Source organism: Cnephaeus nilssonii, assembly GCF_951640355.1.
Source record: "Cnephaeus nilssonii genome assembly, chromosome: 13".
Lineage (NCBI taxonomy): Eukaryota > Metazoa > Chordata > Mammalia > Chiroptera > Vespertilionidae > Cnephaeus > Cnephaeus nilssonii.
Window position 1 is genome coordinate 57,624,798 of NC_137084.1, and position 72,089 is coordinate 57,696,886.

Sequence of the window (72,089 nt, forward strand, 5' to 3'; positions counted from 1 at the left end):
TAAAATAAGGTGCAAAACTGCCATTCTCCCATTCTCTGGAGCATTATCTCAATCTATTGATATTTAAAAAATATTTTTATTGATATCAGAGAAGAAGGGAGAGAAAGAGAGAGAGAGAGATGAATATCAATGATAAGAGAGTATCCTTGATTGGCTGACTCCTGCATACCTCACATTGCGGATTGAGCCTGCAACCAAGCATGTGTCCTGACCTGGAATTGAACCATGACCTTCTGGCTGGGTCAATCCGTTGAGATTTTGCTTCCCAGCAATTGTCCAGAGTTTGCCTCAAATAAACTCACAAAAATTTTTCTATAGATATGAATGTTTCTTACATTGACACTACCTAGAAGAATTTTAATTAGGGGCATTGCCCATAGTTAGAGTTATCACCATAAATAATATTTTATGACCTATCTACAGGGCAGGGCAAACTTCTCATTACTGATCATCTGCTCTTCTTATGGCCCTGTAAGGACCCTTTGAAGCCCCCAAGGCACCTTACTGCTTTCTTAGTTCAGAATGTCATATATACCTCATTTTAACTTTCTGTTGCTGAACCTCTCATGTATGTGGGGTCTTTCTCTTATATTTGTGGGTTTCCCTTGCATATGTATACATATATATAATTTGGTTATTTTCTCTTGTTAATCTGTCTCAGAGAGATTATTGGGATAGAAGAAAGTTTCTTCCTTCCCTATACGTCCCTACCCATGTTGATGTGGGTATTTTCTCACTCACCTCATATGTAGAAGCCCCTCAGCCAGTTACTGGATTTCTTTCAGAGGCTCTGTTTCATGTGTAGCTGAACATTGGGTGCATCTGTGGGATGAGGGAGATTCAGGAGCCTGCTATGTCACCATATTTTTGGCCTCTTGACACTTTTATCCTCAGAATGAAAGAAAACTAATCAGATGATTTGGCGCCACCTCCATTGTATGTGGGTGCCGCATTTCATGACTGAAACACAAAGAATGTCAGTGTTCTGTAACCAGACACAACATAAGAAAAATGCAATTTACCCTTCTTTCGTTAGGCAATCATTACAATGTAATTGTGATCAATTTAGATAAATTTATCCTTACACATACATGTACCTATACACACAAGTGGTGAATTTCCTCAAAGAATGAAACTATTATTTGGCTTCTTCAAAAACAGTCACACAATGAATCAATTCTACTTAATAAAACAGAAATTTTAATTTTTGTGCCCTTATTGATTATTTAATACTAGTGGTCCAGTGCACAAAATTCATGCACAGTGGTGGGGTGGCTGACTGGCCTGCACCTCTCCAATATGGGACCCCTCAGGGGACACCCCTCTCGCAATCCAGGACTGCTGGCTCCTAACCGCTCACCTGCCTGCCTGATCACCCCTAACCACTATGCATGCTGGCCTGCTCACCCCCAACTCCCCCCCCACCAGCTTGCTTGCCCCCAACTGCCCCCCCTGCCGGCCTGTTTGCCCCCACCTGCCCCCCACTGCCGGCCTGCTCGCCCCCAACTGCCAGCCTGATCATCCCCAACTGCCCTCCCCGCCTGGCGGCCTGATCACCCCTAACCGCCTTTGCCTCGGCCCCACCACCATGGCTTTGTCTGGAAGGATGTCCGGAAGGTCTCCCAGTCTAATTAGCATATTACCCTTTTATTAGTATAGATTATAAAACAAATAATTAGAAATTATTTCTATGATACAGAAAAATTAGAAAAAGAAGGGAGAACAGACTAGTCATTTTCCTACCACCCAGATACAAGCAGAGGTAAATATTTAGGTGTTTTTCCTTACAGTACTTGTTTCATTCAGCATTGATTTAAAAAAAAATCCTCATAATGTATATCTATATTGCTCCCATAAAACTGGCTTTTTTAACCTCAAGGACATCACTTCAGTATGAGAACAGAGCCTGTCACTTTGAGTCAGATTTCTTTTATCTGACATTTATTTATAGCTAAAATTAGAGTTTTTAGAAGGTTTTTCATAATATCTGCTATAAATTTGGATAAGTCCTTATTGAGGCCCTTCTTTTAGAAAAAAGAATAAAGTTTGGAAAATTTGCAGGAAATAAGGAGGTTAGGGAGCACAACACAGAGAATGAAATTAGGTCTTTAATTAAATGACTGGCAGTACATTCCATAAAAGTCAACAAAATACCTATTGATGGTTGAAAGAAAGAAAATTCTGTAAAGAGGAGACAGCACTCATCAATATATGATGCTGGCATTGTCCTTCAGTAACCAGGGAAGTGGATTTGGGTGTGAGTTCATTAGCTAGCTCCCTCTGTTGCCAGAAAAAAGGGCCTTTATGGATATTTCTCTGGAGCATCCTGCGGACAAACAGTAATAGGATTCTCAGAATGCCCCTTGATAAACTACAGCCTGAAATTTAACAGCTGTCGTTATCACTTCTTGTAAAACTATCTCAGGAGAACTTACCCCTAAAATACGTATAATGATCCAAACTAGATGCGTGGGTGCCTGATTCCCTCTAGTCAGGCACCTACCCTCATCGCCAGGGCCGGCTTCTTGGAGCATGACCTGTGCAGTAAGTAGCACAGGGCCTCACGCTGGCTTTGATGCTCACTTGTTTTTCCTTCTGAAATTCTGAATAATTTTTGAACAAGTGGCCCAGCTATTTACCTTGTGATGGCCCCTGCGAATTATGTAGCTTGGCCTGTATGCCGCTTAGTTTTTCGGTATATCCACAAATGGAAATTAGTATCTGTCCTAAATTGCTGAGATTTATTTTTAAAAATTGTGTAAGATTGAAGCATATTGCTGGTGATGCTTCATTGCCTCTTTCCTGGGTTGGTATCAATGAACTGGAATGGCGTTACGATCTTATGTTCTCCTTAGAAAAGGGGATTTCCTCTTTTTTACTCTTCTTTCTAGCCTCATCAATTCTCTTCTTTACTTGCTCTGCTTAAAGTGCATAAAATCCCATTTCATTACATTGCATTTTCATTTGTGTAAAATGTTTGTCATACTAAAGATGTTTTATTGTTATTGTATATTGAAAAAGAAAAGGACCATGAATGTTGAAAATTAAAATAGACTAAATGTATTTTTCTTCTTAATTCCCTTACGAATTATATACAGATATTCAAGTGTATAATGTTTGAATCAATTTCATAACATTCTAGGGCTCTCCATAGGCCCACGGTAGTCCTTTTATTTACAACCGTTCTCATTTGCATAGCTTCTGCATATTGTGAACAATGATATTAGCTTAATCATAACTTTAATTAGAAAACAATTATAGCAACAATAATTATACTTCATTTCACATTTTGATTTGACTATAAGACAGAGATCACACATTCTTAGTAAACAACCCTTCCGTAGTACATATTTATACTGTATCATAAATGAACTTTACAGGCTAGATAGAGCTCCAATTTCTGCCCTTACAAGTAATGCCAATTATGCTCATGTGTTTATGGTTGTGGTTTTAACTGCGATACCATCCTGTGTCTTAGGGGAACTATAAAGTATGTGGAATCTACTCTTCCCACAGGCATACCTCTGGTTTGGCCCTATCCTTCTCTGCCCCACATAGATGATTAATGTTGACAATGAGTCTCACATTTCCCTGAGCCATTACAGCCAGTCTCATTAGTTAATGTTTTCTATTTCTACTTATTCTCCCTTTGTATTCTTATTGCTGGCATTACTTGGATCTTTCTTCATCTAGCATAGGTACAGATTTCAAAATACAGCATAAAATGTTAAATGTGTATGAGTTTGCTAGGGCTGCCATAACAAAGTACCATAGACTGGATGGCTTAAACAACAGGTACTTCTGGAAGCTGAAAGTTCACGATCAATGTGATGCAGGCACATTGGCTGTAATTGGGTGATATACCCATGCTCTTAGTTATGATGTCCAAGACTGTAGCTGCCAAAGGTATGTGGTTACTGAGCACTTGAAATGTGGCTTTAAGTACAAAATACATACAAGGTTCTAAAGATTGAATCCCTCTCCCCAAATAAATTATCCGATTAATAGTTCTTAATGTAGATTGCATATTGAAATGATAATATTTTAAATATATAGGGCTCATATTTTATTATGTTATTTCATGTTGTTAGAAAATTGTATTAAGATTACCTTTACCTTTGCTTTTAAATGTGGCTTCCAGAAAATTTAATATTACATACCTGTCCCACATTTGTGGCTCAATTTATATTTCTATCAGATAATGCTGCTCTTGCGCCCTCATGTTTAGGGGAGATTATATCAACCCCCTTGGTGTATTTTACCAAAGAGCAGGAGGAGTCACATCCATTCAAAGTCACTTAAGCCAGTTTGTCTCATATTCTTGTTATTTCTTTTTCCCTGAAACATAATGAAATCTCAAAACCTATTTTTTTCTCATTTATAAGAATCCTTCAGTATAGATTCTTTTGTTGCAACCTAATAGATCCTTACTAAATATTGGCTGAAATTGCTAGCTCTAGATCTGTGATTTTATACAGTTACATAGTTTTAGAATACATCATTGTGGCAAGGTTAACTTAAAAATTACACAAAAATAATCACTTAAAATGTGAGGGAAAAACAAAACTGTCCTGAGAAGATAAAGTATGTACTATTGTAATTTTTACTTCTATAGTAGAGGGTTGAGGAAAGAATGCCTGGTTTGCACTAGGCAGTTTCACTGATAATATCTTTTGCTATGCTTGACAGTCTTGTCATACCCATTTTATAGATCAGCTAATGAGATTATGAAGAGTTCACTAACTTCCTTAAGGTTATGTAACCCCTCAATTGGCAAGGGGGAGGCTTGACCCCAGTTTTGTCAGACTCCCTAGCTTAGGCCTTTTCTACTGTGGAGGTTCAGAAAGAGTCACCCCAAGATGTGCCTCTGGGGTATGTAGATTGTTTTGAGCTAAAGGCAATAGTTAGCAGCAGGCTCAAGGAATTTCTGCTCCTTCCTTAATTACCTAGAAGATCTTAAGTTAGAGGCCTTGCTCATAATAAGTGATTATTAGAAAGAACCTGTTTTTGAACTATTCATAGGGCAGGGCAAACCTACTAACCAAGCATCTGCTCTCCTTATAGTCTTGCAACTATTCTTTGAAGCCCCCTAGGCATATTACCTCATCCCTAGATGAGAATGTTTTATATACCTAGACCCCCTTTCTATCTCCGAATCTCTGCTGAATGTGGGGTCTTTGACTCTCTCATGTACGCAGGGTTCCCATCCATACGTATCTATTAAATTTAGTTATTTTCTCTTGTTAATCTGTCTCATGTCTATTTGATTATCAGACCAACCAGAAGAACCTTGAGGGTAGAGGAAAGTTTGTTCCTCCCCCACACCACTCAACTATATCTATAAGAACGGACTTCCAATATCTGATGGTCATTTTACATTTTTTAAGGTTGAAACAAGTTACTTTTGAAAAAAAATCATGGTCATATCAAAGACTACATGAATATCTTGTAAAAATTTTGCTAAGTAAAATTTTTTTAGTAAATTAGATCTATGTAGCCAGAAAATGCTGTTTTCAGTTTTCTTAAAAAAAAAAAAAGATTTTCAATTAGAGACAAAAGACATAAGAAAATACAATTTGAGTATTATTGAGCCCCTATGCCTGCATATATCTTAAGAACTCTTGAAATCTAAAACACAGCTGGTCAATGTATCTTGGCATAATTTGTTTTTTTAAAGCCACTCACACCTGGTTGTATTTTCAATGCTTTGGGTTTTGTGGATTTACTTTTTTGCAAAAAGCACTTATGCCTAGTCAAAATTCATTCTACTCTAAATGAAGAAATCCCTAAGGTTCACAATGCATATGGCATCATAGCAATGGTTTGTGTTATGATTAAAGCAAATTATTTTTATATGACATCTATTTAAACAGTATAATATCCATTTCAAGTTCTGGAAGTAATTTTTAGTGCGCTTTTTGCCATTTCCATTAATGATGAAGTAATGGAGGACACTGATGGAGACTTAAAAATGTCTGGATTCAAATTTCTCATTAATATGGCATTTTAAAGACAAATAGTGCTATGACTGTTTCTGGTGAGGGGGGATTTATTACTTTAGATTTGAGATCACCTTTCTGTGTTTGAAACACATAAGCACAGGCTGTTGCTTCTATAATAGAAAAATTTAAAAATTTGATATCATATAGTTAAAATCAGCATTTCCAAAACTACATTTTTTTTTGGTTTGTTAATAGTTTATTTTTAAACCCTAAAACTGAAAAATGATTAAAAAAACACACAACCAATCCACAAAAATCTAAGTGGTTTATTGTTGGTTTGCATGCTTCGTTGACAAATAAAAAACTTCAACTCAAACTATTATAACCAGGAAGGGGCTACATTAACCAGACTTAGAATCCTCAACTTACTTTCTTTTGCTGTCTCCCTGACATATTTCTGTTTCTCTCTGCATATTGTTTCAGGGCAGCTTGCATACAACGGCAATTTGGGGCTCAAGACTGACATTTTTGGTATTTGTAACCAGAAAAGATAAAGGGCTCTGCCTCATGAACTCAAGATAGAAAATGCTATTGAAGGATTTGACTGACCCAGCTTGGATCATAGGTCCATTCCTAAACCAATCCTGTTATTTGGAATATGAATACTTATTCCCATGCCTGGAGGAGAGATCTGTAACCAGAAATAATGTCTAGGAATGTAGCATTATCAGATGAAACTATAACAAGAGTCAAAAACATCTGTACAGATTTTTCTGTACTATAGTGTATCTTAGAGTCTTCAATATGCAAATGCAAATTATGAGCCTGTAGAATAGGAGGATATTTTTTGCAACATTTTCCAAATATATTTGAATATGGAACTTTCTTTTTAATGGGACATCATGTGAAGTTCTCATGTTTTATGGTCACAGAGTTACTCAAACAACAACTATCTTCTTCAATTTTTTGTTATCTGTCTAATAGACTTCATGAGTTCCTACAATGCTTAATGGATGGTCTAAGGCAGTGGTTGGCAAACTGCGAAACCACTGGACTAGACTAAATGTTACCATGTAGAAGCTGTGAGGATTAGGCAATTGTGGCATATTGTGTGCAAAGAGGTAAAGGGTAGTATATGACAGTGGTCGGCAAACTCATTAGTCAACAGAGCGGCAAACCCTGGCTCACGAGCCGCATGTGGCTTGCGAGCCGTGGTTTGTGGACCACAGGTCTAAGGTATGTGTTTATAGAGTACTAGAGGCCCAGTGCATGAAATTCATGCACTGGGGGTAAGTGGGGGGGCCCTCAGCCCAGCCTGCAACCTCTCACAGTCCAGGAGCCCTTGGGGACATCCTTAGTGCTGCCGTGGAGGTGGGAGAGGCTCCTACCACTACTGCTGTGCTGGCCAGCCATGAGCCCGGCTTCTGGCTGAGCGGTGTTCTTCCTGTGTTGAGCGTCTGCCCCCTGGTGGTCAGTGCGTGTCATAGTGAGTGGTACTTCCGTCGTTTGGTCGATTTGCATATTAACCTTTTATTATATAGGATATGGGTGTGGATAACTAAAATAACAGAGTGTTCAAGTTTAAACATTCTCTTTTGATAAGTTTGTCTTACTGGTTCCAAGGCTCAATTCATTTAATTACCTCTTATCTTCTCAAATTGGCATCTTGCTATATGGGCAAGAATGAGGTTACTTATGTTACCTCTTGGCAATGGGATCTGTGCTCCTTACTTTGAATTCATGCCAGCCTCTGCTATGGGACAACTAATCTGGCCCTTTGATTTCTTGCCCTGAGGTTTGCTAAAATGTGACTAGCGACCTTAGGGTTTATTATTTGGCCCAAATTTGGTTCTTTGGCCTTCTTATCCTAATTGAATCTATCTTAGCTCTTGCTCGAGTTACACACTCATTTATATCGAAATGTCTTGCATTCAGTTCCTGGCCAAGGCTGTTTATTACATAATAAGGTGTTATCTGGCCCCTCACCATGGTCATTCTGTAAAATCAAAAGGTCATTGGTTCTTTACTCAGCTACTTTTTACTTATCCCCTCCCCTTCCCTCCTTGGGGCATATGAGAATTCTGAATTCTTTTCAGAGTAGATCAGATTTGAAGGTGTTTGAGGAGTGTAAACTCAGGTCTTATCTCAGCTTAACTATACTTATTGCTATGATCTACCTTAAAACATAATTCCTAAAATTCGAAGCTAATTTTACATATATAAACACCAGTAAGAGAGTCCCTTATGACTGGTGGAGTGAGAAAAGAAGGAGACATTCAAAGAGGAGAAGCAAGACAAGGAATGCATGTGCCTTAGTTGGGGAGTGAGGATAGATGACAGGCTTTGTTAGGTAGTTTGAGGGAAAAGTCAAAAGCTTCCCTGATTTACACCTTGGGGATGAAATTTTACCACCACCCCCCTTCCCCACTCCCTCTGCTAAAACTCTCCAATGGCTTGGCATCTCAGTTGAAAGAGATAAAAATATTGTTACCTTGGTTTAACATGATTTGACCGCTGCCATTTTCTCTGATGTCTTTTCATATCATTCTCCCCCATTACTCTACTTCAGCAACTCGAGCTTATTTGTTCTCTGCACATACCAAACTTGCTCTCAGCTCAGATCCTTGGTATCTGCTGTTCCTTATGTCTTGAATGCTCTTCAGAAAGTTCTTCCCCTGGCTAGCTTTTCCATGTCTTTCATTCCTCAGCTTACATGTGCTCTTCTCAGGGATATTTCCTGACAAAACAATTGAAAATTAGCAGCGCCTTTACCATTTACCCTTTCAAAATATTGTTTTTTTGTTTTGCCCTTTTTAATTTTTTATTTCTTTATTTTTCAAGTGGCAGTTGAATACTTAGAAAAACTTACCATTTTAGATGAACTGATCTTTTAGTATGAGATAATAGTTAAAAATGTGGACTCTGGACTCAGGAAGCCTGGTTTTGCCAATTTTTAGTTATCTTACCTAGACGAAGTTTTTAACCTCCCCAGTATGCATTTTCCTTCTCTCTGTCTGCAATGATAGCATCTAACTTATGGAGATTCTGTCAGAATAATATATTCATTGGACAGCATCTGGGACCATATAAGCAATAAATGTTGATACTAATTATTACTTTTATTATCTATTTATACTCTCTGTAGTATAAACTATATGAAGGCAAGAACATTATGTGGTCTCTGCTATGTTCTCAGCACTTAGAAGAGGGACTGATACATAATGGATGCATAATAGACGTTCCATAAATATATGTTAAATAAATGAAAGAATGTGTAATATCTCAGAGATCAGGATAACTGTCTATTGACTTCTGAGATAATTGACTGAATTATTTGTGAAGTCAGATTCTTTGATATATGCCAACTGATTATTTACTCTGTGCTGATTGATAAATGACCCTGTGACTATAACCAAGACTAAGACTTCAGTTTGATTCACAATGTGGTTTTAGACTTGGATTCCTTAATTCCTGGAGTTTGAGTATTGGCTCCACTGTTAGTTGAATATTGACAAGTCATTAAACCTTGGTTATTCCTATGTAAGATGATGGTAAAAATGTCTACATAAAATTTATTGAGAAGACTAAACTCATCATAGTGATTGGCATTTCTCTAAGAAAGGTTGAGTAAATAATTTCAGACAGAAAAAAATATTCTGTTTTTTAAAAATCTACTGTGAAAGGGACACCAGTACTTCCTTAAATTACCAGATCTCGTGCTTAATCGTCCTCTCGGGAAATTTTTTCTTTTGCCTGAAGGTAGTTTCAGCATATCTTTTATCAAGAAAGTATTTGTTTAATAGACCACCCTCCATAAGTATGCTCTAAGAAGTCCTAAAAGAGGATTTTTATAAATTTAGAGGGATCATAGATTTTTGAGATACAGAATTTTTCTCTAAGAGTAGGGTTACCACATTTCCCTTAGGAACCATTCATCTCCCTCCACTCTCAAGTCTAACACTTCTTATGTGGAACCTAAATCCTCCTAATCCATTTAAGCCAATTTCCTGATATGTATCTCATTAGGGAAGGAGAGCAGCTGGCCACCATTTTCTATATAATAAATCTTCTTATGCTTTAAAATAGTTTAAAATTGTTCATTCCTTTTCCAAGTGAGCCCCAACATCACTGTTTCCTCCCCTGTTTACCTACCCTACCCCTTGTCACACCTTGAAGGCCTGCTTTTTTTAACTACTACTTTAGATATGTTTAATTCTCAAACATAACCAACCATATTATTAAGTAAATAAAAATTTTGAGATTCTTATTCCTATCGCCCATAGAATATAATGACAATTTAAAAGGTGGCTTTAACAAAACATTTTTCTTAGAGTTACACTATATAAAGTATTTATTAATTTTAGGGTTAGCCTGCATTGATACAGATTTCACAGTGAGTATAAATTGTGTACTAAAAGCACAAAGCATGGTTAGTCTTTCTTTTTTTTAAATTTATCTTTAATTTTGAAAGTATTATAGATGTCCCCTTTCCCCCTCATTGATCCCCTCCACTCTGCACCACTGCCAGGCCTACTACACTCAAAAGCAATCTTACTTAATTCTAAATAGTAAGCATAGTAAGTTTTAATGTTGACAACAGGTTTTTTTCCCCCTTATACTATCTCCCATGTAGTGATTACTTTTTCATTGTTGATGCTATATGATCCAAAATTCTTATGCCACTGCTTAAAAATGTCAAAATTGGCTCAAGTAATTATGTAGTTTTGTTATTGGAAAGACAATAATTTACATGACTGATAATTTGAAAACACATTAGAGCATACGTAGCAGCCATCTGCAGATACCTCTGTAGCTCATGCCAGGTGGCCCCAGGCAGGGCATAGGCAGTGTCTCGCATTGCACCTCCCAGAGGCCCCAGAGCCAGTGCACACAGTGGAAAGCTTTAGACCATGCCAGATTAAAACTCACCAACCTCTACAAGTGAAACACTCAAGGGGCAGACTTGGCAAACACCAAAGCTCCACTGAACTAAGACCTGTTTCGGAGGGTAGGCCCCCACACAGCAGTTCCTCAGCTGCTGTCAAAGTCAGTCCTCACAGCCAATCAGCATAGGGGTTAATAAGAGTGACATGCCAATAGCGATCAAGACTCAACTACAACAGGACATTGCACACAGCCCACATGGGAGCACACCTGAAGTGACCGTCTCTGATAACTAGAGAGGCTGTGTCACTGGGCCCTATAGGTCACCTACTTCATAAGGCAACTCTACAAAATCTGGGAGACATAGCAGCTCTACCTAAGACATAGAAACAGATATGGGGAAGCAGCTAAAAGGAAAAGGCAAAGAAATAGGTCCCAAATGAAAGAACAGAATAAATCTCCAGAAAAAGAACTAAATGAAATGGAGGCGAGCAAACTAACAGATACAGAATTCAAAACAATGATTATAAGAATGATCAAGGAACTTAGTGAGAACTTCACCAGCATAAAAATAGGACATGGAAACTATAAAGAAGAACCAGTCAGAAACAAAGGATACATTCACTGAAATGAATAGATTACAGGGAATCAACAGCAGAGCAGATGAAGCAAAGAATTAAGTCAGTGATTTTGAATATAAGAAAGCAAAAAAAGTCCAGTGAGAATAGCAAAAAAAAAAAAGGACCCCACCCCTGAGAGAAATACAGAGAGAGATAGAGAGAAAGAGAGAGAGAGAGAGAGAGAGAGAGAGAGAGAGAGAGAGAGAGAGAGAGAAAGAGAGAGGATAGTATAAGAAACCTCTGGTTCAACTTCAAGTGTACCAAAATTTGTATCATGGGGATGCCAAAAGGAGAAGAGACAGCAAGCCATCGAAAACCTCTTTGAAAATATAATGACGTAAAACTTCCCTAATCTGGTGAATTAAATGGACATACAAGTCAAGGAAGTAAAGATAGCCCCAAACAAGATGAACCCAAAGAGACCCACACCAAGACACATCATAATTAAAATGTCAAAAGTTAAAGACAAAGAAGAATAATAATAGCAGCAAAGGAAAGGCAGTTAGTTAACTACAATGGAGCTCTTATAAGACTGTCAGATAATTTCTCAACAAAAACTTTGCCAGCCAGAACAAATTGGCATGAAAAATTAAAAGTGATAAAAAGCAAGAACCTAAAACCAAGGTTACTCTACCCAGTAAAACTATCATTTGGAATCAAAGGACATATAAAGAGTTTCCCAGCAAAGAAAAAACTAAAGGAGTTTATAACCACCAAACCAATATTATAAGAAATGTAAAAAGGTCTTTTTAAAGAAAAAATAAGATAACAATTTTGAATAATAAAATGACGATAAATACATATCTATCACCAATCACTTTAAATCAAATTGTGATATAGAGCAACTGAACAGATAACAAGACTTTTACATATGCTGTCTACAAGAGACTCACTTCAGATCAAAAGACACTCACAGACTGAAAGTAAAGGGGAGGAAAAAGATATTTCATGATTTGTTTTTTATTCAATGAAAGCAAAACAAAACAATAAAAGCTGGGGTAGCTATAATTATACTAGACAATAGAGACTTTAAAACAAAGGCTATACCAAGGGACAAAAAAGGACCCAGCAACTCCACTTCTGGATATGTATCTGAAGAAACACAAAACATTAAATTGAAAGTACATATACATTCCTATGTTTATTGCAGCATGATTTACAATAGCCATAATATGGATGCAACCTAAATATCCATCAATAGATGAGTAGATAAAGAAAAAGTGGTGCCTATATTCAATGAACTATGATTCAACCATAAAAAGGAATGAAATCTTGCCATCTGCAACAAGGAGGAATCTAGAGGGTATTATGCTGGGTAAAATAAGTCAGACAAAGAAAAGATAAATGCCAGAGGATTATACTTATATGTGGAAACTAAAAAAACAACAACAAAATAAGCAAAACAGTGGAATAGAAACAGACATAGATACAGAGAATATTTTGAGGGTTGCTGGGTGGGAGAGGGTGAATTAAAAAGGTGAAGGATTTAGAAGTACAAATTAGTAATTACAGAACAGTCACCAGGAGGTAAAGTATAGCATAGGGAATACAGTCAATAACATTGTAGTAACTGGACAAAATCTTTTTTAAAAATAAAAAATCTGCTTGAATATGTTTATGGACACATCTTCTAGGGCAAAGGAAACTAAGGAGAAAATAAACAAGTGGGATGACATAAAAATAAAAAGCTTCTGCACAGAAAAAGAAACGATCAACAAAACAAAAAGGGAGCCCACTATATGGGAGAACGTATTTGGCAATGATACATCTGATAAAGGGTTAATATCCAAAATATATAAGGAACTCATCCAACTTAACAAAAGGAAGAGAAACAATACAATTAAAAAATGGGCATAGGACCTAAATAGACACTTCTCCAAAGAGGACATACAGAAGGCCAAGAGACATATGAAGAAATGCTCAAAGTCACTGATCATCAGAGAGATGCAAATCAAAATGACAATGAGGTATCATCTCACACCTGTCAGAATGGCTACCATCAACAAATTAACAAATGACAAATGCTGGCGAGGATCTGGACCCTAGTACACAGCTGGTGGGAATGCAGATTGGTGCAGCCATTATGGAAAATAGGATGGAGTTTCCTCAAATAATTAAATATGGAACTGCCTTTTGACCCAGTGATCCAACTTTTAGGAATATATCCTAAGAAACCCAAAACATCAATCAAAAAGAATACATGCACCCCTATGTTCATAGCAGCCCAATTTACAATTACAATAGCTAATATATGGAAACAGCCCAAGTGCCCATCAGTAGATGAGTGGATAAAAAAGCTGTGGTATATTTTTACCATGGAACACTATGCAGCAGTAAAAAGGAAGGATCTCTTACCCTTTGAACTGCATGGAGGGACCAGGAGGGTATCATGCTAAGTGAAATAAGCTATTCAGAGAAAGACAGGTATCACATGATTTCACTCATATTGGAATCTAAAGAACAAAATAAACTGAAGAATGGAGTGGATCCAGAGACATGGAAGCATGGAACAGACTGAGGAATCTCAGAGGGAAGGTGTTGGAAGGGTGGGTGGGTAAGAGATGATCAACCAAAGAACTAGTAGGCATATATGCATAACCCATCAACATAGACAATAGGGTGATAAAGGCCTGGGGCGGGGGGAGCAGGAGGGGGCTATAAGGGGTTAATGGGGGAATGAGGAGGACACAGATAATGCTTTCAACAATAAAGGTTAAAAAATAATAAATAAATAATTTGTTTGAAAGCTGAAGTGCTAACAAGAAAATGAGGAGTCCTTAATAAGATACTTGAACAAACTCAGAAAACATCATACATATGAAATAGACACATACAGCCTGTAGTTATTGTGGAAATTAGTTACATGTGTTAGAATAACTATACTAAATGTTCAAGAAGATAAATGAGAGGAATAATAATTTTACCAGAGAATAGAAAGTTAAATTAAACTACAAAATGAATTCTGGAACTTAAAAATATAACGATCAAAATTAGTAATTCAATGGATGGCTTAACAATGGAATAGAAACAGTTGAGAAAATTTTTAACTGTTTGGAAATAGATCAGGAGAAAATATTCAAAATAAAGTATAGTGAGGCAGAAGAACGGTAAAATCAAATGTGGTCATAAGACACATAGAAAATACAGGAGGCCATCTATTTAGTAATTGGAGTCACTAAAAATAATATATATTTAAATATATTTGTATATATTATACAAATTAGATGATGGCGAAAACTTTTCCAAAACTGATGAAAACCACCTACACACAGATCAGATATGTAAAGATCATCAAAAAGATTAAATTAAATTAAAACTATACTTATACAAATATGCCCAACTGGGTCTTACAAGATGCAAAAGCAATTAATTGGAGGAAGGATAGGATTTTAAACAAATGGTACTGAATCATTTGGGCATCTATAGGCCAAAAAACAAACATCAATCTAAATGTTACATAGTATTAATAAAAATTAAGTGAAAATAGACCATAGAACTATATATGTAAATTATGTAATAAAATAAAATCGTTAAAAAAATTAAAAAGCATTGGAGACAATCTTTGGGGTCCATGAATAGTTACAAAGTTCTTAGATTTGACACTACAGGTACAATTCATGAAATAAAAATTGATAAATTAGACCTCATCAAAATTAAGAATTTTACTTTGCAAAGACCCCGTTCTAAGGATTAAAAGATAAATTACAGATTGGTAGAATATATTTGTAAGCCATATATCTGACAAAGGACTAATATATAGAATATGCTTTTTAAAACTCTAGAAACTCAAAAACACAAATAAACCAATTAGAAAATGATCAAGATATATAAACATTTTACTAAAGAGGAATGAAGTGGCTTACAAGGCATATAAAAAGATGTTCAACATTGTTAATCATTATGGAAATGCAAATTGAAACCAAAATGAGATATCACTACACACTTACTAGTATGTCAAAAACAAACAAAAAAAATAGTGACACTCTAAATAAATGCTAATGAGGATGTGGAGAGAGTGGCTCACTCAAACATTGCTGGTAGAAATACAAAATGCTAGTCATTCTGGAAAATGATTTGGCAGTTTACAAAAAATAAATATACAGTTATCATATGATTCAGCAATTAAACTCTTGAACATTTATTCCAGAGAAATGAAAACATTTGTTCTCATGAAAAACTGTACAAGAATGTTCATAGCAGTTTTATTTATAAAGTCTCAAATTGGGAACTATCCAGATGTCCTTATAAGTGAATGGATACATGCATACTATAGAATACTACACAGATAAATAAAACTTGATAACAAAATGATATACACAACAATTTAGAGGATTATCCAGGGAATTATTTTGGGTTTAAAAAGCCAATTCCCAAAAGTAACATACTATAAGATCCCATCTATATAACATTCATAAAGATGATTAAATTATGGAAATAGATATCTCATTAATGATTACATGGGGTAGGGACTGGAGAGAAAGTGGTGGGGACAGGAAGAAGCAAGTCCAGTTATAAAAGGGTAATATGAGATACTCTTGTGGTCATGGGACTGTCCTGTATTTTGACTATGGTGGTGGTCGCATTGCATAAAGCTGAATACACATCCACATTCACAAACTAGTACAGAAAAATTGGTGAAATCTTAATAAGGAGGATGAATTACATCATCGACAATTTCTTGGTTGTGATATTGTTCCATAGTTATGTAAAATGTTATAGTACCTCTTGATATTATTTCTAATAACTCCTATAAGTTGCAATTATCTCAAAAGAAAAAGATCTATATATATAAAAGCCTAAGTGACTGAAAAACCGGTCAACTGGTTGCTATGACACACACTAACCACCAGGGGGCAGATGCTCAACACAGGAGGTGCCCCCTGGTGGTCAGTGTGTTCCCACAGCCAACCTTCCACGGCAAGACAACATCCCGCTGCTGGCTACTGCCACCCTCCGATCGGCCCCAATGGGGGGGTGCTGGCAGGCCAACCTTCTGCGGTCCGTCCCCCCGGCTACCCCTCTCTCCTATTTGGTCCCGATCCCCAGCCAGGCCAAGAGACCACACCTGTTCCAGAATTCATGCACCAGTCCTCTAGTAAACATATAACATAAAATAAAACCACCCAGGCACATTATAATATCACTGATTTAAAAAAATGTAAAAGATAAAATTGTAAAAGAATTCTCAAACAAAGAAAGATTACTTTCAAAGAGCAGCAATTATATTGGCAGTTTCTCAATCAAATAAGGAAAACCATATAACATTAGAATGATCTATTTCAATTGCTAAAGAAATATAACTGTTAATCTAGAATTCTATACCCAGCAAATGATTCCTGAAAATTTCAGGAAGACAGAATCAGACAAACAGAATTTATCATTGATGACAATGCAGTAAGGATTTTCTTTAGCAAGAAGGAAAATTATCCAAAATTGAAGTTCAGAAATGCAGAGAGAAATACAAAAAACATGGTTAAATATGCCATTAAATCTAAGTGAATATTGACTGAATAAATGTTTGGAACAAGTTTAAAATATATGTAGAATTAAAACAAAGTACAAGGATGGTTTAGAATTCAAAATAAGATCAATAAAATTGTCTGAGAGTAAAGTAAAAGTAACAATTATTATTAAACTTTGACAAATAAAGGATGCATGTTTTAATCTATAGAATAGTGATTAGGAAATTAAATTCAGCCCACGACTTGTTTATGTTTAGCTGACAAATGATTTTTATACTTTGAATTGTTATAATATTTTTTATAAACAAAGAAGAAAATGAAACAGACTTTATGTGGCTGGCAAATCCTAACATATTTACTTGTAGCACTTTACAGAAAATAAAAAGGAGTCTTACCAAAGGAAGAAGAAAGCACTGAGTAAAGTGTTATTGGTAAATAAATATATGTAGGATAAATACTATAATTAAAAAAAAGAGGCTATAATTTTATTATATAAAACTAAAAACCTAATTATATACTACTACTTAGTGGCAATGCCTTTTAAATATAAGGTTCAAAGGTCAAAAAGTAAAATTATGATAAAATGCATAATATGCAAATATTAACCATAGAAAAGCTAGTGTAGCAATATTAAAACAAGACTTGAATACAAAAGTATTAATAGAGATTGCAAGGAACATTTCATAATAATGAAATATTCAATATTCCAGGAAAATATATCAACTCTAAATATGTATAATATGTACACTCTGTCTCTCTAGCTCTCCCTCAAGAAATTCACAATCAGAGTGGGAGGTTTAAATACATTTCCTGTTTAACTGATTAAACAATCAGGTAAAACTCAGTAAAGATATAAAATATATGAACAAAATGCTAAGTAAATTAGGTTTAACTTACATATATGGAATATTGTACCTAACAGTTATGGGGTTCACACCATTTATGATTACACAAAGAGCATTTCTAAATTGACCATATATGCTTTACAACAAAACAAAGTCTTAAGAAATTTCAGAATATAGAAATCTTACAAAATACGTATTCTAAAAAATAAATCCCAATGTTTGAAATTGTGATAAATAAACAAAAAAAAATCTAAGGTTAAAAAAATCACAATGGAAATTAGACAATGAAGACAAATGCTGACTGGTATAGAGTAATTTACAGAATAAATTGTTAAATTTAAGAAAAAGTGAAAAAAAAGTGAGGATAAGAAAATATACACATACTTGTTCATTTTTGCAAAAAAACAGAAAAGTAGAAAACTAGTAAGATTGATTCTGCTCAGAAGGTGTGTTAAAATGAAGTGCAAAGGCTGGAGAAACAGGAGAAAGATGGAGGCAGGAGGTCTCTCATTTCTCCAAGTGAAACTTTTTGTATAGTTTTGACTATCAGAGCCAAGTTATATTTGTTAAAGAATTAAATCAACAAGGGATTACAAACAGAAATCAGATTGTATTTCAAATGTATAAATTAGCCACACCTGTAAAGGATGAAGGAAAGAATTATCCCAAGTAACTCTAGAACCATTATTTTGATAATATACCATTAAGCTAAAAATGAATCAAACTGTAAGTAATATCAAATTTATTAATAATTATCTTTTTTTCATAGAGGTATGGGTTAGCTTAAATGTATATTCTAATATTGAGCAAATATTCTTAGGAATCAGATTTCCTTATTGTCAGAAAAGGGAATTACAAATGCATCAAATAAGAAGGCTAGAATGAACTTTGTGACATTTAATCAAAATTTGAGGTATCAGTATAATTTCATGCTTAGATTGATAGAATGACAGATGGATAGATGGATGGATGGATAGATAGATAGATAGATAGATAGATAGATAGATAGATAGATAGATATAGAACTTAGATTTTGAAATCTAAGTTGCATTCTCTACTAAAATGCATTCAAACTCATTGGCAACATGGTTGATTGATTCTAGGCCTGGGACAATGAACCTGGCACATCTTGCTCTAGAAAGTAAGGAAGTATTAAGAAATAAATTATGGGGCATGCCAAAACACTCAGAAGCAAATTTGAAAATACCACTGATCAAATCTGGATCAATTTGAGCATCAATAAATAATTATATTTATTGATAGATCATAATTCATAGAATAAATTTAGAATCCATGAGTTCATATTGATATAAATAAATTGATTAATTAAATGTAGAGAAAGAAAATCTTTACAGTAGAATGCCAATTATTAATTGCAGAAGAAATAATAATTCAAAAAGTCAACAACTGGCAACCGCTATTGTAATAATAGGCAAGTGCTTGCTAAAACTAGAAAGAGAAAGTTTGATGACAAGCAAGATATTCACAAATTTTACAGGCATCTTCCAACAGGCTGCATATTAATTTAAAAAAGGAAAAATAGCAGTTATAATGCAAAAAACCTGGCAGATACCACCTTACCCAAGTGATCAAAATTAGCATCACCAGTCACGGGACAAATAGATAGCATATGCCTCTTGGTATGTTGTGGTGAGGGTACAACATCATTTCTATGGTTGATATTTCTGCTAAAAATGAATGTAATTATTAGAAAACTATAGATAGACTGAAATTGGGGAACCTGTGAATTAAATGTATATACTCTTCACAAGTATCTCTATATATAAAAGGCTAATATTCAAAATGTCCCCTCAGGAGTTTGACCAGGAGACCGAGAGTTTGATCGCTTGCTATCACATGCACTGATGACCAGGGGGCAATGCGAAACATGGCAGGCAACCAGCAGCAGCTTCAGGGCATTGAGGAAGCGAGGGAAGGAGGAGGCGGGGAGGTGGGGAGGCAGGGAACCTGGTCAGCCCTGATTGCTGGCCAGGCCTAGGGATCCTACCCATGCACAAATATTGTGCACCAGGCCTCTAGTCTATAATAAAAAAAGTGTAATATGCTAATTAGACCTGATGTCCTTCCAGAAGAAGCCGGGGGTGCCCAGGTCCCAGGTGCCAGAGGGAAGCCAGTGCAGGCAGCCGGGGGAAGGAAGGCCTACTCTTGCATGAATTTCGTGCATAGGGCCTCTAGTGAAGATTATAAAAGACAAAAAAGGACTAAAGTATATCTCTAGTTTAAAATAGATTAAGAAGCTATAACAATATTGATATTTCATTTCACTGCATAGTTTTCACTGTATAGATTTCACAACTCCTTGGTTTAATTTATTCCTAAGTATTTTATTCTTTTTGATGCTATTTATTATCAATAGGATTGTTTTCTTAATTCCGCTTTATGATTGTTGTTGGTATATAGAAACACAAGTTATTTTTGTACATTGAGTTTGTATTCTGCAAATTTACTAAACTTACTAGTATTTATTAGTTCTAACAGTTCTTTTGGTGGAATATTTAGAATTTTCTATAGACAATACCATGTCATCTACAAATAGAGTTTTACTTCTTCCTTTCCTATTAGCATATCTTCTTTTTCTTACCTAAATGCTAAGATTTTCAGTATATGCTAAATAAAAGTAAAGAGATTGGCATCCTTATCTTGTTTTTGTTCTTAGAAGTAAAGTTTTCAGCATTTCACCAGTAAGTATGATTTTAGCTACAGGCTTATCATATACACCTTTATTATGTTGGGGTATGTTCCCTTTATGCCAAGTTTGTTGAGGGTTTTTATCATGAAAAGATGTTGAATTATGTCCAATGCTTTTACTGCATTTATTGAGAGGATCATATGCTTGTTGTCCTTCATTTTGTTAATATGGTGTACCACACTGATTAATTTGTAGATGCTGAACCATTATTTCATCCCTGATATATATCCCATTTGATCATGGTGTATGATCCTTTTAATGTATTGTTGAATTCAGTTTGCTAATATTTTGTTGAGGCTTTTTGCATGTATGTTCATCTGGGATATTGGTCTAACAGTGGTCAGCAAACTCATTAATCAACAGCGCCAAATATCAACAGTACAAGGATTGAAATTTCTTTTGAGAGCCAATTTTTTTAAACTTAAACTTCTTCTAATGCCACTTCTTCAAAGTAGACTCGCCCAGGCTGTGGTATTTTGTGGAAGAGCCACACTCAAGGGGCCAAAGAGCCGCATGTGGCTCTTGAGCCACAGTTTGCCGACCACTGGTCTATAATATATTTTTCTTGTTGTGTCCTTCTCTGGCTTTGGTATCAGGGTAATGCTGGCCTTGTAAAAATAGTTTGGATGTATTTCCTTCTCTTATATTTTTGGAAGCATTTGAGAAGGATTGGTATTAGTTATTTAAATGTTTAGTAGAATTCACCAAAGATGCTGTTAGATCCTCAACTTTTTCTTGTTGGGAGGTTTTTGATTTTTAATTCAATCTTCTTACTAATAATGGTTCATGATTCAGTCAAGGTAGGCTGAATGTTTCTAGGAATTTGTCCATTTCTTCTAGGTTGTCTAACTTGAAGTTTATTTGTTCACCGTAGTGTCTATTTTCCTTTGTAGTTCTATAGTATCAGTTGCAATATCTCTACTTTCATTTTTAATTTAATTTTAAAAATTATTTTAAGTATGGTTTTATTAATTTCAGAGAGAGTGAGAGAGAGATAGAAACATCAATGATGAAAATTATTTATCATCTGCCTCCTGCACACCTCCTAATGGGGATAGAGCCATAACCCGGGCATATACCCTGACTGAGAATCAAACTGTGACCTGGTTCCTGGGTCAATGCTCAACCACTGAACCATACTGGACAGGCTTATTTTTAATTTTAATTGACTCATCTCTCTTTTCTTTTTCTTGGCAAGTCTAGTAAAAGTTTTGTTTTTTGTTTGTTTGTTTTTTATCCAGAGAATCAGCTTTTAATTTCATCGATCTTTTCTGTTATCCTTTTAGACTCTATTTCATTTATTTCTACTCTGATGTTTGCTATTTCTTTCCTTTTGACTATTATGTACTTAGTTCTTCTTTTTCTAATTCTTTTTTTTTTTTTTTACAATTTTAAGTTATTTGAGATGTTTTCCTTATTCTTAAATAGTCTTTTATCACAATAAACTTCTCTCTTAGAACTTATTTTGGTATGTTTCTATTTTTTTCACAAGATAACTATTTGATTTATTCTTTTAATTTCTTCTTTAAACCATTGGTTTTTATGAAACATGTCCTTTAATCTACACATATTTGTAAAATTTGTATTAACTGGGATACTTTTATAATGACACATACTAAACTGCCTGGAAACCACTGGACAACAAGTAAACATTGGAATTTCCTGGGTAATTGGGTTATTTAGTTGTCCTAATATGGGTAGAATTATAAAGTACAATCATATGTATATGATTTAAAAATATATTCCCAGAAGTGGGATTACTGGGTCAAATGGAAGTTCCATTTTTAATTTTTTGAGGAAAGTCCATACTGTTCTCCACAGTGGCTGCACCAGTCTGCATTCCCACCAGCAGTGCACAAGGGTTCCTTTTTCTCCACATTCTCACCAGCACTTGTTGTTTGTTGATTTGTTGATGATAGCCATTCTGACAGGTGTGAGATGGTACCTCATTGTCATTTTGATTTGCATCTCTCAGATGATTAGACTTTGAGCATGTTTTCATATGTCTCTTGGCCTTTCTTATGTCCTCTTTCGAAAAGTGTCTATTTATGTCCTTTGCCCACTTTTTTTATTGGATTGCTTATCTTCCTTTTGTTAAGTTGTATGTACAAAAATACTATAGAACCAGAGACATAGAAATATCAAACAGACTGTCCAACCTATGAAGGAAAATAGGGGGGTGAGGAGGTAAGAGATCAACCAAAGGACTTGTATACAAGCTTATGAGTATAGCCAATGGACACAAACAGTAGTGGGGTGAGGACACGTGCTGGGGGTGTGAGTGGCCAGGGAAGGTCAATGGGGTTCGGGGGAAGGAGACTCATGTAATACTTTAAACAATAAATAATTTAAATTTAAAAAAGAAAACAAAAAAGGAAAAAATAATATATACTAATATATATGAATATTTTTTTCACTGAATGTTAATATATGAACAATTTATGCCCCTACAAACAATGTTTAGGCTTGTATATCTCAATATCATTCAACAAATGTTTATTGAGTGTTTACTATATTCCAGGGACCTTTAAAATGGGTATTCAAGAATGAAACACACACACACAAAACCCCTGTACTCTTACAGCTTACTTATCACATTGTGCTTTATATCTTTGCATCAACAAATAAATTCAAGAAATTAAATAAATGGAGAGGAAGCCTAAAGATTTTAACACTTGTAAGACAAATCAGCTAATTGCAATGTGTGAACCTTATTTGCCTGATTCAAACAAACACAATTAAGAAAATACATTCTGAGATATTTCGAAATTTGAACACAACTGGTTATTATATAATTACTAGTGACCTGGTGCATGAAATTCATGTACATTAAAAGGGAATTAATTAGAGGAAATATTTTAATATTGCTATTTGCCCATTCTCTATAATAGAAGTGTCAGAGATGAAAGAAAATTAGTAAAATGTATATGAAAAACTTCCTCCTGTCAGAGTCTGGGGTGCGCCACAGGTACCAGAGTCAAGTCCCTGCCCAACCACATGAGCCTTGAAATCGAATGAGACCCAGACCTGGCCAGCCCCACCCTCATTGGGCTAGATCCAGACCTGGCCGGTCCCACCCCTGTCAAGCCCTGCCAGGTCTGGGCCGTGGACTCAGGACACCTGGCCTGGTGCCAGGGTGGGGGGTGCTGCTTGAGGTCCCTGAGCCAAGTTCAGGAGGCATGGCCTGAGGTCCCACCTTCCCTCCCCAGTGGCCTGCTCACCCTCAACTGCCCCCCTGCTGGCCTGCTCACTCCAAACTGCCCTGCCAGGCAGGGGGCGTGGCCTCAGGTTCCCTGGCCTGGCACCAGGGTGGGGGGCATGGCCTGAGGTCCTCTGTCAAGCCCCACCAAGCGGGGAGTGCAGCCTCAGGTCCCCTGTCCCGGCCCAGCCCACACAGCCTCAGGTCCCTGCTGATTACTTGTTAAGGCTTGTTATGGGAACTCGGCCTCTGCTGTGGGTGCAGCCATCTTGTGTTATGGAATCCCTGCCTTCGCTGTGAGCACAGTCATCTTTGTTATGGCGCAACAGTCAATTTGCATATTATCTCTTTATTAGATAGGATTATTAATGTTAGGTTAGATGATGGCATTGCACTAATGCTTTATAAAAAAAAAAGTGCAGCACTGGACAGTATGGCTCAGTTGGTTGGGAGTCATCCTGTGCACCAAATAATTTGATTCCTGGTTGGGACACATGCCCAAGTTGTGGGTTTGAAACCCAGTAGGGGGTGTGCATGAGGCAGTAGAATAATTTTTTGCTCTCACATCTATGTTTCTCTCTCCCTCCCTCCCTCTCTTTCTAAAAATCAATAATAAAAAAAGATACATAATAAAAAAAATTTAATGAAATGATTTTAAGGCTAAAATTTGTTTCAATAAAATATGAGAGATAGAAGATGATGAGAGTAGACATGAAATAACAATGTGTATGATTCAGTAAATGCTGAGGCTGGGTAGTGGTTGCTTGAGGGTTCATATTTTGTATTTTTATATATTAGGAAATTCTCCATAATCTCACTTAAAATCATAGCCAGTAATTATCATACAAAATAGTATATCATTTTTCAGTTGAATATTATTGAGGGTATATATTTTTCTTAAATTATCAGCCATTTTTACTGATGCTCTGAGGAAATATGTAGATTTGTCATATGTCACTTTGCTCATAAAACTTTGTATTTTTTTACATGTCTCTATTTTTTTTATTTTTTTTGCATAAAGACCTTGAATAAATGAGCTAAGATAGGAGGGCAGAGGATTTATTTGCCTTTCTGGGCCTTGATTTTCCTCAGATAGAACTCCAGCTTCTTGCCCTCCAGTACATAGACATCTGCTCGGCCACACTGGCCTGGTCTTGAAGGGATGCATGCAAGAAGCTTGCCCTGCTGGGACTGCTCTTTGAGAAGACTGCAGATTTTGACATTCTTTTTCCTTTCATCATTTTTCTTCTGATTTTTCTTTGATTGTTTTTTGTTTAAAATCTCTTCCTCCTCAGGAGTCAGCTTGGCGCCTTTCTTGCGGCCCAGGGGCAGTGTGTAGTGGGACGTAGTGGGACTTGTTGCCACTGTTGGTACGGTGTGCTGTCAATGAGCACGATGCAGTTCTTTACTAGGGTTTTGGTGTGGACCAGGTCCTTGTTGGATGCAGTGTAGACATCAATAATCCTTGTTTTGCCCGTATAATACTCTGAGCCCCAGGAGAAGTTGCCTACATCTAGCCTCAAGGCTCGGTACTTCTTGTTGCCTACCCGCACTCAGACTGTGTGTATGTGGAGCGGCCCGATCTTAGTGCTGGCAGCAGGGCATCCCAGCTCATGTTTTCGCTTCTTGTGGTAGGGCTTTCTCTTGCCACTGGTCGTGTGGCGCTGTGCCAGTTGTCCTGAGAGAAACCCATGGTTTGGTACCAGCTGGAAAGAGCTACATGTCCCTATTTTTTAAAACAATTGTAAACACTTCAGCTTATTTTCATTATTACTCAGAGTAAAACTCAAGAATTTGTTTAGCAACCATTAAAAATGCAGCCTTGTTTTCCTGGGGCATGCTCAAATTTTATATTTCTATTATAGCCTTTCTCTGGGTATGTATTGGTAAGATTTTTGTTTTCTTAGGACTTCGAAATTATATACAGTATATATTTTTCATCAAGGCGTCTAGTGAGGGGCCAATTTTCAACAACTTGTGGAACATTATCAAATTATTTTCCCAGTTGGACTATTGAGAAGTTTCTTTTCAACAATCCAAGAGATTACGCACACAGCTTTTGGAACAAATTGTTCTGATTCACTGTCTACTTCTACATTACATGTCTACTTTTATGTCTACATGACTTTTACATGACCTAGTGGTAGAGATGATATAAGTAAGGCATCTAAAGTATACCTGTTTTCTTTTTCTTTTCCCAACTAGAAAATTTTGAACTTAGCAAAAGTTATTTTATTCACCATATTTTAATAAAGTCATAGAATATTATGACTAAAAAATCTAGTTCATGTCTTATGCATTCTCCTAAATAAGCAGTAATTTACAAACCAATGGCAGGCAAGATGGAGTTAATGCATGATCACTGGTGCATGCCCTTGAGAAGGAATAAGTATAGATAATGCCTTGAAAAACAAGGGGAATAGAAGATGGACAGCCTATGTCACTAGATTGTAAAGCTAAAGCAGAGATAAAAGGGGGGATGATACAAGTGTCAGGAAGCAAAACAGAAGGTATGGAAACCAGATAGGAAGGACATTTTCTTATTTGGAATGAGACAGGAAGGATATAAACAATTTAATTAAAACAACTAATATATCTTCCCATTCAAAGTTTGAATTACTTTCTTTGTTTATCACAAAGCAGGAGTAAAATGTGACTATAGAAATATATTTATATTATTATTATTATTAATAATAATACTTGAATGATGATTTAAGAGCCTAGACTTGTGTTAAAATTTGTTATACATTTTTCTACCCTACTGCTCTTTACTCATAAGTCATTTATAAAATGATTGTTAATTTTATAAATAAGCAAACAGGCAGAGTGAGGTAAAGCAAGTTTTCTAAATATCACAGAATAAAGGAAGCCCAGATTTAAACTTGGACAATGTCAGTCACTGCAGAGTCAGCACTTGTAATTAACATGCTTTATGAAATAACTTGATAATTATACAAAAATGATCAAAAAGTAATAACAACATGGATAGCTTTAACTAAATAAGTTTAGAGTAAATCAATATTTATAGAAAATAAACTATGGGTCAACTTCTACACAAGTAATTTTTTACATATTTTTGTTTTACTTAGTCCCCATAAATTTTTTTGTAAGTAAATGGTGCCAGCTAATAACTACTTGGGCTCATTTTGTTATTCTTATTTTGAATCAATGATATCTCTATGCTCCAATCCTCTAAGAAACTACCAAATTATTTTTACTTTTTCTTCTAACTTGCTTTAAATATTTTTTGTGGTAAAATATGCATAACCCAAGTTTACTTTTAGCAACATTTAGTACATTTACAGTGTTGTACAACCATCACCACTACCTAGTTTCAGAATATTTTCATCATTCCAAACGGAAACCCCATACACTTTAAGCAGTCTTCTCGTTTTCCCCTACTCCAGTCCCTGGCAACCATTAATCTGCTTTCTGTCTCTGTGGATTTGCCTATTCTGGATATTCATATAAATAGAATCATACAACATGTGGATTTTTATGTCTGGTTTCTTTCACTTGGCCTAATGTTTTCAAGGTCCATTCATGTTTTAGTACTTAAAAATACTCCATTCCTTTTTATGGCTGAATGATATTCTAGTATACGGATGTACCATGTTTTGTTTATGCATTCATCAATTTATGGACACTTGGTTCATTTACTTGATTTTCTTGATTTGGCTATAGTGCTGCTATGAACATTCATGTGCACGTTTTTGTTTGCACATATGTTTTCAATTCTTTTGGGTATGTATCCAGGAGTGGAATTGCTGAAACACATGGTAATTTTGTGTTTAACTTATTGAGGAATGGCCAAACTGCTTTCCACAGTGGTAGCATCATTTTACATTTCTATCAGCAAGTGTAGAAAGATTCCAGTTTGCCCATATCCTCATGAAAACATGATATTTTCCATGTTTTTGGTAGTTATCCTTAGTGAATGTAAAATATTCACTCATGGTGGTTTTTGTTTGCATTTAGCTACTGGCTAATGATGTTGAGCATCTTTTCATCTGCTTGTTGACAATTTATTTATTTTCTTTGGAGAAAATATCTACTTAAGTCATTGAAGTCCTTTGCTTATATTTTAATTGGGCTGTTTGTCCTTTATTGTTGAGTTATAAGAGTTCTTCATATATTCCAATATTAAATCAGATATATGATTTGATTATATTTCTCTTATTATGTGGGTTTAACTTTCTTAATAGTGCTCGTTGATGCACAAAAGTACTTAATTTTAATGTAGTCTAATTTATTTTTGAGTTTGCTATAAATTCTTGATGAACTGATAATTTTATCTATATGCAATTTCCTTCTTTGCCTCTTATAACAATATTTTTATTTAAAGTAATTTGTCTGTTATTAGTATGGCCAGCCAATCCTCTTTTGGATACTATGGGCATGAAATATCTCTTCTGATTTTCAATTTCAATTTACTTGTATATTTGGATTTTATGTGCATCTTATCTGTTGTAGACAGTATATAGTTGGATAATTTTTTTTTAAATTCTGTTTTCCCTGCCTTTGAATTCATTAAATGATGAACTTAATCCAATCATATTTGTAGTGATTACTGATAAGAGAGGACTTACATTTGCCATTTCTTTTTATTTGCTTCTGTTTCCTTTATGCCTTATATTTGTTCATCAGTTCTCCCACTAATGTTTTTTTTGTGTATTTAACAGACGTTTTATAGTGTACCATTTTGATTTCCTTCTCATTTTGTTTTATCTCTCTATTTTTTATTTTCTCAGGGGTAACCATGATTATGACAATTAACATCCTAAATGTATAAAAAGTTAGTTTTAATTAATAGAAGCTTAGCTTCATTGGCATACAAATTTCTGCCCATATGCAATTTTCTTTCTTCCCTTACTATCACAAATTACATTTTTGTACACCATGTGCCCATTAACATGGATGTATAATTATTGTTTTATGCATTTGCCTTTTAAATCATATAGAAAAAAGGAGTTACAAGCCAAAATTATAATACTGGCTTTTTAATTTAACTATATGGTTACCTTTGCTGTTATTCTTATTTTCTTTTTATTGACTTTCTTTCTAGTGACACTGGTTAACAAAATAATAATACAGGTTTCAGGTGTACAATTCTACAACACATTGTCTGTATACTGTATTGTATGTTCACCACCCCAAGTCAAGTCTCCATCCAACATCATTGACCTACCTACAGCCTCCACTTTGCCCTCCTAGCAATCACCATACTGTTATTCTTTATTTCTGTACTAGGAGCCCAGCGTGCGATTCGAAATCACGTGGCGCTACCCACCCTCCAGTCACCGGTCCGGCCCTGCCTCCCTCTCCAGCCCTTGAAGCAGCCACAGCCGCTGCTGATCAGGCCCTCCCCCAGCGCAGACACGCGGAGGCCCCTGCCGCCCCGCCCCCGACGCTGCGATCGCAACCGCCTCCTGTCCAGTCAACCTGTTATGGCATCACGGTTAATTAGCATATTTCTCTATTTTATATGTAATATATATGGATTTGAGTATCTCTCTAGTGTTCTTTTATTTTATCTTGAAGGACTATCTTTATCATTTCTTGTAGAGCAGGTATAATAGCAACAAATGCTCTGAATTTTCCCTATCTGGAATGTCTTCATTTATCTTCATTTTTGAAAAATAACTTTGTTGAACATATAATTCTTAGTTAACAGTTTTTGGTTTTTAGCTCTTGAAATATGTCAACCACTGGCTTCTGCTCACAGATCCCTCGGTAGGTTCTTTTTTTCTTTTTTCCCCCCTATTTTTTCATCTTTCTATTCCTCAGACTGGATACTTTTAGTTGGCCTATTTTTAAGTCTACTAATTCATTATTTTTCTTTATTCAAAAATACATTTGCATTGATTTCAGAGAAGGAGGAAGGGAGAGGGAGAGAGAGAGAGAAACATCATTGTGAGAGAGAAAAACACATGTCCTGACTGGGAATTGAATCAGTGACCTTGCTGTGCATGGGACGGCATTCAACCAACTAATCCACACGTGCCAGGGCTGCTAATTCTTTCTTTTGCATACTCAAGACTGCTGTTGAACTCCTGAAATAAAATTTTAACTTCAGCTTTGTACTTCTCAGCTCAGAATATTTACTTGGTTCTTTTTAAATAATTTATATTTCTTTATTGATAGTCTCTATATGTTTTATAAATTAGTGTGCTCTGTAATTATTCTCCTGTGTTGCTTTGACTCTTTTTTCAGTGGTTTCCTTTAACCCTTTAAACATAATTAAGAATTGATTAAAATCTCTGTCTGTTAACTCCAATGTCTGGGTTTCTTCAAGGATGATTTCTGCAGTTCCTTCCTTCTTTCCTTCCTTCCTTCCTTCCTTCCTTCCTTCCTTCCTTCCTTCCTTCCTTCCTTCCTTCCTTCCTTCCTTCCTTCCTTCCTTCCTCCCTCCCTCCCTCCCTCCTCCCTCCCTCCCTCCATTCTTTCCTTCCTTCCTTCCTTCCTTCCTTCCTTCCTTCCTTCCTTCCTTCCTTCCTTCCTTCCTTCCTTCCTCCCTCCCTCCCTCCTCCCTCCCTCCCTCCATTCTTTCCTTCCTTCCTTCCTTCCTTCCTTCCTTCCTTCCTTCCTTCCTTCCTTCCTTCCTTCCTTCCTTCCTTCCTTCCTTCTTCTGTCTTGTGGTTTTTATTTTATTTTTATTTGTTGTTGTTAATAGGCTCTACTTTCCTAGTCTCAGATATTTATTTTTTTTGGTTAAAACTGAGAAAATTTGAGTTTTATAATGTGATAATGCTAAAAATCAGATCCTCCTTTCCCCACCCTCACTAGTTTTGCACTGTTACTCTTTGGTTGTCTGCAGTCACCCATTTGTTAAGTGGCTTTTCCAAATTATTTTTGCAAAGACTATATTTCTTTTCATATGTGGCCACTGAGGTCTCCATGCTATTAGCTTAGCAGTCAGCCAGTGACCTGACAGAGATTTCCTAAAACCTCTGGAGCACAAAAAAAAAAGAAAAACAAAACAAAGAAAATATGTTCTCTTTTTCTTTGTAGATTGCTTTTGAGCTATGGCATTCCTTCAATGTTTAGCCAAGATGCCTATAACTCCTTCAATGTTTAGCCAAGATGCCTATAACTCTGCCTTCACCTTTTCCTCTGCCTGTCCAGTGTAGCCAGAGGAACAAGCATAGAGTTCTCTCAGATCTTTCCTGGGCATGTATCCATCCATAGACATGCATGTGGCTCTCTAGTTCCCTGGTGGATACAGAAGCCCTAATTCTCCCATATATCTTCTCCCCCAGCCTCATTCTTCCCAGTCTGCTATGTGCCCTATCTGCTCTCTATCCCTTGCCGCAACTGGGTGTAGTATCTGATTTTAAATACGTTTGAAAGATGTTGCCTAAAAGGTCACTCCAACCCTGAAAGAGTTCAGAGGCAAGGGAAGAGGGGAACATAAAATCAAGCTTCTGAACCAGTTCTTCATTGATTCGTGAAACCGTTAACCAAGAAATGAGGGCAAAGGACAAATATTATTAATAACACTTTACTATCTATAGTCATAATGTTATATTCATTGGTTTTTAGATGCTATAGTCATAAGGATCCATAATTATTTGAGAACCAGAGATATGTTAACTCATCGGGCCACATCATAAATGCAGGTTTCTGCCCCAATGGCTGCTGCCAATCTGGGAAATTGGAAGATGGTAGTCTGGTAAGTAAAAATGCCACAGCATTCATTCACTAAGTTTAATCTGTAAATTTGTAATAAAAAGTACCTCATAATGGAATGAGCACTGGACAATGCACAATTGGCTCTCAGTATGTCTAAGGTCAATAAGTGTTCAGTAAGTTGATGCTATTATTATTATTTATAAAAATATATGGTTTTGCTTTTTTTTATATGCTTGGACACAGAGCAGAGTAATAATTTCTGGACACATTGGAGAACATTTTATTATTTTTAACCATTAACCTGTTAAATCATGAGTTTGCAACTACTGACACATGGCTAACCATGGACACATTATTGCTGCCATCCATACCACCCTTATATTCCCTCAATATTATACTTCATCAGCAGGTCCAGATTTGCTTATTAATGCATTATCTGCCTCATACTGAATTTTAAGGGACAAGGCACCATTTCTACCTCCCAATACTTTTCTACCAGTTTTGTCAAGATGTCTGGAATATCCTTTAGGTTAGACACTAACGACTTGGAACAAAATAAATGTAAATGGAATAAAAGTAATTATTTACATTTTTCCCAACTCTGTCTCATCTTTTCATTGCCTATGTAGTTGTCTATTGGAGTACTACACAGTGATACACTCAGAAATTTCTAAGTTCTCTAGGCTGAATTGAAATCTAAATAGGACTGCCTGGCCCTAGCTGGTTTGGCTCAGTGGATAGAGCGTCGGCCTGCAGACTGAAGGGTCCCAGGTTCGATTCAGGTTAAGGGCACATGCTCGGGTTGCAGGCTTGATCCCCAATGTGGGGAGTGCAGGAGGCAGCTGATCAATGATTCTTTCATCATTGATACTTTTATCTCTCTCTCCCTCTCACTTCCTCTCTGATATCATTAAAAATATATTTTAAAATAAGTAAATAAGTAGGGCTTCCTGTGCTTTTCATTCCAAAGGTCCTGGGGTATATTTATTGATTAAATGTTTTTCTTTTTTTTTAGTTTTTCAAATCAGGAAAAGAGAATTAGGAATCATCGGACAATTGAAGAAACAAAGAACAGGGAGCCAAAACTGAAAGTTAGATAAAGTGCCTCCAAAGGGCCTGAAGCAATGAAACTAAAATCCTTGCTGCCATGATATGCTAGTTCTGCATAATATTTAGAGACATGTGCTCTGTAGCCAGAGGAATACAGTTGAAATTCTGGTTCCATTAATTAGTACACTGAACAAGTCATTTAACCTTCCTAGATTTTCTTATCTACCAAATGGGCACGATAATGGCAGTGTACCTTATAAGATTACTAGAGGCCCAGTGTACGAAATTTGTGCAAGAGTAGGCCTTCCTTCCCCTGGCTGCCACACCGGCTTCCCTCTGGCATGGGACCCGAGCTTCCCTCTGGCACCCGGGACCTGGGCTTCCCTTGTGGCCCTGGCTTCATCCGGAAGGTTGTCTGGAAGGACGTCTGGGAGGACTTTTGGTCTAATTAGCATATTTATGCTTTTATTATTATAGATATTATAGGTTGTGAAAAGTAATATAACATTAAAGCATTTAATTTTGTGCCTGGTATGTAGAAAATACTAGGTATCTACTGCCTAACACAGAACATAATTCAATAAATATTCATTAATAAAAATGAATGGGCTATTTATACTACAACTGCTTTTTTTATTTATAATATACATAGGCTCTCCCCACTTTTCAGCATTCATCAGTCAGTTTATTGAACTTTGTAAACTGGTGTTGAAACATTGCAACACTTCTTTGTTGTACCAATTGTTTTTATAAACTTTTACAATGCAACATGTATTATTTTTCAGAGACAAACCAAAGATTAATTTCTCAATGTTCTTGCCTACTTTAACAGCATTTGGAGGATCTTTTTATATACATTTGTAGTAGATGAAAAATGAAATAGATGGGCAAGTCTTTTCTTTTTTTAATGTTTAAACCATGTACCAAGATTTTAGTCCAAATCATGTAAAATAAGTTAAACTTAAATTGCATTTTAGTAGCCAATATGTGTGTATTTCTGTAAGCATAGTTATGTTGATGAAGTCTTAAAAAGCAAAATAAATAAATAAATGTAAAAAGTGGGTCTTTTTATATAGCAAAACTATTATGAAGTGTAGTCAATTATTTGAGGCTCTCAGCTCTATGAAAATTTTTGTCAGGTGGTCCCATCAGCTATAAATGAAACCCCTAGAGCCCAAAGTACATTCAGTTCTGTAGCCTGGAAGTTGAGTGACATCAGCTGACTCACAGCTACCATTGTGCAAATGTTAATAACAAATCAAGGAAATGAATTTCTTGTGTCAACTGCAATACTCTACTGATGTTATTTAATGTAACTACATTTTAAAGCTGAACCTCTTTATTATACTGTAAATGCAAATTCAGAATGTAGACTCTCTGTTCTCATAAAAGGTACCACTTTCGCCTGAAGTGTATATGTAAGCATTTAAAAATCCATCAACACAACTTTTAATTAGCTAATTTATCAGAGAGGGATTCTGTAAAATAATGTTCTCCCCCCTCTGGAGCGTACAGGACAGCCTCAGAGCACGATTTACATTTCTGTACGTGAGTCTCCTTTAGCATCTGGGTAATACAAACCAAGCTTGTTAATTACCTAAATTGCTATGGCAACTAAATATTATACAGGTAGCTATTCTCTGGTAATGAATACACAACATCTCTTTTCCTTTTTAAATAGTTAACAAGAATGCATAGTACTGCTGCTATGTTAGTTCATGTATCACACTAATAATGCATTTCTAAAAATCTCAGATATAACATTATCATAGTGGTAACCAAGAAATGAGGGCAAAGGGTTAATATTATCCAAAACACTTCGCTATCTATTATCATGATGTTATATTCATTAGGTTTTAGATGCTACAGTTTTAAATATTTTTATGGAAAATAAATTGCCTTTTACTTTGTATAGTCACAATATTTTTGTTTCGGATAACAAGAAATATTAAAAATTAAGATATTCCAAAATGCATTTTCTAAAATATATGTTAATAGATTGACTATGTCTTAATATGGCATACACTTTCTGTTCATTCATTGGCTCAGGTTGCTTAAGTTTGCTTAGTTTCTTAGTAAATACACACATTTTACTGCAGATCATTTTTACAAATGGCTATAACAATTATAACAAAAATGCTATAGCTTTAGGAAGAATCTGTGTAATGAATTTGTCATGTTTCCTTGATTAAAGTGTCATAAAATAATGTGTGTCAGAAGTGGACCTGCAGTCACTTTAGTAGCCAATAGGAGTGTATTTCTATAAGTGAATCATGTTTTAAGTGTCATATACCAAACATAGAGTGCTAGTTACTGGGCATATAAAGACATGCTCCTTGACATTAAGTCGCTTGTGGGCAAGCAGAAGAAACAGGCTTATAAATCAGTGATGACAATCATAGCAGACAAACTTCAAGGTGTCTCCCATGATACCCACATTGGTGTGCACCCTTGTAAAATATGTTCTCCTTGAATGTGGGCAGGGCCTGTGGATTGCTTTTAACTAGCAAAATATAACAAGGGTGACAGGATGTGACACGTGTGATTACATCACCTATAATAATAAAAGTGTAATATGCAAATTGACCGAACGACCGAACAGTGGAACTACCATCCGGACGACCACGCTATGATACCCACTGGCACCAGGCCAGCCAAGGTGGGTGTGATGCGATTGGCTGGGGGCCCGGCCATCGCCCCATGATCGCCCTGCAGAGGGAGGCCCAGGCCACCAGCTGGCAGGGTGATCAATTGGGTAGCCTAGGCCTCTCTTTGCAGGGGTGATCGATTGTGGAGCCCTGGCCAGGTGGGCAGGGCCTAACTCTTTGGGGTGATCAATTGTGGAGCCCCATGATTGATCACCCCAAAGAGGGAGTCCCAGGCTACCTGGTGGCGGTGCAGCCGTGGGTTGCTTGAGACTCCCTCTGGGGGTGGTGGTGGTGATGATCCATCACTGAGCCCCGGCCAGGTGGGGAGGGCTTATCTCTTTGGGGCGATCCATCACGGGGCTCCAGGACTATAAGAGGGCACAGGCCAGGCTAAGGGACCCTCCTCCCGCCCCTGAGTGCAGAATTTCATGCACCGGGCCTCTAGTGTTATATGACTCCTTCTGGCTAGTAGACTTGCTCTAGAACCTTGTTGCTTTTGCTGTCTTTGAAGAAGCAAGCAGCACTAGTTGTACAGCCACAAGGAAATGAATTAGAACAATCAACTAAGGATTCTTAGAAGATCTTTTTCCATTGAGTCTCCTGATGAAATGTTGATTATGTCTTTACATAGGCACCCAGCTTAGCTGTGCTCTGATCCTGACCCACAGAAACTGTTAGATAAATGCAGGTTGTTTTAAAGTGCTAAATTGTGGTAATTTATTATGAAACATAGAAAGCTAATTCAACAATTCAGTGTTAGCCTTATATACTGTTAGTGAGCACAAGATATGTACACTGAAATCACATTCTAGGGTCAGGAAGGATTTCTGGAAAATGTGAGTTATTGAGCTAAAATTAGATATATATTAACTAAAAGAGTTACAAGAAAACTTGATTTTGAGTTTTATAGAAAAAAAGAGGAATAGCATTTCAAATAGAAGGAAAATGCTGTGTGAAGTCAGAGACACAGGTATATGACATTGTTGAACTGTACATTTTTGTTTGTTATGGTTAACATGATAATATATATTTTAGAATAATGCAAAAGAAGAGGTAGTTAGAGACCAGTATTTATATAGGATTTTCTTTTTCTTTGCTTCTTATTTTTTTTTTTTATTTTTTTTATAAATCCTCACCCCAGAATATTTTTCCATTGATTTTTTGAAAGAGTAGAAGGGAGAGATAGAGACAGAGAGAAAATCAATGTGAGAGGCACATCGATTGGTTGCCTCCTGCATGCACCCAGACCAGGGCTGGGAACCTGCAACCAAGGTATATACCCTTTACTGGTAATTGAACCTGGGACCCTTCAGTCTGCAGGCCGACGCTCTATCCACTGAACCAAACCAGCTAGGGCTATCTAGGATTTTCTATCTTGTGAAAGTTTCAAATTTATATGATGAAAAACTTTTAATATAATTTAACTAGGGAAGACATTATCAAATGTATGCACAAAATTGATATAACTTAGAAGAGTTAATATACAATGAGTCAAAAGCCAATTCTAGTTTTAAGAATGAAGATTACAAGAATAAAAAGCAACTGGTTCCTCTCTCCTTTCTCTTCCATTGTGCCTTTTACGTACTTCTATAAGACCTCACCTTCTTATATCAAATCTGTTTACCTGACTAAATATTATTAGTTTCCTATGAACAACAACTATGTTTTACTTACTTTTGTTTCTTTAGAGGTACATGATTTATAGTACTACAAGATAAATTATTATTGGCTTAATAGATCACTTAGGCATGTTTCTTGTGATGTTCAGAGTAAGTTTAAATTTAGAATGATAGAGATATCAAATTAAAGGACAAGACTTTCTACTTCAGAAATATGTCTAAAGCATACCTGAAATAAATTGTTAAATAGTAGATTTTGCTGTTTTCTACAAGCCTATAATGTAATATGTATGCTATTTTTATAGGCTTATCCTATATAATAAAACCCTACTATGCAAATCAACCAAACAGTGGAATGACTGGTCACTATGACGTGCACTGACCACCAGGGGCAGATGCTCAATGTAGGAGCTGCCCCCTGGTGGTCAGTGCACTACCACAGGGGGACACCACTCAGCCAGAAGCTGGGCTCACAGCCGGCGAATGCAGCAGCGGTGGCAGGAGCCTCTCCTGCCTTCATGGCAGCACTAAGGATCCCTTGGGGGATGTCCAACTGCCGGCTTAGGCCCACTCCCCGCGGGGTCCCAGACTGCGAGAGGGTGCAGGCCGGGCTGAGGAACCTCCCTGCCCCCAGTGCAGGAATGTTGTGCACCGGGCCTCTGGTATAAAATATTGAGAATGAAAAAAGGCAATGCTATCCAGTAAGGAATTTAAAGCAGGTGTTTCAATAAGCTTTGCAGTTCATGGTAGGCTGTAATGAAATCAGGAAAATGAGATTAGGACAATAATTAGCAAGTAGATTTTTTAAATTAAATTTGTATTTTAGACTTTTGGGAAGTCATTGTGATGTATTGAGCCTTACACTACTTTGAGTCATGCTAAAACATTCTTTAAAAATTCACATGATAAGCCATCATCCTTCCCTTATTCCCTTTCTTTACAACTCCATTATTATATTCTAGCCACTTTTTTTTTCTCACATCTGAATTATTGTACTAACTTCCTGGTTGATTTGTTTTCTTTATTGATTAAGGTATTACATATGTGTCCTTATCCCCGCATTGCCCCCTAACCTTCCCCCACTCATGCCCTCACCCCCCTGGTGTCTGTATCCATTGGTTAGGCTTATATGCATGCATACAAGTCCTTTGGTTGATCTCTTTCCCTTATCCTCATCCCTAACTTCCTCTGAGATTTGATGATCTGATTGATGCTTCTCTGTCTCTGGACCTGTTTTTGTTCATCAGTTTATGTTGTTCATTATATTCCATAAATTAGTAAGATCATGTGATATTTATCTTGCTCTGACTGGCTTATTTCGCTTAGCATCATGCTCTGGTTGATTTCTTGGTGTCAAAACTAGACTAATGAAGAAAGAGAATGGATTTTAAGTCAAACACCTAATATTGGAGTCTAGTCCTCTATCCCTTTGTCAAATAGGCTAATTTCTTTTGAGTCTCTTTTCTTTTTTTCTTTCTTTTTTTTAAAAAAATATTTTAATTGATTTCAGAGAGGGAGAGAGAGAGAGAGAAACATCAATGATGAAAAGGAATTATTAATCGGTTGCCTCCTGCACACCCCACACTGGGGATCGAACCCACAATCTGGGCATATGCCCTGACCAGGAATCAAAACATGACTTCCTGGTTCATAGGTTGACACTCAACCACTGAGCCATGCTAGCCAGGCAAGTCTCTTTTTTTATGTGAAAAAACAACAACTCTATATTTGTCATGATTACTGAAAAAATTAAATAAGAAATATTTTGTATGTCTTTCACACAATAAATATAGATCTTAGATATTAATTATTTCTGATTACTCACAAGTTAAATAAATCCAAATAAAGTAAGTTGATATTTACTGAGTGATACCAGGGGGAAAAGAAAAGAAAATGATCATTTGGGCCTCAATTACAATCCAGTCTTCATTTCCTACTTGTTGTATGAATTTGGGCAAGTTACTTAACCTCTTTGAGATTAACTTAATGTTCTGTAAAATACAGGTATTTTTGAGGATTTCATTAGTGAGAAAAAGACCTTAATGGTATGCCTGATACATAGCATATGCTAAATAAATACTTTATAAGCATCAATGCCAGGGATTATGCTATATTCTAATAAAAATTTAGAAATGAAAAATTTATACATGATCTCAAAAAATTAAAAACTGAAAAAAGCAAGCAGATAACTATGTCAAACAGATCTTTCCTAAGTATATTTTTCATTTTATGATACCCTTCCTGAGAAATCACCTAAATCTCCTGATTTAGAAAATTTTAAGCACAACTTGACCAACTGTGATAACACAATTGAGTTTCTTGATGCTCAAAAATAGGAATAAAATTTTGGATGAAAAAAAATGTATCCCCATTATTCAGTGAAGTGCCTGTCATGTCTTTAATAAATTTGAAATAATGAATTTTATAGGTATTATCTGCATATGATGCCATGCCTAATAGAGCCAGATAATGATCCTCTTGAAATTCACCCACCAATGTATGTAACAAATACTGAGGTACTAAGCATATCTAGGTACTAAGGATAGAACATTGAATAAAACAGAAAAAAAATGCATGCCTTCACTCTAACTGGTTTGGCTCAGTGGATAGATCGTCAGCCTGTGGACTGAAGGGTCCCAGGTTAGATTCCGGTCAAGGGCATGTACCTTGGTTGTGGGCATATCGCCAGTGGTGGGTGTGCAGGAGGCAGCTGATCCATGTTTCTCTCTCATCGATTTTTCCAACTCTCTATCCTTCTTCCTTCCTCTCTGTAAAAAAAGCCAATAAAATACATACATTTTTTTAAAAAAATGCATGACTTCAAAAAAAAATTCTGGTGTGGGAGAGAAGATATATTAACTGAAGTTTAATCACACAATAGAAACTTTTTATACAAAGTACTTTTTCTTCATGTAAAATTATCTTTGTCAATTTTCCTAGAGATTTTAAAGATGAATTTAATCACAGACTTACCTATAGAAAAAATATACAGAAGCATTCATTCCCTCAACAAATGTTTCGCAGGTACCTATAATATAACAGGCACTGAACTGGGATGCTGAGAATGCGAGACTTAACACAGATATTACCCCTCAAGTAGTGTGCAGCCCGGTGGGCAAAATAAGCAATTAACTAAGCATTTACAAAATCAAGTAAAGCTAGTCCTACTATTCACTAAACTCTCCAGATGAAGCATAACAAGATGGGACATTTTAGTCTTCTAGGCTACTATTTTCCCATGTTCATTAAAACACAACCTCAAAATAGAAATAAATAATAATAGTAATAGTACCATTAATAATAAACAATAACAATCTACTTTATGTCCAGTGTATTGAGGGAGGACTTTATGACATATGCTAAAGTCATCTCCTTGAGTATATAAAAAACACTGGTATTATGCACTTCGAAAATCTTTTTTGGCAGCGGTCCAACCTAAACTTGTCAAAAGTCAGGAGTAAGCTTTCCATCATCACCATCATCAATTTTCCAAAGTTCTAGAAACAAAATTATACACATGTGTAATTTTAAACTTTTTTGACTATGGTAAATTTGAGAACAATTTAACTGTCACAGCAGGAATCATGAATAATATAGAATTTAAAAAAATGAGAACAATGAGATACCATCATTACTGATAAGTGCAGTCTAAAATTAGCTGATAGAGTGATTTCAGGCATAAATGCACAGCTGCACCTTCTACCTCTGAGAATTGTTTGCCAGAATCCAGTTTCAGGGAGCTCATTTTTAACTATCATCTTTTATAAACTTTAATCCATGTTCGTTAAGATTTTTTTTTTGGCCCTGTATCAATTTTTAAATTAACTAATAAAGTCACACTAAAAGGTTCTATTTATTAGTAAATATTCAATTAAATATTAATTACTATTGAATTAGATATGTTTTTGAATATAATTTTTAAACCTAAGTGTTTTACAATGTAATACTTGCTATCTGTCCCACACAAGTAGGTGTTTAAGAAATATTTTTGAATAAGTGAAAATGTTAGTCCTCTCCCCTTCCTTCTTTTACCTTTTATATTTCTTCCTCTTCCCTCTTTACATATTTATTGAGAAACCTTTATCTTCAGCTCCCCAATGTGAATACATGATAAAACCTGAATTGCACTTTAATTGGAATTAAGCATTTTGTGGAATAATGAAGTTACTTTTTCTCTAGGGCAGTGGTCGGCAAACTGCGGCTCGCGAGCCACATGCAGCTCTTTGGCCCCTTGAGTGTGGCTCTTCCACAAAATACCACGGCCTGGGCGAGTCTATTTTGAAGAAGTGGCGTTAGAAGTTTAAGTTTAAAAAATTTGGCTTTCAAAAGGAATTTCGATCATTGTATTGTTGCTATTTGGCTCTGTTGACTAATGAGTTTGCCGACCACTGCTCTAGGGAATTGTTAAAATCTAAAGACGTGCTCTCCCTAGTAAAATGCACATATAAACAATTTATATATTTTTAAATGAGTGTCATCTCTCCTGCTCAAGTTCACTGCCAGACTAAGAAGGCATGGGATAGCATAGCGCTCTGTGAAAATGATCCATGAAAAGAAATAATTGCATGGGGACAAGAACTACCAGAAACAGAGACAGTCTTTGAAGGTTCATCCTGCAAAGGGGGTTCAAAGTTGTGTATATTGGGAGATGAGATTGTGAAAAACATTTGAACATTTAGAGACTCTAAAGGTTCAAAATGGGGGAGGAATAAAGAAACTGAATAAGTGACTCAAGAGAATCAAGTTGTGCTGGGCACAAACAAAGGGACTTTATAATTGAATTTGCAACTCAAAAACACAATGATAATGAGTTATAACCTATATTATGTTGTTGGTTGAATCATGTACTGTGAAGTACCATCCAGACAAATATTTGAAATTAATTTCTCATTATGGGAGACTCTCTGGGGTAGACTTTTGTAGGTCGTATTGACATAATGGAAAGATTAATGACTGCCTTTATATTAGAAACTCTAGTTCTGCCACTCATATGGGTCACGTTGGCCAATTGGTTGATTTTAATTTCTTTGTCTCTACAAAAACAATATTCAACAATAATACCTCACAGTATTGTAATAACATGAAATTGATTGCTATTGCCCAGCTTGGTGTTTTTATGGTAGTTTATACTAAAAGAGATTTTTTTTTAAAAGGCAGTTTTCTAGTGAGCATAAAGCACCAACTTAAAAAATTTTTTCATGCCTTTCAGCCAAAAACAGAGATTGATTCTTTAACTAGATGATATGTAATATATAGGAAATAGGCTATCTTTAATCAAATTCCTCTGAAGATTATGTTTTAGAGACTAGGACAAGATCTCTGAGATAGTACTGTTTATTAAAATGTAAAGTACTTTAATCAATTTAAAATTGCCCAGAAGATTTACATCCTCTTAAAAATAATGTTTGAGGGGAAGAATGAAATATCAACTAAATTGCATAAAATCTCCCACAAAATTAGATGAGGTTAATAAACAACAAATTACATTGTAAGTCAATATATACCTCAGAGTTTAAATGCATTAAGCCCTGAATAAATTTAAGATATAGGCATAACAGAGTAAAATAAACTGAAGGCACAGTACATAACAGAAAAGAAATATACTGTTGCCCTGGCCGGTTTGGCTCAGTGGCATCGGCCTGGGAACTGAAAGGTCCCAGGTTCGATTCCAGTCAAGGGCACGTGACCAGATTGTGGGCTTGATCCCCAGTTGGGGACTTGCAAGAGGCAGCCGATCCATAATTCTCTCTTGTCATGGATGTTTCTATCTCTCTCTCCCTCTTCCTTCCTCTCTGAAATCAATAAAAATATATTTTTTAAAAAAAGAAGGCATTAGAGAAAAAATCTATAGAGCAAAAGCAACCTCTATATAACGGAATTAAAAATATATATATATACTGTTTCAGAATGGAAAAAGCACAGTAATGGAAACAAAGTCTCATATTGCTTTAGTTTCCCATTGACTAAGCGGGCAAACAGAGAACACCAAAGACTCACTCCACTAGCAACTGTTTGACTGGTCAGCCAATACATGGGAAGATTGGCTCTGACAGCAACTGTGACCCATTCAAGTCCCAAAACAGGGAGAGCACAGACATGGGCCGCATTTTAAGAAGAGAAGAGAAATCCTGGAAGTGCTGATGTGAAAGGATCAGGACAGGGGTTACTTACTTTAAGAAAAATCAGTCAATAGAGGAGACTGTGGAAGTTAATAAGAGGAATATAATTAACATGGCAAAGAAGTTATTTTTTTCAGAGGTTTACACTTTATATTGACATCTCATTTACTACACATTTTTGATGGGCTTTTTGGTCCCTTTCAGCTCTTAATGTTTTGTAACTTTAAGAAGTTTGATACTGATATTTAAGTGATAAGGAAAACATTTGGAGACATCCTAAATTAAATTACAGCCATCCAGAGAGTGTAAGGACGGGACTATGGAGGTTAATAAGTTAATAGTTCCAGGCTGTAGCCAACAAAAGACTCCTTGGGAACATAGGGGTGCATATATTCTTTCAAATCAGTGTTTTGGGTTTCTTTGAATGCATTCCCAGATGTGGAAACACTGGGTCATAAGGCAGTTTGATTTTAATTTTTTGAGGTAACTCCATACTGCTTTCCACAGTGGCTGCACCCATCTGCATGCCCACCAAAAGTGCACCAGGGTTCCTTTTCTCCACATTCTCAGCAGCGTTTGCTGTTTGTTGATTTATTGATGGTAGACATTCTGATAGGTGTGAGGTGATGTCTCATGTGGTTTTAATTTGCATCTCTCTGATGACTAGTGACTTTGAACATCTTTTCATATGCCAATTGGCCATCTGTATGTCCTCTTTGGAGAAGTGTCTATTTAGGTCCTTTGCCCATTTTTTAATTGGATTGTTTGTTTTTAGTGTTGAGTTGTATATTTCTTAATAAAATTTGGATATTAACCCCTTATCAGATGAATCATTGGTGCATATGTTCTCCCATTCAGTAGATTATTTTTTCATTTTGTTGATGGTTTCCTTTGCTGTGCAAAAACTTTTTACTTAGATGTAGTTCCATTTGTTTCTTTTTTTTCTTTTGTTTCCCTTGCTGAGGAGATATATCAGAAGAAATATTGTGACAAGAAATATCTGAGCCTGGCTGGCATGGCTCAGCAGTTGAGTGTCAACCTATGAACGAGGAGGATATGGTTTGATTCCTGGTTAAGAGCACATGCCCGGGTTGCACGATCGATCCCCAGTGTGGGGCATTCAGGAGGTAGCAATCAACGATTCTCTCTCATCACTGATGTTTCTCTCTCTCTTTCCCGCTCACTTCCTCTCTGAAATCAATAAAAATATATTAAAAAAAGAAATGTCCAAGATTTTACTGCCTATGTTTTCTTCTAGGATTTTTCTGGTTTTGAGTCTTACTTTTGAGTCTGTAATCCATTTTGAGTTTATTCTTGTGTATGGTGTAAGAAGGTGGTCTAGTTTCATTTTGTTGCATATTCCCGTCCAAATTTCCCAACACGGTTTATTGAATAGACTGTCTTTACTCCATTGTATGTTCTTTCCTCCTTTTTCAAATATTAATTGACCATAAAGATGTGGGTTTATTTCTGGGCTCTCTATTCTGTTCCATTAATCTATATGTCTGTTTTTATACCAGTATACATCTACCCCTATGTTCATTGCAGCGTTACTTACAATAGCCAATATTAGGAAGCCACCAAACCAATGTGCTAGTCAGTAGATGAGTGGGGGAAAAAAAGCTGTGGTACATTTACACAGTGGAATGCTACTTGACTGTTAAAGAAATTCTTTCCTTTTGGGACAACATAGATAGACCTGGAGAGTATTCTGCTAAGTAAAATACTTAGTAAAATAAGTCAGTCAGAAAAAATAAATACCAGATGATTTCAGTTACTAGTATATGTGGAATTTAATAAACAAAACAAACAAACAAACTAGAAACAGACTCATAAATACAGAGGACAGACTGACAGCTGTCAGAGGGCTGGGGGATGGGAGACTGGGTAAAAAGGTGAAGGGATAAAGCAAAAAACAAAAACAAAACTCATAGATACAGACAACAGTATGGTGATTCAGAGAGAAAGGGGACTTGGGGGAGGTAGAAGAAGGTAAAGGGAGGACAAATGATGTTGGAAGGAGACTTGACTTGAGGTGGTGAATACACAATACAGAATACAGATGATGTACTAAAGAATTGCACACCTGAAACCCATATAGTTTTAATAACCCACGTCACCCCAATAAATTCCATAAAAAATAAAATATAAAAGACTGGTTAAGTTCCCGAATGTGCACTTAAACTTTGAACTGCCTCTCAGGAGGCTATTTCCCTGATTATCTAGGGAGAATGGCCGATCACCAGATGCCCCTGCATGAAGTTTCTGGACTGTTGCCCACAACTAATCCAAACAGAGCAAACACTTATCCTTACCGATTATGCACCTATCCTTGAAGTAACCCTGCTTCACTTTCTCCCACCCCCATGACACATAGCCAATGTAAATTCTTTCAAAACAACTTATGTCTTTCTTCTCCACACTCACTGTACACAAAAGCCCCAACAGCACTGGCTGGTGAGCATGCTAATCTCGATCTAGCCCCCCTGCTGGTGGTTCAGACTGCACGCCTCAGCACCTGGTCCTTTTCTGGGCAGCAAATGGCTCAATAAACCCTTCAGAAAAACTTTTAGCTTGGGAGGTTTTTGTTTAACATAAGCTCATACCATTATCCTATATAATAAAAGCCTAATATGCAAATCAACTGAATGGCAAAACAACCAGTGGAATGACTGGTCACTATGATGCACACTGATCACCAGGGGGCATATGCTCAACATAGGAACTTCCCCCAGCCCACAGGCCCCAGACCAGCCAAGGCGGGTGCCAGCAGGGGCCCCCTGATCACCCTGCTGGTTGCCCCACAGATCGGGCCTGATCACTGGCCAGGCCTAGGGACGCTACCTGTGCATGAATTTTGTGCACCGGGCCTCTAGTACATCTATAATTCTGTTTAAATGAAGTAAAATTGGCTATCCTGATTGACTATTTTTGAGGTTTGAGCAATTTGTTTTTAGCCTTTATCCTAAATTTCCATGCTATTATAAAAGACAGGAAGCAATAGTACCAGTTCTGAGTTGCAGAACAAATCTAGAGAATATTTAACCTTCCAGTAGGCAGGTCTAAAGAACAAAGTGTTATCAAGAGCACTAAAACATTTTCTCTTGTACAAAAAAAAAATTGTGCAATTATTTAGTACGAATACTATTATTTTTAGATTTTCTACATATAATCCCAAGGAGAAGTTAAATTTCTTACATAATTATCATAAGATAATTACAGTGAGATCATCGTTTTCAAAATGTATCCCAAGATAACAATCATATTCCTAGCTGAAGAACAATTTGGAATGCACTATACTAGGTTTTCATTCAATGGGAAACATTTGCTTCCATGTGATGTGATTTTATTTCTGCAAACTCACTAGAAAAGAGGATTGACCTGACTCTCAAGGTTCCCCACCCCCCTGCCCCTTGTTCTGCCCACTCTCCATGGACGTGCATTATGAAATTAATCTATTTTTCAGGGTTGCAGTTATATAGTAGGCAATTAGATAGACATGAGCAGGCAGGAATGATAGGCCAGGTATGGAATGCCACCAGAGCCGAAAGCAAAACTGGGGAAACAAGGACCTCACCCCCAGGGTGAACATTCCTCCCTTGGCATATTGCTGGTCATGTGGTTTGGAGTCTCTCTTGACCTTTCGTCCCCTAGCATGTCACTAGCCACATGTAGGCTCCCTTAGAGGAGGCACAGAGAATAACCTCATATAACTCCCATAGAAGCCCTTGAGTGATCACTCCCTTAAGTCCTAAGCCCTCAAGACAATGAGGTTCTGTCCTGCATAAAGTCTTCTTAGGAACAAAGCCTCAGGTCTGTTGACCACAGAGAAAGAGTTCTGGTCAAATTCGGGATAACATCTAGGCCTCAGTTGTGTTCAGCTCCAGGCTCAGAAAAGCAGCAAGGCCAGGCATGGGACACCAGGGCTGACACCAGAACCCACTGAGATAATTAATGACCCCCTTCCCTGGTGACAACCAATCAACAGAAACCATGACCCTGAAAGGACACCTGGAAAGCTGACAAATATTCCACTGAGATATGGAATATCTCCCCTAGGACCTCCCCTAAGATCCCTGCCTTCAGAGAGTGGATCAAGACTGGGTCTCCCTCTCTCTCTCCCCTCTCTCTCTTTCACACGCCTGTGCCTTTCTTTCTCCTAAGCTCTGGGGGCCCTTCTTTTGCCTCTGTAATTTGTTGTCTGAGCCTACACAGCCCAGCTGGATCAGTTCTTTCTACCTCTGTGACTTTGTAAATAAACTTTCTTCTTCCATTTGAGTTCCTTGGCTCTGAGTTCTTTCTTTGCTGAACTCGAGGACCAAGGTTGCTGAACTGAGGTCCAGTGTAACTCCACCAGTAACACTTGGTGTTGTTTCACTGCTGATAGTTATACAGTTGTGGTAATGTTTCAAGTATTGATATTGAGAACATACCTAAACCTTTCACATCCAATCATTTTAAAACCTCCCAATGTTTATTTTATTAGAAATTCATAATAATTTGTTCATATTTCCTAATATTTCAAAATACAAACTTTTAAAAAGTAAAAATAGGTTTCTTTTTATCCAATTATAAAAATGAGACCTGTGAGCTGTGAAAATTTAAATAATATACAAAAATGTAGCCCTGGCTGGGTGGCTCAGTTGGTTGGAGCGTTGTCCTGTTAGCATTGTAATTAGCTAGTTAATATTAATAATAAAAAGAGAGCAAAGCATGGTCACGTGGGAGGCTTCACCAGGAAGCTACAGCTTCACATGGCATTGTTCCTTCAAGGATATTAACAAACCTCCCTCCCCCATCTGGTACTGAACTGTTGCGGGTGGAAAGGGGGTGATAGCCATATGCACAGTGAAGTCAGGGTGATTTAGGGAAAGTGCTTGCCTGTCAGTCTAGCCTGGGGAACAATGGATTGGCTAGGGGTTGCACTCCATCAAAGCTAAAATCCCCAAAGAGTTCCCCCTCCCTTCTCTTGTTCTTACTCTTGGTCTCACTTGCTCAGTGACCCGCACTTGCCTGTGCACCCTCCTGCTGGTGTTCTATAGCCACGTGGCCGTAAGCAGCCACAGGGCCCAGCACACAAGGGACTGCAGCGGGAACACAGGCTCAGCTAGCCTGTTGTGGGCTGGACGGTGCTTTAATATGGAGCAGAACCTCTGGACACTGGTCTTTATTTTGGCCCGGCTGGACAAGATCGGGCTTCTTCCATGGCAAGACAGACAGAGATGGGAACTTGAAGGGGAACTCCCTGAATTTAACATCATCAATAAAGCATTCCACAAAACCCCATCCTCCCATGGGGGCCTCAGGAAATTACTTTCCTCATGACACCTGAGCACTCCGCTTCCACCAACAACAGTCCCATGCACCAAAAGATTGCAGGTTCAATTTTCTGTCAGGGCACATACTGAGATTCAGGTTCCACATCCCCCCACCCAACCCTCCACTCCCTCATCGGAGCATATCATTCTCTCATATAATTCTCTCTCTCTCAACCAATACAAACATATTCTCAGTTGAGGATTAAAAAAAAATATATAAATAAACTAAAGATTATCACTGTTAGTATTTTGGTAATTATAGACATTTCCATATGAAAATTGCACAGGAAGATATTACTTACATAAAATTTATATTTTCATACTCTATATATACTATGACCAATGTTTTCACTTAGCAGTATGTCAAGGGCACCTGGTCATGCCAGTAAATATCTATATTATAGATAACTGGCTCATAGTTTGGCCACAATAATTTATGTATATATTCATCTATAGATGTACATTTAGGTTTTTCCTCCCTACTTTATTACTATTACTTGGGGCCCAGTGCACGAATTCATGCACCTTGAACCTTGAAAGGAACTGTGGGCAGTGAGGCTGTGGTAGGCACAGGGGCGGGTCTCAGCCCATCCTCTGCACCCCCGGCCAGCCCCTCCTGCAACAGTCCCCCAGTCCCCTGTCTGCTGGCAGCCCCGTTCCTGCCGCCGCTGCTCCAAAATGCTGATGGTGCCAGCCCCGCTGACACCCGCTGCCAGCGCCCAGCGCTGGCCCAGATCACTCGGTGCTGTCAGCAGGTGCGAGTGGCAGCTGCTGCCCTGATCGCCCCTCAGGAGCAGGGGGAGGTGGAGAAGCCCTCAGGGGCAATTGGGGCCAGTAGTCGCTGCTCACACCTGCTGACAGCACTGAGCGATCGGGGCCAGCACTGGGCGCCAGCAGCAGGTTCAAGCAGTGGCTCCAGCATCAGCTGCGGGTGTGAGCAGGGCCGGCATCGGCAGTGGGTGCAAGCAGTGGCTCTGGGCAGGACTACGGCCTGTGGGAGCAAAGAATTTTCAGTAACCACCAAAGGCTAGCTCTGATGACAGTGACTGGCACTCCGCCCTGGTCTGGTGCCCTCCCTCACCTGTTCCACCATCCCGCTGTGGCTGATGCCCACCATGTTCCGTGTGTGCCCCCTGGTGGTCAGCACACACCATAGCAACCAGTTGTTCAGTTGTTCGGTTGTTCCACCATTTGGTCTATTTGCATATTAGTCTTTTATTATATAGGGTAATTTCTACTTCGATTAACAAAAATCTAGACACATTTTTACATGTATTTGATTATTGCCTCTGGATATATATCAGGAAGTAGAATTGCTATTTCAAAGGATATACAATTTTGAATAAATTTTGATACAGAAAGTGTGTATAATCAACATGACAGCCCACAGTGAATAAAGGCATTTCCTCATACCCATCTTCTTTAGAATTTCTAGTAGACTATTGTTCTTTAAATAACCAAAAATATTATTGGCATTAAAAGGGATCAGAATATGCTACCCCCCAAAAAATGTCATTTTGACATAAAGATTATTTTGAGCTGAAGGCAATTGAAAAACAGCAGACACAATTGACAAAATGCTTTCTGTCCTCCTCCAGTTCTGCTTAAAAGCAGAGCATAAATTCCCCCTGTAAAGTGACATAAATCTCCATTTGTAAGGATGTTCCACTCTCATACCTGAGATAGCACTAAGATAAGTCTGCATAACAAATCTCACTAAACAAACCTTATTCATCAGACATTTCCTGGTCCTCTTCCACAATTCCTCACCTTTTTTTTTAGATGCTATATAAGCCTTGGAGACAAACCATTTCTTTGGATTTTTACTTTTCTTCTATGGAATCTACATGCACATAAAATTAAAAATTAAATGTGTATGCCTTTTCTCCGGTTAATCTGTCTTTTGTCAATTTAATTTGCATGTCTCATTTATAGAGAATAAGAGCAGAGAGGAAACACTTTTCTTCCCTTTCAGCATGAAATACCTTCTTGTGTGTGATCCCACAAAGTTGAACGGAGAATGATATTGAAGTTGAAAATTGCACTGACCAATCAGTAGAAACCACAACCTTGATTCCCTTAGTCACCAGGATTAATGATTTTCCCTTATATAACCTATCCCCTGGAACCCATTGGGAGCCAGGTCTTTGAGCTTTTAGTTTGCCTGTCTCTGGGCATGAGCCACTTCGTGCACTAATAAACCCTTACAGCAAAAAAAAAAAAAAAAAAAAAAAAAAAAAAAGTAAGCTCCTGTTCTTGTCTATTGGGCTATGATGCACATAGGAAAACAGACCCCTTTAGTCTGATAACATTCTCTTTTTCCTTGTCTTGCCTTCTGCTCTACTATAAACCACTAGAGGCCCGATGCACGAAATTCATGCAAGAGTAGGCCTTCCTTCCCCTGCCTCCAACTGCTGGCACCAGCTTCCCTCTGGCACCCGGGACCCGAGCTTCCCCCGCAGCCCCAGCTTCAACCTGAAGGTTGTCCTGAATGATATCCGGTAATTAGCATATTATGCTTTTATTATTATAGATTATTATAGATTATTGAAAACATACTTGATCTCTTAGTTTTCATAGGTCCTGGACCTTAAGAAAGCAAGTTATGCACACCTCTCTTTCTCTAGGTGCTTACACGTGGTGCTATAAAGACAGCTGCAACAAAACAAACCACATTAATTATCGTGGCCTCCTTAATGGTGTAATTTCATGGGTGGCATTTTTGGCCTTCCTATCCATGGTGTTATCTGGCTTAAAGAGCAAAGGCTTTGAGGGAGGCAAATGGGAGTTTGAAGCTTGGCTCATGATTTATCAGCCATCCAACCTGAGGCAAGCCTCTTAACTCTTGCTGAACCTTGAAGTCTTCATGTACAAAACAGGGAGAGTAATCATAACTCAGAATTCCTTAAGCCTTACAGATTGTTTAAAGCACATAGCACACTTTTTTTTTTTGTATTTAGCAAACCTTATTTTCACTCTTAGTTTATTAATACTTAAAATTTCACAATCAAACTACAGAAACATTAGGGCTGATAGTGCTTATCTATAAAGATAATCTAGTTTGGGTTCACTGTTTTAAAGTAAGAAACAACAAAACAAATCAAACAAAAAACCTGAGACTCAGAATGGGCAATAACTTCCCCAAGGATGAAAAATTTAGTTCAGGGTCACACAAGTTGAAAGTGCAAAGACTCACAGGACAGTGCTTACTTAAGATTAAGATTAATTGTTATCTTAAAATAAGATTTTATCTCTTTCAAAATTCAAATTACCTCCCAGAGAGATAAAATCTTAAATCTAGTTAATACTTATAATTTAGTGTAACTGTTTATAGACTCAATAAAGCATTTCCTGAGATAGTCATAACTTTCATATTTCATATAAAGTTAGAAAATAGAGGTAAAGGTGGAATATGCCACATATTCTAAGGATGAAACTTGATATGGATCACCCAAGGACAGAGAGAGAATGTTGTAATCCCATGGTATTACATTTTCTTATTTTTTGGTCCTATGATAATATTATGAGGTGGATGGCATTATCTCCACTTTGAAGAGAGGATCTGAGTCTCAGTGAGAAATTTGGAAATGAGTCTGTAATCAAATTTATAGACCCTTTTATTAGAGTCTAGAATAAAAGCAACTACTCTTATTAAAAGATCATATCCAAAAGAAAATGGTAGCTTAATCTTAAAAATAAAGAATAGAAAAACTTAGGCCAAATGATTAAGAAGCAGAGTAGACATTTATTTTTACAACTATCTGACAAGAACTTCAAGATTTGTCTCCCCGATCTCCCCTTCCATCCCCACTGTCCTTACTAGAAGCATATTTCCTTGGGTTTATAGTAAAAGTCATTTTAAAATTTATATAGCACTGTGTACTTTATGAGACATGCTTGCATCTCTGTTAGAGCCAACAAGAACTCAAATTTATTTTGTTCACCTTGCATCTTAGCACACCAGCTGATATTTACTACATGCTTGTGGAAGATGGTGTTACTCTTCACCATGTAGCCTGATTTATATCCCATGGTGCCACAAATGTGGGAGGATTATATATGTTTGCCTATTTAACCCAGGAGTATTCATATGACTTTCTTTGGTCAAAGAAATTTTGGCAGATGTGACCTGTTATTCCATGAAAAAGCTCTAAGAATTAGTGTTTGGTTCAAAATTGTCTCTTTTTCCCCACTGCATCTTCAATCATGGAAATTTTATGTGAGATAAAATCTGTGTCAAACCTGACCAGGGAGTGACCGTAGTAAGCAGAGCTCTGTTATGAACCTGCAATAGATGTATACAATATAGAGAGGACAAAATATGTATTTTATTGTTTTAACCACTGAGTTTTCAGGCAGTTTATTACTGCAGCATAACCTCACCAATCCTGACTGATGAAGTGTCTAATTAATATTTGTTGAGTAAATGAATAAAGAATAAATCCGTTCTTAGTGTCTAATATTTGCAAATGACTTATTTGCTATAGAAAGTTACAAGTTGAATACATTTTGTAAATAATCTATAAAATATATTTATTTAGAAAATGTAACTTTTAAATTATAAATAATAATTCTATCTTGGGATCAAAAACATTTTCATTGAACAACAGGCTTTACCTAGGGCTACAATAAGAATGCGAAAAGAGAGAAATTCATTTACTAATTCTTTAAATATTTACTGAGTCCCTGCTGTGAGTCAGGCATTCTATTTAACCTTTCTTATTCTCGAAACATAATATGTGAATCTGCTGAGCAGTTATATTTTACTTTTCATAGGGAGCTGGCATTGAAGGAAGAGACTGCATTTTAATCTATTCCATTGTTTCCCTCCCACACAGACAATAGATGCCTACTGGGAGATTTTTACACTTTAAGACACTCTGATTATTCAGGCAAATTTGATAGCTTTAATGTTAGTGAAGAGGATCATTAAAGTTTATATGCCCACTAATAAGAGCCAGCTAGTTCCTTCCCAGAGCAGAAGTAGATTGAATCAAGAAGTCAGGAAAAGTCAAGGCTGGGAAGAACCCGAGGACAGATTGTTGGTTATGAGGCTTGTGGGAAAGGAAGACTGATTCTGAATGAAACTGCAGTACTAGAAGAGCTTGGCAGCAGGAAAATAGATAATGTGGACCAATTAATGCATTGAAAAATTTTAACCTCCAAGATGGGTTTCTGTTGAGCTGACCAGGGAAACGGAAGTTGATTTTTCTTGGAAATGGGCAGAAGTAAATAATTCTGGAAAAGTAAGCAGGCAAGATGAGCAAGGTGGTTTTGTTGGAAGTGACCCTGGGAATCCCTCCGCTCTCTCTGAGAAGCTGGCATAGGGGGCCCTCATGAGTTGAGCTTCTCTTTGGCCAGGCTCCTTTGGCAGACAGGTTTTCATGGTCATCCCAGCAGCTAGAGGCAGCGTCTGCCTCACGAGGCATGACCGATGGGGTCTTTGCAGGGAAACCAGTTCCTTAGGCAATTATTGAAATATTCAAAGGGATACTATAACAAGATAAGCAAGCCAGGGAGAAGCCATATAAATTACCTGTTGATTATCAGAGCCTGCGACTCTGCCTTATCTGTCCCACAAAAGGTAAATAAAACACTGTACATCATATTCAACTGATGGCAAATTCTACTTATTCTTCTCAGCCTCTTTCAATTGTAACTTTTTCAAGGGTCTTTATTGAAACCTTAAGCCGGTTGTAACTTTGAAAATAAACAATCATAAAATTTCAAATATAAGTTATCACATGTGCCCTTCACAATTGCATGTAAAGTCAAAAGATGGTAAGCCTGTTGTCTTACTTTTTTTCTGTATTCTCAGAGCTCAGCACAGTGCTGTGAACATATAGGTGTTCATTAATATTAACTAACTTTAATTTTATATTTTACATATAAAGTTATACATTTAAAGTTGTGAGAATCACAGCAGGCTATCTGGCTAACACGATGCATATACTTTTTTGAAAAATTAAAATATATTCTGATGGTCAAAATTTAATTTAAACTTTTAAATGATGCTGAAAATAAATCTTTTTGAATTTTAATGATACATATTGCTAGAGAAGTCTTCTGAGGTAGCTATGATTTCAGTAGAAACTTTATTTTCAGAAACAAAATTACCATCAGCTTTTAGAAAATTCTCATCAACCTTTAGAATGATGACCTTACAAAATGCTTAAAAAGTGTTACTTAAAATAACCAAATAGATATGTTGAAATGGGCATCCCTCTTGTTCAGTTCCTGACAGTTGTTGTGGTTGTAATTGCTGTATTTGCTCTTCCCCTTGACTACAACTGTGGCATTGTAGGGCAACAGCCACTTGAAGACTATAAGCTGAAAATAACATAGTGAAGAGCCACGTTTGATGTTCATATGTGGTTTTTTGGCATCTCGTATGCAGACCCATCTGTTAGATGGCCGAGTGCCTGCACACAAGGTAGTATGCCAGTTTCTTTGGGGGTAATAATGCTAATTAAGAGTGTTCTCAGTGGGCAAGCTGCCTAATGTTACAAGGACCAGCTCCTTGTTGGATCTTTTCTTTTGTTTCTGTACAGCCACATAGTACAAGATCTGCATCTTTAAATCAATCTATGTTCTGGATTTTCCTTTTCTTTTTTTCATTTTTGGTGGGGGGAGGGCAGGAGTTGAGAGACTACTCAGATATGGGCTATACATACAAAATTAAGGGGCATATTGCGTGGCCAAGTTTAAAGGATACTAACGGCAATGCATATTGATCAGACCCATTTTGAAAGAAAATTACCAATGAAATCAAATACAGTTTAGGAAGACAATAAAGTCATTCTGCTTTAGATTGCATCTTCTTTTTCTTTCTCAATTATCTTAGAATGCTTGCCGCAGAAGCACATATAAAGAGGATAAGCTATTAAATGCATCAAGACTTAGTGACCAGTGAATAATCAATAATTTAATTAAATCATTATAGGCACAGAATTGATCAGATGAAAATGTAACACACTGGAGACCAGATTCCAAGACCATAGATTAAAGGTCAGGGAGAAATTGAATGAGGTGTCACTGACCTTGGGAAAGATAATCATAAAAGCTGCTGCCGGTAGAGAAGGCTAAATGGGACTGAAATTACTTGTTCATGTTAATAAGTTTTAGAAATTAGATTTAAATCAATGTGTATTTATAAAGCATTTATTTATGCTGTGTGTTGGAAGTGGGGGACTATAGGAGGAGATTAGAATATACCTTAACTCTGGCCTTTAAGGAACAAACATATAATCTAATGAGAAGAGTTTAAAAGGAATAATTACTTTTGACATAAGACAAAGTGATATACATGCTAAATACATAAATAAAAATATATCCTAGCCCTGGCTGGGGTAACTAAGTGGTTAGAGCATCAGCCTGGCATACCAAGGGGTTACGGGTTCAAGTCCCAGTCAAGGGCACATATCCAGGTATTTGGGTTGTGGGTTTGCTCCTCATCTCCACCCACAGCCCCATCAGGGGTCCATCCCCTGGAAAACATATCCTTAGGTGAGGATTTATAAGTTATAATAACATGTTCTGGAAACATAACGAAATAAATATTTATGATTATCTCACCATGGAAGGTTTCCAAAGAAGAGGTCACAGCTGAGTTGGGTCTTTAAGGTAACAATGTATTCCAATAATCAAAGAATAAATAAGGGCAGGGAAGTACTAAGTTAAAGGACAGCCATGTGTAAAGGCATGGAGGTGAAGTTTGTTTGATGATATGAATAACAATGACTCCATCTTAAGACTGGGGGGTTCTCACCATAGGGAATCCCGAAATCAGGGGTGATACACTGCAGGCTTGATGCTGAGTAGTGGAGGATGAGGACAGTGATTTTAGGATGTTAACCTTGGCAACAGCATAAAAAATGTTTTGGAGAGGTGAAAAACCTGACCTAAGGAATTGAGTTAGGAGACTGTTTTTGAAAAACAAGTTATTGTGACAGAATCCTTCTTTTGTTCTGTCACCTCTTTGAAGGCATGTGTGTCTTTAAAACCATCCACTTCAGTTTGTGTGGGCAGAATATCTAGAAATGGGAGAGAAATAAGAACTTAAGATAAAGACTGAATAGTTAAATGGATCATAATATAAGAAAAGAGTTGTAAACATCATATATACTTTATATACCCACAGAGTGAGAAAATCAGAGGCGTTATATTAAATATAAATAGTAATGATATGAAAAGTCAGTGTTTGCAGTTATGCTTCTTAATGTGGTAATAGTCACTATATATGTCTGAAACTTATTTTTGTCTGCATTAAAGGGGTAGTAACCATTTTTGAGCATGTAGCATTTCGTCTACCTTACTTCTTAGAATAATTTACAGAAAGAGCTTATGGAAGAGGAGAGATATAAAGATACATAGGCCAAGTAAGTAATGAGAGTAAAATCCAACCAACAATTAGAAATGAGGAAAAGAAGCAGACTTAATATCAGGTAGCAGTAGTTGTAGGCATCTGATAGAGAAGGCCCTTTTTAACTTTGGTTAATTTTTAGCACATTTTCAGATGAAACTTTTCAATGACATCACCCCCTTCCCATATAGATATGTTGCCTGAGGGAGCTTTTTTGAGCCTAAAGTTGCCCATGGGAGGCTAGAGCAGAAAGATAGCAGGTGTGCTTGTTTTAACAAAGTGTCATTCTGTGAAAATTCAAGGTCTTCTAGTATTAATACCTTCATGAAATCCCACTCAGCATTATTCCCAAAGGTAGTACTCCTTTTTGCTTTACTACGCTCACCCCAGGTAAGGCAAGTGTGTTAGTGTTTGATGCCTGGTGGAGGTGTCCATGGAGAAGACTGTTTAGAGTAAGCAGATTGAATTATGATAAGAAAGACTTGTATTATGCAAATGGTCTATTAAAATTACCTGAAATTTGAATTTAAATGATACCTTTTCACACAGAATTAGGCATTGAAAATGAGAATAGATTTGAAATGTACAGGGCACTGAAAGAATTATGTGGCTCTGCTTTTCAGTCAGGAAAAAAAAGTGACAATAGCAAGACCATTCAGAGAAAGACAGAAAAGAGTCTAATATGAAACAAGTTGCCAAAAGACCATTAATAGCTGATGTAACACTTGAAAGTGTAAGCTTTTTTTCTACATACTTAGATAACAATTACTTATTGCATTGTTACAATGCCTTATTTATTATTTTCCCTCTAGGAGAATATGTCAGCAAATACATTAAGTAGACTAATGTAGAAATTACAGTCTTTCTACTATGCTGATCAAGCACATGTAATTGGCCTCCTAAAAGAGACAAATATCTTATTTACCTGAAGATAATGACTTGTTTTGTTTGGAAAGAATCTCCATGATTCAAATGGCAAATCATCTCATTGATATAGGGAGAAAAAATAAAGATAACTTTATTTGGGTGGAAATAATGTGCATAAAAGGTGATAATACTCTTTAAACTTCACTAATATTATAACCATTGAGATTAAGCAAATATTTTTAACTCTATAAATTGGTTGAAATTTTTAATTTAAGTTATGTATAGATAGCATGCTTTGCCAAATCAAGAGGCCTAGTTTTCCAGGGCATAATCCACTTCCTGAGAATAATCCATTCCCTGGTCATCTCAATAGGCCTTTGAAGACAATGTACATTAATAAAATAGAAATATGCAAATCGACCATCACTTCGCTACACTCACCAGCCAATCAGGAGTGAGTATGCAAATTAACCCAACAAAGATGGCAGGTTAATTTGCATACACAGGTGCTGAGAGTCCAGGGGCGGGGCTGCCGCTTATACGCGCACCAGTGCCAAGTGGTCTGGGTCCCGGGGACGGGTGTCCTCAGGACCTAGGCCATTCTGAGCCTGTAGGCCCACATGTAGGCCCAGAGCGGCCGGGGTCTCGGAAACCCCCGGCTACGCAGGGCCTATGCACGCAGGCGCTGAGCAGCCAGGGGCGGGGCGGGAACATCCCCCGCAGTGAGCGGGCAGATAGCAGGGCCCTGCTTGCCCCTGGCCATGACATCAAGGGGCAAGCAGTCCCCTCCAGTGAGTAAGCAGACAGCAGGGCCCTGCTTGTCCCTGGCCCTGGCGGCAAAGGGCAAGCAGGCCCCCAGAGAGAGCAGACACCAGTGGCATCAAGCAGGCAGGTCCACAGAGAGCAGAGAACCATGGGAAGCAGGCCTAATCCATCAGTAGGACATCCCCTGAGGGCTCACCGATTGGAGAGGGTGCAGGTCAGGCTGAGGGACCCACCCCTCTGTGCATGAATTTCATACACCAGGCCCCTAGTCCAATTAATAATGTTCTATCTGGTCCATTGGAATAGGAGGGGGCACCTGCAATTGCCCCTAATTCTCTGCAGTTGGTATCAATTCTTACTTTCCATTGATGAGTGATCTTATAATCAATCAATTTTACTATTGAGATAGACATGCATATCTGAAGACCTCAGTGTAGGAAACAGTGTAGAAAAGGGTGATATTTCACCATTCATTGTTTTTGGGTTTTTTTTGTCCAGGACAGACATTAATAATCAAACACAGCAGTTGTTTTCAATTAGTTATGGCTTGGCTTCAGATCCTTCGTAATACAGAATTCAAACAGACACCACTAGTCAATAAGGATTTCCATGAACAATAAAGATTTTTGCTTATATATATTTAAATATATGCATACACTTTAGAATAAAAAAACTGGGTTCTGGTCCCAGTTCTGCCACTTGTGCAGGTCACTAGCTTCACTTAGTTTCTTTAAACCTCTGTTTTCTCATCCATAAATTATGGATTATGATGTCTTTTCTGACTATTCATGAAGTTAAATGTGATGAACTTTGCAATTTGTAAAGTGCTATTCAGATATAAGGTAGCTATTCATTTTCTTCTAGGTTGAAGGTGCCTAACACAGTGCTTGCCTCACAGTAGACACTCTTTCATCTTCTCTTCATAGCCCTAATTAAGAAAATGACTAAAAGCTCTCTGCTAACTTCTAGTCCCCTTTTCCCTCATACAAAGAAAGATGTAAAGAAAGTTTTCCCCCAAATTTTATGAGCTCCAAAATTTAATAACATTCCAACTGTCTTCTCAACTGCTTTGCAGCCAATACTACTAAGCACCCACAATGACAACGGAGGTGATGCCAACGTCTCTGACCATTTAGGCCTTTCTGACAACAAAATCAGCATCTTGTTTTTTAGGATGCTTGGTGTTTGGAGAGTGGTGACCAGAGGTACATATGTGATTTCAAAAAGGTTCATACACGATAGTGACCTATGAAGGAATATTTTTAAGGTCTAAATGAGTTATCAAAGTATTCAAGTTCTTTTAACTTAAAGGAATTTCAACAAACAGGGGAGTTCATAGTTCTTTACAGTATCAGATCTCTAATCTTCTACCTCAATGACATTTTTTTTCTAAATTAACACAATGACAATTATGCAAATAATGACTAGTTTGTAAATATATGATTTGATTTCATCCCCAAGTAGAGAGAAAGATGCTTTAGCTTCAGGTACTGTTTATCCTTTCATGGACAGCTATGGAGAGACATCAAGTGCCAGGCCCTGTGCCAGGAACCGCGCATACCTGCCCTGAGGAAGCTTAAGTTTTAATGAAGAAAAGAGGCGTGCACACACTTTATTTTTTTGTATGAGGACACTAGAGTAGAGAGAAGTTAAAGATACTTTGGAGCTCGGGAGAAAAGAAATGAGGTTTTGTCTCTCTTACCATTCCTATAACTTTTCGTCAGCCATGCCCTTAAATCCCCTTATCACTGACAGCTGTGCTAATTCAGTAGCTGCTTTAAGAATATTGAGTGACTAGGAAAAGCATCACTTTAGTGAATGACTAGAAGACTGTTTTGATAAAAATATTAGACTTATTAATGACAACTTTTGAAGGACAACGTCATATCTATTACTCGGGGAATTGCTTTCAAAATATCTCGACAGCTTCATGGTCAAAGCTAAGAGAAAATAAAAGGCTATTCTCTGCGGCTCCCTTGAGCCCGGCCTTTCAGTTCTGGCTCCTGACTGAGAAAACGGCCTCATTTTCAGGATGTTGCCACAGGGTATGACTTCACTATTCAGGTGTGATTCTGTTTTCTTTCACAGCATAGAGAGTTTCTAATTCAATTTTCATGAGTATGATTATCATATAATACAATACCACAACCATACTATCGTATAATAACTCCACAATTCTATTATCATATTGGCATTCCCTCTCTCTCTCCATTTATACATATGCAATAATTTCCTGATTACTTATTTCTCCTTGAAAATCTTCTTTATGTCTGGCTTCCTGGCACGAGCTGTATTAACCTGGCTAGAAACCTATTTTCTAGTCTGAAAGCAAAGGTTCAAAGACTTTTGCCATGCAAATGAGTGTATCTTTACACAGCAACATATTCACAAGGTGGTGAGAAAGCAAACATGTTTTTAATCTTGGAACAGTAGAGAAGAGAAGAAAAACTTAACCAAAGTGGGGAATTCAGGGTTAAAATGTCTTCTACTCCAGGCAAGTTTTATGTGCATTAATGTTAAAGAGGAGTCAGTAGAGTTGTTCCAGAGGCCTACCCGCGCTCAAGAAGGATTATAACTTCTGTCACTTGGTCTCAGTTTCCGGTAGCAGTGACATTGACTGAATAGTGTCCAGTTGTTAGAGACTGTCCTGCTCCAGCAGTTGTCAAACCATCCATTTTATGCATCCTCTTGGCTATAGGGCTGACTTTTTTTTTTTTTTAATATATTTTATTGATTTTTTACAGAGAGGAAGGGAGAGGGATAGAGAGTTAGAAACATCAATAGGAGAGAAACATCGATTCCGCTGTCTCTTCACACCCCCTATTGGGGATGCGCCCGCAACCAAGGTACATGCCCTTGACCGGAATCGAACCTGGGACCCTTTAGTCCTCAGGCCAACGCTCTATCCATTGAGCCAAACCAGCTGGGGCGGGCTGATCATTTTTGAGACTAGCCAAGCATTTGGGGTCTGAGTTACCCAAGAAGCCTAAAGATTAAATATTTAAAAGCAAGAGTAACCTATAAACCTATTTGAAAATTCTAATAAGCTACTCAAAATAGAGTACTGATTTCTAAATCAAACCAATATTATTTTCTAATTTCATCAGTAAAATTTTTATTCATAGCCTGTAATAGTTTTGAAGTAAAAAAAAAAAAATCACATCTCACTGCTTTACAGAGTATAATGTATTATTGAAGGGTCCTCAAGTGAGGAGATTGACCTGAACACCTTAATAAGACATGAATATACATGTATTTCCAGGATGTCTTTTACAACTTGATGAAAAAAATCCAATTATAACATTCAACCCGCCTCTCTCAGATTTTTTCAGTATTGCACACAGAATAACTAGTTCGTGGAACTTAGTTTATTGGTTTATCCATAGAATGTCATGTTGTATTATAGTCACTTATGTATGTGGCAGCTCACTAAACTCTGAACCATGTCTCATTTACTTATCCCTTATCACTTTGCACAGGGCTAGGTATACAGTCTATTATGGTCTATTGGGTCTCTTGACTATAATGGCCTACTAAATAAGTTTAAATAGGCAGTGTCTACACAGAACCCTCTTAGTCCATGTTTCAAAGACAATGTGAAGATTAAATTAAGCAAGGCAACAGAAAAGTATTTTGTGAATTGTACATTTATATACAAATAGCTTTTTTGTTATTTCTATTGGAGGAGTGTTTAGGTATTATACGATACACAAGGGAGGAGGTTTATTTGGCAGCTATCTTGTAACTCCAAATAAAGTTATTTATCATGTATTTATTGAGGGATTTATAGTCTCTAGAGAGTTTTCTCTGTGAGAGCACTGCTTTTGAATTTTCTTTAATTCTTTTGTTTTTCTCTGGTTACTAGAATTCTCCAGACAAATAACACCCTTGGCTGAATAGCTGAGGTACAACTGAATTCTCTAGGGATTTCTATAATATGGATTCAGTGCTTAGGAAAATTCAGCTTAAAAATGGAAACAATCCCTTAGCTGGAGAGTTATCTCCTTCTAGTTTCCTCTTCAAAAAATAATGGCTGTCTTGGGGTCTGTTATGCATTATTGCCTTTTCTATCTGTATGTTTTAGATCTATTTTCTCAACCTAATGAGGTTGCAAGCACCCCTAATGTCATTTTTGTTTCTGGTACATTGGTCTTTAAAACGTTTAGAGTTTGGTTGGTGACAATGAAATAATAACAATGATAATAAGGGTTTTAGTTAAATATTGTCAAGTGGTATAGTTGAGAGTATAATTGATGGAAGTTTTATTTGTATCACTGTGAAATAAATTAAATACAACCTGACTCTCTCAGGTAGATCTATTTTAGAAATAACCATCCATTGTAGAAAGACATATTTTTGAACAAATACAATTGAAAAAATATTTAAGTAAATATATGTTTCTTAGAATAAAGATTTTATTTCTTTTTTGCTGTTGTTTCATTTAATATGGTCTATTAGGTAGCATTTATCACATTTAAATGATGTACTTTCTCAAAAACTATCTCTCTCTCTCTCTCTCTCTCTCTCTATATATATATATATATATATATATATATATATATATATATATATCCTACCTAATAATAGAGTAATATGCAAATTGACCGTACCTTCGCTACACCCACAAGCCACGCCCACCAACCACGCCCACCAGGAAACCGTTGCAGAGATGTTGGGGTGTGGCGGAGCCCAAGGCTGGAGGCTTTCCCAGCCTTGGGCACCAGTGGGGAGCCTGCATGGATCGCAGGCAACCAAGGGGGTCGGCTCCTACGATCCTTAGCAGGGAGGCTGGGGTGCAGCAGAGCCAAGGCCGCCGCCCGGGGCCAAGCCCCAACCCTGAAAGAAGGCAGAAGGCAGTGGCCACAGCCAAGGCCTGGGTCCCCGGTGCCGGCAGAAAACTGGTGCAGGCAGCCAGGTGAATGAAGGTCTATTGCACGAATCTTCGTGCAAACGGGCTGCTAGTATATATATAAAACCCTAATATGCAAATAGACCAAACAGTGAAACAACCGAACAACTGGTCATTATGATGTGCGATGACCACCAGGGGCATGCGTAAAACATGGCGGGTGTTGGCAGCAGGTGGCAGAGAGCAGAACATGGTGGGCATTGGCCATGGTGGAATGGTAGAGCAGGTGAGCAGGGCCACCAGACCAAGGCGGGATGCCAGTTGCTGTCATCAGGGAGAGCCTCTGGTGGTTACTGAAAATTCTTTACTCCTGTGCAACACAGTCCCACTGGTGCTCACACCTGCTGCTGGTGCTGGCCCCGCTTGCACCCACTGCCGGCTCGGGAGCCATCATTCGCACCCAGCACTGGTCCTGATCACCCCTGAGGGTTTCTCCACCTCCCCTTGCTCCTGAGGGGCGATCGGGGCAGCAGCAGTCACTCAAACCTGCTGACAGTGCGGGCCCTGCTACCATCCGCTGCTGGCACCAGCCTCAATCGCTCCACGCTGTCAGTGGGTGCAAGCAGGGCCAGCACTGTCAGCATGTGGGAAGAGCGGCAGTGGGAATGGGGCTGCCGGCAGACAGGGGACTGGGGGCAGTGGTGGGAGGGGCCAGTAGAGGCACGGAGGATGGGCTGAGACCTGTCCCTGTGCCTACTGCAGCCTCGTGGCCCACAGTTCCTTTCAAGGTGCACAAATTCGTGCACTGGGCCCCTAGTTAATTATATAAGCATCTATGACATAAAGTATATGTGGATATTTGAAATAGAAAAATGCAGTAGTCATTTAATTTAAACAATTGGCAGAGAAATTTATAGTACTTCCTATAAAAAAACAAACCTATTTCCCTGGCAAGTGGTGCTCAGTGGTTAGAGTGTTGGCTCATGCACCTGCAGGTTGCAGGTTGGATTCCTGGTCAAGGGCAGGTACCTGGGTTACAGGTTTGCTCCCCGCCCACCCTGGTCAGGGTTCATGGGAGACAGCCAATCTCTCTATCTCTCTTTCTCTCTCCCCTCCTTCCCTCCCTTCCACTTTCTCTAAAAATCATTGGGGAAAAAATAGTCTCTAGTGAGGATTAACAAAATCAACAAACAAACAAACAATAATAACAAAACCTATCCAATCATATCCAGAGAGTATTATTTCAAAGTTATATCATATTCTGAGGATCTCTTCTGCTCTTATATTGTTTTGCCACAAGACCCTGATAAAAGCTAAGTTCAATGACATACAGCAGACAATGATTATATTCAAGAGTAGTCTTTGAAATTGATACTAATATACATATAAATTTGTTTGTAATGAGTAAAAATGAGTGTAAGATATCTAATTTACCTTTTGACATTGGAGGTTTTCAGAAAGCTGCTCTCAGATTTTTATATTTAAACTGAAATGAAACAAGATTGATTAGTCCTTGAATTGTTCAAGCTGGGTTAAATAATTTATTGTAGGAATTTAGTTCTGAAATAAAGTTGGGCATTAAATGCCTTTGAGAAGTTTATAAGAAAATATTTTGACAGTTTTCTCTGAGAAACGAGAATATTATTGTATCAAGCAGTAAGTTTGTTAATGACAAGTGAAATACTGTGCCTAATCAGATTGTTACTTATAATTGCTTATAACAATTTTACTTTGAGCATACACACATATGAAGTGATTTTTTTCCCTGGTAAAGTTTAGATCTAACAGGAAATTTGCATCTTAAAAATGTGAGAAAACATCACATTAGGACTCCATCAATCAAAATCTCAACACTTGTATTTTATTACACTTTTATAATAATTATGCTAAGCTGCAATTTTTCATGTATTCTTTTACCATTCTTTATTCATAAATATTTGTTTTGTTTTGTATAAAATATTATATGGGCTTTTACAGATATGGAATGTATACTATATGTAATATGCCTTAAAGAAACTCAGTACCATTAGAGAGGCAGCTATTTTCCATTTATTTATTTATTTTTCTTTATTTTTGACATTATTATAGATGTACTTCTTTTTCTTTCTTTTTTTTTTTTTGAGGAGAGAGGGAGAGGGAGAGGGAGAGGGAGAGGAAGAGGGAGAGGGAGAGGGAGAGGGAGAGGGAGAGGGAGAGGGAGAGAGAGAGAGAGAGAGAGAGAGAGAGAGAGAAGAAAGCATCATTTTATTGTTCCACTTATTCGTGCATTCTTTGGTTGCTTCTTGTATGTGCCTTCACCAGGATGGAACCTGAAACTTTGGCATAGCAGAATGCTGCTCTAATTGACTTAGCTACCCAGTCAGGGAATGTGCACTATATGGAATATGCCTTAAAGAAACTCAGGACAATTAGAGCAGCAGCTATTTCCAGTAACCATCTATATTAGCTAAATATTGCGGTATTTAAGAGAGAATAACAAAAGAGGAAATAGAGTAAACAAATGTCATCAAATCTTTTGAGGAGTTTTGCTGTAATACTCATAAACTATTTGAGTAATAATAAAAAAGTAGTAAATATACAAATAAATTTAAGTTAATTTATAGAATAAGATCATAATGGTGCTGGAAGTGAAAGAAACCAGACTCATAATGCCACAAAATACATCATTCCATTTATATGACATTCTGGAAAAAAGCAAAAATATGTGGATATAAAAGAAATCACTTGTTTCCAGGGTCTGGGTTTGGGAAGACTATTAAGGGGCACAGATAATTTTTTTTGGATTATGGAAATATTCTATATTTTCATTTTGGAGGTAATGACATGATTGTAAGAATTTGTCACAACTCACAGAACTATAAGTTTCAAAGGATAAACTTCACTATGTAAATTATACCTACATAAATTTGACTTCCTCCCTTCCAAAAAAAAATCTTCTTGGTTATCATTAGCAGGTCCAGGAATATAACTATTTCTTTTGATATCTGGTGAACCATGTCACTTGGAAACCATAGTTGTTGATAGGAATATTTCCCTTCATAGACTTATTCTAGCTAATAAATAAAACAAGGAAGGATACAATTATAATAATACTATTTTGCAACCTTAAATAGATCTAGTCATTGATCATCAATGGCTTCCAACATCATGTAAGGAAAAACACCAAATATAATTGCTTCCTGGAGGAAGAATGCCCATCCTCTATGAAATTATCTTGCCAAAATAAAAAAAATATTAACTGACATCTGATAAAAACTTTATATGTAACCATCCAATTTATGGAAAATACTGAAGAGAGAACATGTGAAACTATACCTTGCAGACACAATCAGCAAAATCCAGACAATAGAACTCAATAGTTCTTTAAAAGTAAATTATGAGAGACTGGGTGGGCAGGGGGCGTGGATAGAAGGGAAACTGCAGATTAAAAAGAGACATAAAGGGCACATTAACCAATTTCAATGTGTGAACCTTATTAGGATACTGAATTTGATGTAGAAATTTTTTACAATAACAATGTTTAAAGAGCAATGGTTAATTTGATCACTGTCTACATATCTGATGACAACAAGATATTATGGTCATTTATAAAAAATTATTATTGGGAGATAAACATTGGAGTACCCACAAATGAAATGACATGATTGATGTTCTAAATTTGCTTCAAAACAACTAGGAAATGGGAGAACTGTGTCAAGGATAAAATATTGACAGGAAAAATATGATTGACTATGAGGTGTTAAGTGTTGAAACTGAATGAGGACGGTTACCAGGGTGCCTTTATAGTATTCTGTCTCCCGTTGTATATGTTAAATGATGTTCATAATATAACTAAAAGAAAAGAAACAGAAAAGGAGAAATGCAGGAAAAGAAGAGAGAGGGGGGATGAAAAGAATAATAATAATGCTATTGTTGATACCATAATAGCATAGCATTTCATAGATTATGGAATATTTTCAGACTCAATATTTCAGGCCTAAACAATGACCTGGCTCTCAGCTTCTTTCTTAACCACTTCTCTGCCAGGCATAGGATACCTGCATTGCTTGAGACTCAGGCCAGTGTGATACACATAAAAAGATACTCAATAAACATTAATGAAAAATAAGTAAATTTGATAGCAATCCTTTTCTGAGACAGATAAAAAGTGAATGGGCATGCGTAAAGTGAGGGAACACTTTTGAGGCAGTTGTGAGGAGTGGCCCAGCCTTCTGTACAACATGGGGATGGCGGCTGTCCACAAGGGCTGAGGTTGGGCGGGGCATGGGACAGGAATGAGGAGCTTGAGAGGATGTTTGCTATGGGCAATGGGCTTTGGATTCACTAGGGATATTCTAGGAGGAAAAATGAGTTTATCAGTTTCAAGGCCCTTGAATGTTATCATGCTTACCTTATTCATAAAAGGACTTACTCTTGGGAAAGATTTTACAAATCTACATTTTTTTACATCTTATTATGTAACTACTAGTGACTGGCAAGCTCTCTTTTTACCTGTTCTGTTTTCAGATATCAACAAACATTCAATTTCAATTACAATTAAATAAATAAATAAAAATTTGAAGATCTGGATCACTTGCCAAAGATATAGTTGTTAATTCTTTACCAAATACTGCTAGAAGCTATCAAAAAACACAGCAATGTACTCATTGCCATGACAAGAGATGGATGCAAGCATGCATATAAGCCTAACCAATGGACACAGACAACAGAGGGGTGAGGGCATGAGTGGGGGGGTTGGGGGAATAATGAGGCGATAAGGACACATATGTAATACCTTAATCAATAAAGAAAGAAAAAAAAGAACGACTGTGCAGACTTTATTAAGTGGAGTTTAGCTCCATGAGCGTCAACCCAAATTTAAAAAGTCAGATGAATTCATTTGGGAGAAAACAAGTCAGTAAAACAAAATAACACACAAAATTCTAAAAAGCTATTAGAGTCTGTCATTTTCTAATATCTCAGGCGGGGAAGGCACACGGACTTCCTGGAGGGACACAAGGCTATTTGGTGGAGCAATTGCAGCACAGGCTTTGGAGCTGGTCAGATAAGCTCCCCCGACCACGTGTACCAGCAGCACAACTCTGGGCAAGACATTCAGATTCTTTCAGCACTGGTTTCCTCACCCAAACATGAAAGCTAATGTAGGTCAATGGGGAGGTTGCGGGGGATAAAGTACTTTATAGCTGGGAAATAATCGGATTTGCTTAAAGTATGAGAACAAAAAAGGCCTATATCCCTTGCAAGGGAAATGGAACTATTTCACAACAGCAAAATGATATATTACTCATATTTGAGTGTTAGACAGTCATGTAAACTTGGCTTATTATTATTTTTAAATGTGTTTTTATTGATTTTAGAGAGAGAGGAAGAGAGAGGGATACAGAGATAGAAACATTGATGAGAGAGAAACATCGACAAGCTGCCTCCCATACATCCCCCACTGGGGATTGAGCCTGTAACCAAAGCATATGCCCTGACTGGGAATCGAACCAATGACCTCTTGGTTCATAGGTCAGTGCTCAACTACTGAGCCATACCAGTCAGGCTCAACTTGGTTTAAATGTTTCTAGGACCCCTCTTTCCATTTTTTAATGACAATATTAGATATGGAATTTATGGATTCGGACTTTATAAATTTGCTCATCTATAAAATGGGGATTACTGTGAGGATTAAAGTAGTTAAAACAGAATTTACATAGCATTGTATTTTAACCTTTATTTGAAGTTATTACAAATATTATGACAAGCCTGCTCTGCTAGCCTGACTCCAGGTTAAGTGTTCCCTGTGCTCATAAGTGACTACAAAGGCACAAGAAAAGCTTGAACAGATTTTTCCTGAGGAAGCTTCCTTACCACTTTCTGATGTACTTAGTTCCTTTCACATGAGACCAAGCCTTCCCATCCAGGTAAAACAGTGATGCATAAATGACTCATAATGGATCTTTCTGAGAGCAAATTTTGATGAGGAAAGAGAAGACACAAGAAAATGAGAATACTGTGTCCTTAAAGCAGTGGCCACCTCTCCTCCTTGCCCAGCATACCCCAGAGAAGGAGGCAGGTTAAGGAAAGGGGAGACTATTAAGGGACACTTATTGCCCAGTCAGTGGAGATGTCAATGTATTTTCAAAGAACCAGGAAGAGCCATTAGCTGGCTGCAATTACTTTAGCTGCTGTGTCAGCAGACTGAGCCCGGAGCTAACAAGATGCACCCTGTCTACCTTCTCCACAGTGTAGAGCCCTGTCCTGGCTTTGCTGAGAGAACAGAAAGGCACCAATCAGGCAGAAATGTTGGCAACTACTTTTCAAAGGATGTCGGAAAACTTGCAGGCTGACTTATAAAATAAAGCAGAAGCAAAAAAGAAAAGAAAAGTCTCCTATCCAGATTCGTCCACACATTAAACTCTCAAAGTTGGACTATCTGTGAAACAGATTTGAGCCCACACACAACCAAAATGTCAATTAGAAAAAACAATTTTACCAACTTGTGGATTTGATTCCAAGACAGGCTAAAGCAGATTTGGCACCACCCTTTTTGATCCCGATTTCATGAATATTGATTAGGTGCCTGCTTAAATTTCTTTTCCTCTAACAACTACACATATAGTAAAAGTTATAATCACCTTGGACAGATATAGAATTTCCTTTCCTCTTAAAAGAAAGGGCAGCATTGTAAAAAAAAAATGGTGTTAATTAGTTGGATGTAATTACAAATTCATCAGAGCTAAAATGTTCTCCAGGAGCAGAAAATGCAATTCGCCATATGGTATCGGAAATATGCAAGAAAGGATTTTCTTGTGCTATTCTCTGCAGTTGGAGCTTGGCCTTAGATTATTTGTGAGTTTCCAACTATTTGAAATATGAAAGCTGGTTGACTGAGTGGCTCAAGCATTCAGGAGACATGATTTTTCAGTTCATAATAAAAAATGAGTTTCTTTGCAAATGTATATAGAAATCTGCAGTTTCAATTTTCAGCAATTTTGGGGAATGTAAAAAACTTTTTTTAAGTTAAGTTTATATGCTCAGAGCTGCTTAACATGGAGCTTGCCTGAGGCCAAAAAACCAAAAAGAAAAATATGAAGATAAAAATCTTGAAAATGGTCTTCAAATTAAAAGCAAATCTAAGAATAATGACAGAGGAACATAGTTTATATATATTCATCTTGTTTTAATTTTAAGCTTGTGTCTTTAAGCCTCCAATTAACAAATGTCTATGTAGAAAATAACTAATGAACAGAACAATAGATATTAAAAATATTCCAAGGACATTTAGTACTTCTTAATGAAGGTCTGTTCTTATTGGTAGCCTATCAAAATATAAAAGAGGCAGTGAAGAATAAAATTTATTTCTTCATCTCTTATCGTTATTTTTATAAAGTCTATATTTAAAACATTCACCTAAAATCTTGCTCTGAAATAGCATTTCCTGTGTCAGAGTTTTATATTTCTGAGTTAATGTTCTTAAAACTATTAAGATGATTCCCTTTGGGAATAAACCAAGGATTTGGGGATCTCGTTTATATTATTAAAAAAGACTTTTTTCACCAAACCTTAAACCACTGCTTTGATTTTGGATTGCATATGTGATCCAAGTATAGCTATTGCTTTAAGGTAATCTTTACCTTTTCTCTTTGGGTTAAGAACTACAGAAATGACACCCTGTTAGTTGTGTCTTTAGAACACATATTGTCCGTGATTGCTTAGCAATAATAATTGTCATACAGTTTAGACATCTAAATATAAATATGCATTCATTTTTCAAGACCAAAAAGGCTATTTCAATATCACTCAGGTTTTATTTCATTTTATCAAAGGCTAATCTTTGTTTTGAGAATTGCATTTTCCAATACACTTTGTAGTATTTCCCTCAGTAAAAACCCTGCCCTCTGCTTTTGACTTTATCTTTAATTAAGACTGAATGAAACATTTGATATAATATTCTGTCAAAAGTTGAATTTTTCCTGAGCACAGCTTCAAGTTTATATTATTTAGGACTCTTTAGGTTGAATGTGACAGAATATCCAACCCAAACTGCTTTAAGTAAAAAAAAAAAAAAATTAGTTGTTTTTTTCTTTTTCATTTGTAACTGTTAAGTCCCAAGGGTGGTGTTGCATTCAAGGAAGCCTGACTAAGGCTCAAAGTCTTCCAAGAGAATCTTGTTTTGTTTTGTTACTTCTCCATTCACTTCTGTATGTGAGCTTTCCTACACTGTCAGTGTTGGCAGGTGGTCACCCTTTCTACCCTATGTCTAGTTCATTTAAGTCTTACAGAAAAGAATACCTGCTTTTATTTTCAGGAGAGTATCAGCAAAAGTCTTCTTTTACAAAGTATTTTTATTGATTTTTTAGAGAAATGAAGGGAGAGGGAGAGAGAAAGAGAAACATCAATGTGAGAGCGGAACACTGATTGGCTGTCTTCTGCATGGGATCAAGCTTGCAACCCAGGCATGTGCCCTGACCGGGAAATGAATCAGCAAACTTTTGGTGCACCAGACAACGCCCAACCATCTGAGTCACATAGACCAGGGCAGCAAAAGTCTTCTAAATCTAAGGGTTTTCGACTGTGTTATATAGATATCCTTGAAACAATTGCTATGGCCAAGAGAACATAAAGCATGGATGAGTTTCTCTTAACAAGGGCACAAATCTGGGGTTATGGTTAAGGTTAATGTTAAATGCATATGGAATTATGAAATTATGGAAGTATGGGTGATTGGAGAATGGGACATAAAATGTAGAAGTTCCATAGGAAAATTTTATTTTACATACATTTCTCAAAAAACAAAAAAGCATAGATCAGACCATCAAACCTCAGAGGGAAGGCAGGGGAGAGTGGGGGGGGGGAGAAATCAACCAAAGGACTTGTATGCATGCATATAAACATAACCATTGGACACAAACACTAGGGGGGTAAGGGCACAAGTGGGGGGGGGAGGTGGGGGCAATGGGGGGATAAGGGCACATATGTAATACCTTAATCAATAAAGAAAAAATATATATTATCTAAAAATAAATAAATAAAAACATGCTCTCACACTCAAAAACAAAAACCACAATCCTCACACATTAACTCTGAAACTAGAATCCTATATAATAAAAGACTAATGCAAATTGGCCAATCACTATGATGCACACTGACCAGCCTCTCCCTGGGCCTAAGCCGTCAGTCAAACATCCCTTGAGGGCTCCCGGACGGCAAGAG

The 72,089-nt window shown here is 37.1% G+C and overlaps 1 pseudogene across 1 annotated transcript; it reads right to left on the reverse strand.

Annotated features, from left to right (window-relative positions):
• Window positions 1-24,721: 24,721 nt before the first annotated feature.
• On the reverse strand, window positions 24,722-25,355 carry LOC307109880 (small ribosomal subunit protein eS8-like; annotated as a pseudogene). Its single transcript has one exon. The product of its transcript is annotated as a small ribosomal subunit protein eS8-like (transcript).
• Between the last annotated feature and the right edge of the window lie 46,734 nt (window positions 25,356-72,089).